At 55.9% G+C, this 69,852-nt stretch overlaps 1 protein-coding gene and 1 long non-coding RNA gene across 3 annotated transcripts; one reads left to right on the top strand and one right to left on the bottom strand.

The window, feature by feature from the left end:
- Positions 1 to 19,775: 19,775 nt before the first annotated feature.
- CALB2 (calbindin 2) lies at positions 19,776 to 47,552 on the top strand. The gene is made up of 11 exons (XM_002711709.5): positions 19,776 to 19,953; positions 31,717 to 31,793; positions 33,559 to 33,648; positions 35,374 to 35,454; positions 40,010 to 40,066; positions 40,656 to 40,733; positions 41,218 to 41,273; positions 41,564 to 41,603; positions 41,746 to 41,799; positions 42,867 to 42,938; positions 46,885 to 47,552. The coding sequence occupies exons 1-11, from the start codon at positions 19,860 to 19,862 to the stop codon at positions 46,999 to 47,001; spliced, it is 816 nt and encodes a 271-aa protein (XP_002711755.1). The 5' UTR covers positions 19,776 to 19,859; the 3' UTR covers positions 47,002 to 47,552.
- A 102-nt stretch (positions 47,553 to 47,654) lies between these two features.
- LOC108176742 (uncharacterized) lies at positions 47,655 to 69,210 on the bottom strand. 2 transcript variants are annotated; one of them, XR_011384334.1, is made up of 4 exons: positions 68,153 to 69,210; positions 67,513 to 67,648; positions 66,966 to 67,026; positions 47,655 to 66,339 (listed from the first exon to the last, which is right to left on the bottom strand). It is a non-coding gene; the product is annotated as an uncharacterized lncRNA (long non-coding RNA). The 2 variants fall into 2 exon arrangements; XR_001793460.3 differs by having other exon boundaries at positions 49,406 to 63,916; positions 68,153 to 69,201.
- Between the last annotated feature and the right edge of the window lie 642 nt (positions 69,211 to 69,852).

Genomic DNA, 69,852 nt, shown 5'->3' with positions numbered 1-69,852 from the left:
TAGCACTCAGAAGCCCAGTCTGATGCCAGCCATCACCTCCCACCTAAAGATGGCCACTCTCCTCCTGTCAAGCTGTCATGACCTTGACTTTCTTTAAAATCACCACCTCATCATGCATCTCTAAACAGCAAAGTTTAACTCTGCTCCGATTTTCAATGTTAATTTTGAATTTTTAGTGTTATAAAATATTTCAAACTGAACATGACACAAGGGCCTCCAGAGCCTGACTCAGCTGCTACCAGCTGAGCCTTCTGAGCAGGACCGACTGACCATGAAACCTGGGCTGTACTCCCTTTAAAAGCCATGGCTGTACAGAAGAGGGTCAGAGCCTATGGCTGGTTCCCCAGCCTTGTTCCCTTGTGCCAGGCTCACAGCTGCCGTTCTGCTCACCAGCACGGCCAGATGCCTCTGACAGATTATTCAATTCACTGCCAAGTTTTCCAAATCACTGCCCAGGTCACCAGTCATTGTTTCCTTGCCCACTGGGCACGGCGACCTCTGGGGCAGAGGGAAGTGCCTGTGCCCCTTGGACTTGCCTGGGCTCCTTTCTCTGTGTACAACTCGAGATTCTTTCAACCTGGGAAATTTATGGAACACTACTTCCCACCCCCACCTTCTGTTTCTTGTCCTCTTCTTTTTCTTCTTCCTACTAAAGAGATTTTTGATGGAAATTTCCAAACATAAACTAAAGGGGGGTGTTGCTGTGGTGCAGCAGGTTAAAGCCCAGGCCTGCAGCACCGGCTCCCGTATCAGTGCCAGTTCCAGTCCTGGCTGCTCCACTTCTGATCCAGCTCCCTGCCAATCCACCTGGGAAAGCAACAAAAGATGGCCCAAATACTGGGCCCCTGTACATATGTGGGAGATCCAGAAGAAGCTCCTGGCTCTGGCTGTTGTGGCCATTTAGGGAATAAACCAGTGGATGGAAGACATCCCTCTCTGTCTCTACCTCTCTTTCAAATAAATAAATAAATAATCTAAAAAAAAAAAAAACCCATACACTAAAGTACAGAGAACCTCCACGTCACAATTATCCAATTTAACAACCAACAACACACACCCCCATCTTTTTTCTTCTGTGCCCTTGCCCAATGCTTCTCAATTCCTACTGGATTATTTTGAAGTACATTCAAGATTTGTAATCCGTGAATACTTCCAATACCTTAAAAAATCTAAGGTATCTTTTTAAAAATGTAGCCAAAATGCAATTATCCTAACTCCTTCATTTCATTAGGCTTCAAATTACCCCATCATTTCATAAATGTTTCTTGATAGTTGTGAAGTCCAAAATAAGAATCAAAACAAGGTCCACACAATGAATTATGCTGGCATGTACTTCTTTTGTGGGAAATGGTATTTGCAGACTACAAACTGAATAGTAGTCTTATTGCTATGGATGGTCATACCTAGTCATTGTTTTCAAGCCCTCTGAGGTATAGAGATATAGGAAATACCAAATCATGTCGAGGGTCGGGGGAAGGTGTGAAAGTTAAAAGAAGACAGATCACAAGTTCAAGTAGATATTTCCAATTAAAATTTAAAGTACAAAATGTTTTCTTTAGCCCTTTTATTTTTACATCTCTCTCTCTTATACTGAAAATCCTGGTGTCTACTAACATTATTTATTGCCTAATTTTAATGTGTTTGTGTGTATGCATGAAATAATATTATTATTATTTTAAATGATTTTTTTCCTGGAAAATTTTTTTTAGTTTTTGTCCACAGAACATATCCTACTATATGGGCAGCTATGTGGCACAGTAGCTAAGACACAATTTTTGGGGTGGCAGTGTTTTGGTACAGTAAGTAAAGCCACTGCCTGCAACACCAGCATCTCATAAGGGTGCTGGTTTGTGTCCCGGCTGCTCCACTTCTGATCCAGCTCCTTGATAATGGCCTGGGAAAAGCAGCAGAAGACGGCCCAAGTGCTTGAACCCCTGCCACCCATGTGGGAGACCTGGAAGAAGCTCCTGGCTCCTAGCTTCAGCCCAGCCTAGCTCTGGCCTTGACGCCACTTGGGGAGTGACCCAGTAGATGGAAGATCCCTCTCTGTCTCTACCTCTCTCTGTAACTCTGCCTTTCAAATAAATAAACAAATCTTTAAAAAAAAAAAAAAGACACAACTAAAGACACAACTTGGGATGCCTCCATCCCAAATCAGAGAGCTTGGGATCAAGTCCTGGCTCCGCTTCTAATTCCAGGTTCCTGTTAATGCACATCTTGGGAGGCAGCAGCTACTGGGTCCCTGACACCCACGTGAGAGACCCAGATATGGCTCCAGACTGCTGGCTTCAGTCTGGCACAGCCCCAGCTGTTGGGGCATTTGGAGACTAAAGACATATTCTCAATTTTTTTACACTCTCCCACTCACTGCCTCCCACTCCCAATAATTAAAATAAGATTTTTTAATTTTTTTTTAAAAATTCACCCTCCCCAAAGGAATCTGTCCCACTACAATTAATCTTTTAAGATTTATTTATTGGGGCTGGCACTGTGGTGCAGCGGGTTAACGCCCTAGCCTAAACTGCCAGCATCCCATATGGACACCAGTTCGAGACCCAGCAGTTCCACTTCCAATCCAGCTCTCTGCTGTGGCCTGAGAAAGCAGTAGAGGATGGCCTAAGTCCTTGGGCCCCTGCACCCACGTGGGAGACCTGGAAGAAGCTTCTGGCTCCTGGCTTCAGACTGGCCCAGCTCCGGCCGTTGTAGCCAACTGGGGAGTGAACCATCGGATCGAAGATCTCTCTCTCTCTCTCTCTCTCTCTCTCTCTCTGCCTCTCCTCTCTCTGCGTAACTCTGACTTTCAAATAAATAAATGAATCTTTTTAAAAAAAGAAAAGCAGAGGCAGAGAGAGAGGTCTTCCATCTGCTGGTTCACCCCCTAGATGGCCACAACAGCTGGAGCTGGGCCAAACTAGAGCCAGGAGCCAGGAGCCTCCTCTGGGTCTCAAACATGGGTGCAGGGGCCCAAGGACTTAGGTCATCCTCTACCGCTTTCCCAGGCCATAGCAGAGAGTTGGATCAGAAATGGAGCAGCCAGGACTCATGGCGACCACATGGGATGTCCGCACTGCAGGCAGCAGCTTTACCTGCTCCGCCACAGCACTGCCCCACCCACTACAATTAAACTGTGCTTTAAAAGTCCCTCCAGCTAAACGGAACACAATTAGGGTCACTGTTTCATGCTTCTTTCAGAGTTCAGCAATGGTTATTTTCATTTTTGAGTGAACTGCTTGGTGATCAGGGACAACACCGGCAGTGTTCTGAAAAAGCACAGAAATGTGCCCTCTATAAAGTCCAATTTCCGTCTCCTCCACCCATCCTTTCCCTTCTCCTATAGAAAACTTTTTAAAAAATAGGATTATTATCATTGATTTTTAACGGATTCACATATAAAATATAGCACAAACTTAAAGGATGCATTTCTAAATGGCAACGAACACGCTCTCTGTTAAACAATAACCACAGGGGCTGGCGCTGTGGCGCAGCGGGTTAAAGCCCTGGCCTGAAGCGCCAGCATTCCATATGGGCGCTAGTTCTAGTCCCACCTGCTGCACTTCCAAGCCAGCTCTCTGCTATGGCCTGGGATAGCAGTAGAAGATGAAGTCCTTGGGTCCTGCACCTGTGTGGGAGACCCAGAAGAAGCACCTGGCTCCTGGCTTCAGATCGGCTCAGCTCCGGCCGTTGCGGCCATCTGGGGAGTGAACGATTGGATGGAAGACCTCTCTGTCTCTGTCTCTGTCTCTGTCTCTACCTCTCTCTGTAACTCTTTCAAATAAATCTTTTTTAAAAAAAACTGCATTAAATTAAATTTAAAAAGCGATAACCCGGACACTTCACCTGAGCAGCATTGCTGTGTGTCTCTTCTGAGATCTCCGAGGAGTCCTGAGTACTCGTGTCACTGATGAAAAGAAACTGGGAAAAAAGAAGAAATCCTCTCAGGAGCACACAGTAAATTCAGCTAAGATTCCCACTGACCAGGTCTTTTCTCTTTCTGTTTTGAGAGGCAGAGAGAGAGAGAGTGCTTGCATCCACTGATTCACCCCTGCCCAGAGCCTGCAGGGTGGGGGTAGGTGTGAGCTGGGAATGGAAACCAAGGGCTCTGACACAGGCTGTGGGCGTCCTCACCACCACACCAGCCACCTGCCGCCCTCACCCATAACTTCATGACGTCCTCTTTATAGCCAGAGGAAAATCAATTGACATAAACTTACAGAATGCACCAGAAATGTACGGGAAATAAATTCTTTTGTTCAGTAAACATCACGGAGATCTGAGTTTCCTCACTGGAATTTGTTAGATGTACAGGGTTACACTGGTCTTTCTGATGGAAAGCACAGACCAGCTCTGCCCAGATTCTCCAAGTGCCAAGCGGGGCCCAAGCACATGCGCTTTTGAAAGCTCCTCCAGAGGACTGAGCAGCAACCTGGCGGACAAACCACTGGTATCAGCCAGAGACACCCAAACAGGCTTCTTTCTGAGAACCCCAAAGCAGTTTATTGTTGTGGGAACAAACCCTGCACCCAAGAATCATGGCTGAAAGAAATATGACTTTATTTTTCCTTAATGCTCCTTAATCTCTATTCTGGTCTCTCATGACACCAGATGACAGAAGCCAAATTGTGGCCAAAATGAAAACGCTCAACCCCGTTTTCCCACATACTTGTGTCTAAGTCCCGGGAGCATCCAGCAGTGTGGAGACGGAGGGAAGGGATTCTTGCTGTTCCATCTTCTCAAGCCTCTGTGGATTCATTCTCTCTTCCCACCCCTCCACCCCACACACCACTGTCGGTTTTGCAGAGGCTGCCAAGTCCTGGCTCATCCTGGCTGCAGAACTGCCCACTTCCATCAACTTCCTGGCTTGCTGTGATGTCCCATGCAGAGCACTGCCAGTGTTCCACTGCCCCACACCTTCTGCCCAGGCTGAATTTACCAAGCCGCCCTTTCATGCTCTGGAGTTCTACCCAGGAAACAGGACAGGAGTTCCTGTGACTCTGAGATGCTGCAAACTGACCTGAGGATTTTCACCACATCCTCCTGCCCTAACCCAGACGTGGTCTTCTTTTAGGGTACACAACCAGGAAGAGCTTTATGTGTAGGTGATCCTATGCCTGGCTGGAAGACCGCCTGTCTAGCATATGCAGGTCAAGAGAGCATGGCACACCATGCCCCTGGGGAAAAACCCTGGTTGAGGGCTCAGCACACTGAGACACGCCCCCTACACACACACATACAACCTGACTGCTGGCAAGCAGCAGGGGCCCCAGACACATTTCCCCCATCCCCACTTCCTGTTGAGGGGCCTTGTAATTGTCAACTAGGTAAACACCTCCCGGGTGTGGCCCAGACCCCTAAGACCATCTGGAAGGCTACCTGACCTCCAAGCTGTTTGGAGAAGCATAGAGGCACCAGTATTGCTTTATCCTACAGAATCAGTGTTGCTGCCCTGACCTAGCTATGCTGCTTTGCCTGCCCTTTAAGAGCTTGTGTCTGATTGTCTGAAACTGTCTCCAATACTTCTTGTTGAAGAACACTGTCACCCCACCATCCCAACAGTGTGGGCCTCACAGGATGAGCCCACGTGTATGCATGTGCACATCTACAGTAGGACATGATGTCCACTGCCGGACAGTCTGAACAGGAAGGAAAAAAATGCCACAGGGGAAATGGCACGAGTGCTTCAAAAACTGTGCTAGCACTCAGTGAAGCTCCTGAGGGTAAGCCTGGTTGGTTACTTGGAAGAGCGACTGGAACAGAATATTAAAAATCAGAGTGACCTTGGGGCTGGTGTTGTGGTGCAGCGGGTTAAGGCCCTGGCCTGAAGCGCCGGTTCTAGACCCAGCAGCTCCACTTCTGATCCAGCTCTCTGCTATGGTCAGGGAAAGCAGTAGAAGATGGCCCAAGTCCTTGGGCCCCTGCACCCACATGGGAGACCCAGAAGAAGCCTCTGGCTCCTGGCTTTGGATGGGCACAGCTCCAGCTGTTGTGGCCAATTGAGTGAACCAGCGGATGGAAGATCTCTCTCTCTCTCTCTCTCTCTCTCTCTCTCTCTCTCTCTCCTTCTCTCCTTCTCTCCTTCCCTTCTCTCTGTGTAACTCTTTCAAATAAATAAATAAATCCTTTTAAAAAAATCAGAGTGGCCTTCCTCTTCCTGCTTTACCATACCTCTTCTCCAGTACTATCAGCTTGGTATACCAGAGAAAACCTCAGCCTGCCTCGCCTGAAGTCCAAACCACCTGAGGCCCCGGGGGAAGGCTCGGAACACTATAAACAGGACCAAAGTCCTATTGAGCCCCTCCCTGAGAGAGGGGAGCAGTGAATATTAGTATCACGGGGCATTTAAACCAAGTCAGTGCTTCCCGGTGAGATTCCTGATCTAAAAGAACCTCTGAAGAGTTGCCTGGTCTCTGGACTGTCACAAGTCTCCAAGCTCCAAAATTCAGGCAGTTACCATGGCAGCTACGGCCCGATTAAAATGTTCTCGTTTAGAGGAAGCATTTGAATCTGACAGGGCCTGGCCACCGAGCAAGGATAGCGCTGCCCCAGGCAAGCGATGCTTTATCCAGAAACCTTGGAACCTTGGACAGCGCCTACTGTAGGTCCCCAATCCTTGGCACCAGTTCACCATGCAATGGTGAATAGGCATCCCTCTGCTGCCACGTAAGAGTCCCACTTCGTCATCAATGATTCATTCACTAGACATTGAAGAGCATCGTGGATAAATGAGCGAGGTTGAGTCCCTGTGCTCATCCGGGCAGTGGGGGAATCTGACAAGAGAACAGAGAATGACCATCCCATGTGATGAAAAGGATGAGAGCTGAAGAACTCCTGCCAGGCCAGGGCCACCGTGGCTGTTTTCCAGGTGAGACCTAAGCTGAGTCTCAAAGAGGAGGAGGTGGCCATGGCAAGGACAGGGAGGGGAGAGGAAGGAGGAAAGGTGCTGGCTGCTGGGGAGGAGCACATGTGAGCACCCAGAAGAGGGGAGAGCATTTGGGCACCAGGAGCTCGGGGACGGATGCTAGAGAGTGAGGGTGGAAGGAGGAGAGATGGGCAGCACAGGAAGAATCCAGGGATCGTGGGGAGAAGGAGGAGCACTCTCTAGTCCCACAAGGGCCTCTGCTGCCTGGCTGCCAGCATCAGACAGCCCAGGAAGAGACGAGCTGAGAATGGGTTGAGAGGAGGCCCTGTGTTGGAGCAGGATGGGCAGTGCCCCAGGGAGAATGGGGTGAAGGAGGAGGAGCTGTGGCCACAGCTCCCCAGGGCTTGTTCAACTCAGGCTGGAGACGCCACCAAACTGGACATCCCCCCCTCCCACTCCCCCTCCTCAGCGGGTCCCTGCTACTTAGGCCCACCCGGACGTCTATTTCAGCTTCCCGGTCATTCATCCAGCCCTCTGGGAGGTGAAAAGCTGCTAACTGCACACTGGCCTGGCTCGGCAGTGCACTCAGTGCCTCAGCAGCACTTCCTGTGCAGTCGACGATGTGATTCAGACACTGGGGTCACGGCCGTGAGCGAAACAAACTCCTTGCTCTCGAGGAATTTATATTCTGTGGGGGTGGGGAAGATAGGTGAAAGCAAATGGGTATGTAATACATTAGGGAGTCATCACTGATCTAAGAACAATAAAAACTCCATAGAAAGAGAATGACAGAGAGGGGAGGGTCAGACAGGAGCGCATCTGACCCAAGATCTGACGGAAGGAGATGAGCCGTGTGGACATCTACAGGAAGGATTATCATACCGAAGAAACAGCAGGTACAAAGGCCCTGTGGTAGACAGCCAAGGGGTGGGTCCCATCAGCAAGACTGGGGGAACAGGAGCAAGGACAAGAGCAGGAGACCGAGTTGGAGTCAGATTATTACCACAGCGACACAACAAAGTGAGGTACAATTGTTCCCACACTGCAGATGGAGAAACCAGTGCGAGGTAATATGCTCAGGGTTCCAAACATTTTCCAGATCAGGCTGAGATTCAAATCCAGCCATGTGTCCTCACTTGCCCCTTATTGTGTCTCCTGCCAAGAAGTACATAACTTAGAACAGATCAATAAAATTCCAACCTTCCCAAAGTTTACTCCAAGCTCCAGTGATTCCACAACAACAAAAAAAATTTAACAGGATCAATAAAGACTTGAGCAAATATTTAGCTGCTTCGTTCACCACATCAAAATGGCCAGAAATAGTACATTCATAATAGGGGATTCACAAATAAAGAAATCATAACATGAACACAAAGAATGTATCTTGCTTGGCCTTTGAAGACAGACGCTGTAGGGTACGATGACATGGAAAGATGGGCAAAACACATCACTTAAACTGAGCAACATGCCCAGTAGTACTCTATTTGCATAATAAACTAATATGCAAATATATGCAGAGGGAAAAGACTGGAAATAAGTGAAAATGGCAATAACTCAAGGGGTGGACTTCTGGATGGCTTTTCTTCTTTTTGTTGAGTAGCATTTGCAACAATGAATACTGATGATTTTTGCAAAGAGAAAGTTTGCATGTGTGTGCTCATACACACACACACAGAGCTGGTCAGAAAGCTTCCTGGGTTGACAAGGCAATGGGCATGGGGTGTCTGGGCTCCTCTTGCTCCCAACCCACACCCTAACATGTGCAGAAGGTAAGGTTCTGCACACCCCCGTTAGTCACATCGAGGGTGGAGCCCTGGAACGAGGTGGCTCTCAGGCCTGAGCTGCAGAACTCCAGGCGTCCTGGCAGCACAAGTCCCCCCACCCTTCTCAACACAGACTCGATGGTACAAAGCTGGGTACCAGGGGACTTGCAGCCACGGGGCGACACATCAGCCAGATTGCTGGAGCATCCGGGTAATTAGCACTCGACTTGTCAAAGGGCCCGGTGCTATTTTTAAAATCCTTCTGACACATTGGGCTCATAAAGGATTCCAGGACAACTCAGTCCTCCCAGTGTGGAAGGCAGGCGGATGAACCAATGAGGGCGCATCGCCCAGAACGCTAGGAAGAGCTGGCATACACCTGCTACCTTCCTCCTGGAGGTGGGGCAGGGAGGCCACCCGGATCGTTCGCGCCTGCACGCCTCTCCTCCACCCCGGGAGACACCTGGCCCCTCACTAAGTCCCTGCTTCCGGGCGAGTGGACCTCAGCAAGAAGGCCCTGGCACTCCCAGCGTGTGATCTGCGGCACTTGACGTCAGCTGTCTGTACCTCCCTTTCCTCATTTCAAAAGGAGGATTTGTAACAGAGAACCCAGCTCGCAGCCTGCTGTGGATCGCGGCCCTCCCCCCTTCCCGTAAACAAAGTTTCACTGGAACACAGCCACACACATTCGCTCGCGTACTGCCTATAGCTGCCCTCGTGCTCCGACGGCAGAGTCCAGTCGTTCAAAGACCGCACGGCCTGCAAAGCCCAGGATATTCATTATCTGGCCTTCCACAGGAAGGTGGCCAACCCCGCCTTAGGCCCGCCTCTGGCAGGGACAGAACTTGAGACAAGGACCTGCGTGCAAGCGACTCACCGAGGAAAAAGCGCCAGGGGAAGCCAGGGAGGGAACAGGAGGCCCAGCGAGGCGCATCGTCAGGCGAAGGAAGTCCCGCCCCCTGGGTGCACTTCCGGATGCCTTGCCCATGAAGCGGTCCACGTGGGCCCTGAAGAAGGTGGCAGGTGTGAGTCGGTAGCAGCAAAGCCCGCAGAAGCTGCAGGGAGATGCCCAGAACCTGCAACCGGTGGAGCGCTGACCAGGGCTGCCTTGGCTGCTCGTAATTGTTTCAATTACTTATCAAGCTTTCACTGGCACAAGTCACTGTGCTAAGCACTTTGCATGCATTGCAATATGTACTCCTGCCACAGTCCTAGAGGTGGGAAGTATGTGATGCCCACTTTGCAGCTGAGAATTAAAAGAGATCATGCAGGCGGAGTGCTCAGCCCAGCGTCGGTTGGGGGCCTGCTCTTTGGCGTAGTGGGTGAGGCTGCCATCTGCAGTAGCGGCATCCCATATAGGTGCCATTCAAGTCCCGGCCGCTCCACTTCCAATCCAGCTCTCTGCTACGGCCTGGGAAAGCAGAAGATGGTCCAAGTGCTTGGACCCCTGTACCCGCATGGGAGACCTGGAAGAAGCTCCTGGCTTCGGATTGGCGCTCTGGCCATTGAGACCAATTGGGGAGTGAACCAGCAGATGAAAGACCTCTCTCTCCCTCTCTCTCTCTCTCTCTGCCTCTCCTTCTCTATGTAACTCTGACTTTCAAATAAATAAATAAATCTTTTTTTAAAAAAAAAAAGAATTCACATCAGGAGAGGTGGCACCTTTTGCAATCCATCCTCAGAGGTTCTGGGAGCCACTAGGGTGAAGCTCCAACCACTGATTCCCACGTGGTTCATCCCCCACCCCCAAATCTATTTACTTACTTCTCCTTGGTCTCCTTCTACCTAAGCTTCCAAGCTTGTGATCACAAATCCCTCTGTCTTTCTCTCTCTCTCTCATCCCACTCAAATATTCATTCCTTCAGTCCGACCTCTTGGGGGAAGCAGGCTACAATACATGAAGTCACCGACACCTTGGTGTGAATTCATTAATCAGATCTTCCTCTACATGAACCAGGTGTTAAGAAAGCACTGGGCATTCACAGGCAGAGATGCGGTGACAGGGACAACACAAGCGAGAGGGACGCAAGTCTCCATTCCAGCCAGTCCTGGCCAGCCTGATGCCCTCAGCCAGGATCCACCTGAAATGGGCCAGAGAGGGAGTGTTTCCACCTGGCGAGTCTCTGCTGCAGCCACTTGACCTGCCTTCGTAGCACAAAAGCAGCCACAGATGGTAAGTAGTGTGCGCAACCGTGTTCCAACCAGACTTTATATAATGGACATTGGAACCTGAACTTCATGTACTTTTCACAAAATATCACCTCTCTCTCAGTTTTTCCAGCCACCTACAAATATACAAAACCATTCTGAGCTTGCGGGCCACACACACACAGGAGGCACCAGATCTGCCCATGAGCCAGAGTTGTGGACCCTGCCTGCCCCCTTCCTACCTTGTCAAAATGCCGTCTCCACCAAGGACAGGTCCTTGGTCCTCGCTGTAAGCCATCCTTGCCTCTCCTTCTCCAGGTGGAGAGAAAAAGGTGACTCTTTGTTCAGTGTGCTTTGTCCACGACCCCTGGGGATCTGCTTTCAAGTGCGGTGGCAGTGACAGAGTGACAAATGGGCCTGGGTGCAGGCAGCTGCCAGCCACGGGTTGCCGAGGAACGGTGGCCCTGGAGCACGAGTCAGTGGACGGAGCGGCAAGCCCGGGGGACTTAATTTGTCTACTCTCCCCTGGGGCCACATCCCAGGCATCGGGCCCATGGGGTCCGTCTCCCACATGCTAGGGACAGTCTTTGGACACCCCTCTGAACAGCCAACGGTGTTTATTATTAGTCGTGTTACTACTGGACTTAGACGTGCCATTCTCACTAATTAAAACAAGAATTGCTTCTTACTGAGTATTTAGCCCATGCCACATGCTGTAAACACTTTCTCAGGCCGGTACCCACCAAGTGAGCCTCGCTCTGTGTCAACAGCCTCACACACATTTAGCACAACCCAGAATGCCCGGCTTCACTGCCGTCAGTGTCGTCATCTTGTGGTGGAAAAAGGAGCTCTGGAAGTTAACAACGCAGACCCGGGCTGGTCTGTCTGACTCCAGAGCCAGGTTCTCGGTCACTGGGCTCTCCTCCCCCTCCTTGTCTCACAGTCCTCCTGCAAGATTGGGTTAGGAGCCCAGTCCTTCAGATGGGGAAAGAGAAACACTCCAGGGAGTTCAAGTCTTGGTTCAAGTTCACACAGCTGAGAAATGGAGGTGCTAGAAGGCTCTGCTAGCACGCCACCGGCATCGCAGAGATGCTGGGGCCACTCCGCCCACGTGTGAAATGCACATTTCCAACTCCAGAAACTGGGTCCTAGATTGAGCGGTTGGGGCTCAGCGGGTGCTGACTGGGGAATGTTAGTCTGGGAGCATATCAGGGGTTTAACCTAAAAGCAGCTCCTGCAGCAGGCACTTGGCCCAGCAGGTGACAGGAGTGTTAAGATGACCACACCCCATACTGGAGCACCTGGGTTCGAGTCCTCACTCCATTCCTGTCCGTGTCCTATTAATGTGCACCTCTGGCAGGCAGCAGGTGGTGGCTAGAGCATGTGGGTTCCTGCCACCCACAGGGGAGGCCGGGATTAAGTTCCTGGCTCCCAGCTTCAGCTCCTCAAGCTGTAGTCAGCATTCAGGGGATAGGTGAACCAACGGATGGGAGCTCTGTATACCTCTCAAATTAGTAACTTTTAAAAAATAAAAGCACCTGAGACAGGGATTCTTATGCAGTCAATTTTTGAGAGCCAGGAAGGGAAGAAGCAAGAAGACAAGCGAAGGCATGGGGCAGCTGGAGCCTGGCCTCCACCTGGCCGTACAGGCAGCTCCACAGCACGGACAGCACCAGGCCTTACCCGTGTCTGTCAGTCACTGGCTGTGGGCCATCCCATGGACAGTGTACCAGGCCTTTCCTGCTGTGTCTGTCAGTCACTGGCTGTGGGCTGTCCCACGGTGAGGGGGCCCATGAGCATCCCTGGGCAAGGTGACAATTCTCCAGAGAACGGTGCAGGTGTGAGCCCTGCCATGCAACCCTCATGCAGCAGGGGAAGGTGCACCACGGTTAAGGGGACCTCCAGGTGCCGGGACCAGTGCAGCTATACAGGACCAAGGCTTCAATTCTCAGTGCCCAAGGACCCCCAGAACATCTCTTTCCCACCCAGACCTCTCTTCCGGCTTCTGGGCCTGTAAATCCACATGCCTGGCCCACTCTTTGCCTTGGATTGTGGCTGAGCTTGGACTTGCACAGCAAGCATCCTGCAGACAGGATGAGTACGACAGCAGAAATGTGATTCTTCAGTCCCGGAGGCAGGCGAGTCCGTGATGGAGGCGCCAGCGGTGGCAGGCGAGGACTGCATCCTGGCTCGCAGGTGGCCGCCGCCCTGTACCCTCATGCTGAGAGGGGGGCCGTGTCTCCTCCCCTCTTTGCAGGGACCCCACCCCCAACCCCATCCACGGGGGCTCCTCCCTCACGACCTCCCAAGACCCTCCTATAACTCCAGACACAAGCACTCAGCCTGCAGTAGATTGACTCAAAGATAACGCGGACGCGACACATCCACCGAAGCTAGAGGCCCCCTCCCCAGTGCAGTCCCCTGCCAGCATCGCCCCGCCTGGCAAGTGTCCATCTTCTCCCTGTTGCCATGCTTCTCCTTCCACATCCAATTCACAGCCAGACCCTGCCCCCTCCCCTAACCCAGGGGGCGCCGGGCTCTTGGGGACAGCTGCAGGAGCCGCCTGATGTGGCTTACAGGGTCCCCTGAGGGCTCCCGTCCACCCCAGGACCCCAGGAGCAGGAGGGAAGCCTTGAAAAGGCTGCTGGTTCCAAACTGGAAACACTTTGACAGCCCTCAAAGCTCCAGCGTCCGGCACCGCCCCAGTCCCTCTGCTCTCTCACAGCTCCTCCACCACGGCGCCTCTGAGCTTGAGGCTGAACCCCCAGACAGCTCACTGCCTCCCTTTTGCTGGTCCGGTGGCTTCCGGCAGGCTTCCTGAAAATGCTGGGTGAGTCGGGCCCCTACCACACAAGCCCTTCACTGTGATACTCAGTCAGGCGCTCTGATCCGTGCCTGTCTGTGCCTGTCCCTCACGGGACCTCACACTCTGGAGGTCAGGGGCCATTTCCGTTTTGCCAACCATGGAACCCCTGGGGGCCCAGTGCAGAGCCAGGCACAAGGCCAAGGTTAACAGATGCCTTTCAACAACATGAGTGAATAAAACCGAAAACGAGTTCGTGAGCGAATGAGACGCAGCGGCTACTTTTCGTGTCTCCTTGCGACACCCCTGGGGGACCCTGGAAGAGGGACACTGGCATCTCCAAGGACATTTTTCTCTTCCTGGATAAAAGGATCCAAATTCCTGGCTAGCAGGAAGCCCTGTTCTGGCAGGAAATGCAGCAAATTTGTTTGCAAATCAAGCGCAAGGCTCCCTGCCAGGCGCCCGAGCAGAACCCAGCCAGCCTCACGCTGGGGTCCTGCAGCTTTGGGTTTCATCTTCCTCATCCCAGGCATGTCCTTCCCTACCTCCACCCCCTTTCGTGAGTGGTCCCATTTCAAGGTATGGGGAGAGCTTACTTAGCTTCTGGCTCAGCTCGGAGAAGATTAGATTAGAGGACTCTTCCCCGGATGGACAAGGCCAGGTGGTAGGTCTGGAATCCGGGCATCTGGAGAGGCCACCTCGAAGGAAAGAGAGCACAGCAGCAGTGTCTCTGCCACACACCTGTCCCTGTGCCTCGGGTCCCTGTGCCCATCCTGCTGCCTAGGTGCCGTGAGTGTCTCCACGGCACAGAAGCACCGAAGTCTTAGACGGGCGAGCAAGAACCTAGGATTCATTCGCTAGATAAGGGGGAAGGAAGCGATGCCCTGCATCCCAAGTCTGGCCTACTGCGTGCTTGCTGGAAAGAAGCGTTCTCGAATCAGCCACGTTCCTGGGTTTCCGTATCGTCCGTGGCTGCTTTTGCACTGCCATGGCAGAGTGGAGTCGGAGACCCCACGGCCCGCAAAGCCACACCTGTTTACTCTCTGGCCCTTTACAAAGGCAGTCTGCCAACCTCTTTGGATAGCTCCGTGTCTCAGACACGAACTAACAAAGTGTTTTAGCAAAGAGGAAGAGAGAAGAAGAAGTCTCGGTTCCTAAAGGTTGCCCCGCTCCAGCTCCCACAAGAACCGCTCCCCTCTTCGTGGACTATCAGGTAGACCCGTTGGAGTGCCTAGGAGAGGAAGCCTAAAATATGCACGTGGACAGTGACAAGGCTTGATGGGCTCACGTGGCTGAGACGCCCGGAGTTCTCCAGGCCCGCCTGTGACCTGACTTCTCGCCATCTCCGCCCCATGTTCTGCAGTGCCCACTTCCTCCTCAGCCTCCCATTTGCACCGTCTCCGACCTTTGGCCATTCCAGAGTCTTCACTCAAGAGGCCAAGGTGGCTGTAGCTGTTCCGGGCCCCACTGCTTCCCACCAGACTCAGCAAACAGAGAGGGAATCCCAGCTGCTCCTTCTAGAACATTCTAGGCTCACTGCCTCTCCCTGAACTGATGGCTGTGACCAGGGTGGGCTGGGCAGCACAGACTGGCCCAGACGCCCCAGCGTGTGCCCTTGGTTTCCTCACTTGTCCTCTGGGTATCTGCTGTGTCCCGGGCTCTGCATCACCCGTCACGCCCAATGCCCCTCTTCACACTCACAGAAGCTTCTCAGGTCGTTGCCAGCACCATCTCCATTCTACTGCTGAGGAGCTCAAAGCTCAGAGAGGGGGAGCACCTTGCCCAGGGTCACACAGCCAGTGGGTGGTGGAACTCCCGGTGAGCAGCACATTCGGGAGCTAAAAGGGGTCCTGAGCTCTCAGCCCCTGCGTCCCTGCCTGTTGCGGGGGAGGGGGCGTCACTTAGTCCCCAGCTACTGCTGTTCGCCTCCTGCTGCTGTCCTGGCGATCCCAGTCCCCCAGGCAAAGGGCCTTTCCACAGCTCCCAAGCTGCAGACCAAGTTGCTCAAACGTCCCGCTTCCACCTCTGGCTTCCTCTGGACTCCCTCTTCTCCCCGCCATCTCCATCTGTTTCCATGGCAACTGCTGGGCTCCTGCATCCCTTTCATCCTCCTTTCTGGGAAGCAAGGCCGGCTCTCGGGCACCCCGGTAGCCAGGCCTGGCCATTATAAAGACCAAAGAAGCAATATCTGAAAGAGATACTTCCAGGAAGGGCGAGGAACCAGGTCAGGATTCTGGTTTTTTTTTTTTTTTTCTTTGATGTTCTCCAAAATAACGCCAGGTGCTCCAAGGAGCGCTGCCAATTACTGCGGCCCAGCGGATCCTACTGGCTAGAAAGTTGTTTGTCATCAGTTCTCGGCCTCTCGCCACCACACAGTCACCAGGCCTTCCTCCCAGCCTGGGGCAGAGGGCCTCCTCGCCCACCTTCCCTGGGAGACCGCCATCAGGATGTGCCCTCTCTGCCCCTTCTGGAGAAGAAGGGCCAACAGCGCACACAGCGCCACTCCTTGCCCCTGGGAGGGGCCCTGGGGCACGGAAGACCACTCTAGAAAGAACTGGATACATCCTGCCTGGGAGCTGGGTGCCTGGTCCACAAGGACTCCATAAACCTTAGAAACTGGGGGTAGGGGGTGGAGAGAGGACCAGAATGTTCTCAATATCCTGCCCCTGCTAGGGCTTGGTTGGGTGTTAACCTCTCTGAGCCTCAGTTTCCTCATCTTTAAAATGGGCCCAGCTCTTGCACTACAGCCCTGATGGGCCAGCTGTGAGGACCACAGGAAACACCACACCTTGAAGGCTGCATTTAAGCTCCCGAGGTGTTCCCGTGGTCCCCACCGTAGCTCCACCACCACTGTCATTGTCCTGGTTATGAAACCGGAGGGGAGGTCCTGGAGAGGGGAGCGAGAGCTCAGCTGTGTGACAAGGTTGGCAAGAGTCCCAATTCACTGAGATGCAAACATCAAAGAGTCGTGTTTTATCACCACTGTGTCAAAAATATACTCGTGGAATCGCCCTTCCTGTCTCTCGATGATTGTCTGAATCCATGGTGTTCTGCTCACAATCAGTTCTTTAAACTTGATCTGGCCCGGCTCAAAACCCCAGTCTCTTCTCCAGCACAAAGGTCCCCTGCGACCCCACTGCATGCTGGATGAGGGCCTTGGCTGAAGGTTGAGCCTGGGCAGGGGGGGAGGCCTGGCTCTGACATATCTCTTCCCAGGTCGGGAGGGCTGGCTGCAAGGGAGACGGGGAAGAGGAGGTTTGCTCAGGCAGCTGGTCACCTGCGGGTTGTGGCGGCATCCGGGGTTCTGGCTGCTGCTGCTCTCGCTGTGGTTTGACAGTGCACTGCCCAGGTCACGTGCTGACTTTGCGTTGCCACTGTGACAGTATTAAGAGGGTGGGGAATTCACCGGTGGACTCTTTGGAGGTGCTTAGGATTGGATGAGGTCAGGAGAGCGAGGCTCCCACGATGGTATTAGAGTCTGCGTAAGAAGACCTGCGCCAGCAGCCAGCTCTGTCTGCCCTGTGATGCCCTGCCCCGTGTTATGATGCAGCAAGAGGCCCTCCCTGGATGCCAGCGCCGGGCCCTTGAACTTCTCAGCCTCCAGAGCCCCGAGCTACATAAAACCTCTACTCCTTAGAAATCACCTGCTGCAGGCTTTTTGTCCTAGCAACAGAAAATGAATGAAGATGGAGACACGGGGTCTGTGATCCCTGCATAAGGGAGTCGGGTCTGCCTGGAGCAGATTTTGCCCCTCCCCCTGGCCCCACCCTCCTCAGACAACAGGGATACCTTATACGCTGGCAGGTCCCTCCTTTGCACACACCCAGGAGCCACAGCCACCCCCCAGGGTGCAGAGGACCCTGGTCCTCCATCTTCCTTCTGCATGCGGCACAGGACAGTCTGGGCTGCTTCGTCTATAAGTCGGCAGCAAGCACCAGTCGGTCCTTGCACATGGCCCAAACTCCAGAGTTCTGCTCGCCCCACCCCGCCTACTAGGGACTAGCCTACCCAGGTGTGCTTGCCTGTACCCAGCCTGGGGAGATTTTCTGGAGGTCCCCCAAAAGCTTAGCCTCTGTGGAGCCCAAAGTGCTGCCCTCCCTACAGACTAAGCCTCCCCCCTGTCTCTCTCAGCCAGGCTTCTCCATGGCAGTCCAGGAGCCAGCCAAGAAGACATAAGGGGTCTGGCTCCGGGGCTTCCAGGTGGGACCTAAGTGCCACTATTTCAGAACAAGAAAAATTGCTCTCAGCCACCCGAGTCAATGACCATAACACCTGCCTTTTAATTAAACGTTTGCAGCTGCTGGAGTCTTGCTGGCTACCGCCTCCACCACGCCGTTTCTGGTCCGTATGCTGACTTTGTGGGACTAATGTTACCACGATCTCTATTTGCCCCAAAGACTCCCAACCAGTTCAGTGGGCTCCAGGGCAGGGCTTTGGAACCTGTTTCTGCAGGGCTCGGCTTGGGGGCGGAGGACAGAAGGATCTGCTTGGGCTCCACGGCTATGTGGCTCAGACAGGCAGGGATGGGCTCCTGGCAGTGGGACCCCAACGACGCCTCTGAAAGCAAGGGCAGAGTATGCAGGCCACTGTGGCCACCCCGCGATCACACCCAGGACCGTCTGGCCCTGGTCTCAGCTGCTCTGGACGGGAGGAAGCAGCACACCACCGGCACTGGTGTTCGGAGCATGGGGGGCTGAGCCGGCGCACCCCGCAGGCCCAGCAGGCAGTGAGTGGGAGGAGCTGCACCACAGTCTCAGAGCTGCGGGGCTGTGCGGAAGTGTGCTCTGGGGGCCACATCTGTCTCAGCTCTTTGCCTTGGCCTCCCTTTGGGGTTAGCCTCCCCAGAAGCCATTCACCACCCCAGGAGAAGGATGCTCACCAAGGAATTTCCCGCCAGGCTACACAGTGTGAAGGGCAGCAGCAGCGTGGGCCCATTTAACCCCTGGGACAGCTCTGAGAGGCACACCCTCGCCTTCCCACCCCACAGGAGAGAGACGGGGAGGCACAGGGAGCTTATGCAGTTTGGCCAACATCACCCAGGTTATTCCGAGATTCAGATCCAGCAGCCTGGTTCCAGAGTGCCTGCTCCTAACCACTGAGCCATCCTGCCTCCCTGGAGCCACAGGGCAAGAGACTCAGCGGCTGTGGTGACTTCTCAGCCCAGGACTCTGCGCTGGCAGCAAGAGACCTCCACAGCCAGCTCTTAGACTTCCCCAAGTGGCTCCAGCCGCACTGGCCCTGGGCAGAGAGCAAGCCGCTTCGGAGCCTGCTCTCCGTAGCATCCCTGCATGGCTCAGCCTAGCCCTCCCCCAACCCTCTGCCTCCTCCTGGGTCCCCCTCTCCCCTGGCGACCTCCTTTCCAGCCTCACCTACCTCCTTCCCCTCACTCTCCTCCTGGAAGGCACTGCGCTAACACTCATTAGCACATGTTAATGAGCCACCGTCCATCCCTGCAGGGGAGGGGAAGCAGAGATGTCGCTGTCCCGGTGAGGGAAGGTGTCCACCACCCGGCACAGACCCACCCCAGGTGCAGACCACCGGGGACAGCTGTCTGCTGCCCTCAGGAGGTGCTCTCAGACCAGCAGGGAGGATCCCTGGACCAGAGGCCATGACAGGCAAAGTCCCAAGATGTCCCCAGGTGGGTGTGAAGACCGATTCTGCCACCCCCTGCACCAATGTCACAAAGCTCCCAGAGCAGGTCCAGGGTGAGGCAGGTGCAAAAGGGTGAAGGGAGGTCACCTGGGGAGGGGTAACCAAGACCCAGACAGTGGACCCGCCCCCCCCACTCCCCTTCCTTCTGCGTCCTCCCCCCACACACACTCCCCTCCCTTCTGCGTCCTCTGTTGATCCAGCCTTGGCCCCTTTAAGCGTGGACAGAGCCCTGGGTTCGAATCCTGGCTCTGTCCCTTGTTTGTTGGGTCAAGTGTGAGTCTCAAATCCCTCATCGGAAAAGCGGCCCCCTTCCTTCTGCTGTGGAAAGGGTCGGTCGGGTGAGTGGGCCCAAGAGCGCGTCCCGTGCTGCGTTATCTGTCATGCGAGGGCAACCTCCCTCCGTCCTCACCGACAAGACAAGCCTTCGGGGGTCGCTGGCCGGACGCCCCCGCCGCGCCGCGCCGCGCCCCAGCGCGATGCGATCCCCGGGGTCCGCACGCCCCCTGCCGGCGGCCGGCAGCGCGCGCAGCGGCGGGACCGTATATAAGGGCCGCGTGGCGCGCAGCGCGGTGCGAGTGCCAGCGCCGAGCCGACGCGAGCGGAGCGAGGTTCTGTCCAGGTCTCCGAGCAGCTCGCCATGGCTGGCCCGCAGCAGCAGCCCCCTTACCTGCACCTGGCCGAGCTGACGGCGTCCCAGTTCCTGGAAATCTGGAAGCACTTTGACGCAGACGGTCAGTGGAGCGCCCAACTTCTGCGCCCACTGGCGCGCGGGGAGGGGACCGGCGGCGGAGGGGCGGGGGCCTGGCTGCAGGCGGCCAGGTGCGCGCGTGTGGGGCCCGCGGGGCTACCTGGGCGCGGAGCCTGCGCGGCTGGGCGTCTTGCGTTCGGGCGGCGTCCGGCTGCTTTGGTCTCAACTGTCAGGAACTTTTGTTCCCTGACCCGAACGACAACGCAGAACCCACCCGCTTTTGCAGCCTGGTTCTCTGCAAGTCCGAACCTTCCCGGAGAGGAGGTCAGGGTCGAAAAGCGCCGCCACCCCTCGCGCCCTCCCCTGGCCGCCTTGCCCACATTTCCCTCCAAGGTAACTTCCTGCCTTCGCCTGCTGCAGCCACAGGTCTCAGCAAGCCCACTGGTTTCTTTCCTCGCCTCCCCTTTTTGCTGAATGCCCGATTAGTGGCATCCTGCAGGGGAGAGACCCTTGGCCTCTCCAAGCCGGGAGGCTGGGGGCAGGAGCGCAGACTGGCATCTGGGGGCTTGAGCACTCCTGGGTTTCCTGGGTCCGTTTCCCATCCCCATGGGCATGTGGGCTCCCCAGTGGCAGCGGCAGCGCCTGTGGCGGGGCAGGATTCCCTGGGGGTGATGATCCTAGGTGCGTCCGTGCCCCCCCCCCCCCGGGACCGGCCCCATGCTCTGTGTGTAGGCTTGACATGGAGTCAACCAGAAGACCAGGGCCAGACCCCGTGAGCTTCGGCGGCAGCTCCCAGGGTTGGGATCCAGGCGTCTGTGGGGGTCTGATTCAGGCATAGCGGGAGCCCACCCTCAGCCCCGTTAGAAGCTTCCGTCATAGCTAGAGACATTGTCTCCATCGTTCAAAAAAAAAAAATCTGATTTTTTTCTGGCATCTCAGATGCATGGGCAGGGTGGTGGCTCCAGGTGTTTCTCCTGGGGTGGCGGCAGGGATGTCGGGTGGAGGTGGGAAGCAAGGGTGCGCTCCATTCCTCCCCCTCCCCCTCCCTCACCTGGGTGGGAGGCCTGGCTGGGAGGTTGACACCCTGTGCCCACAGTGCCGTGGGCAGGCAGGGGTTAATGTCTGTGGCTGAAGTTGAGAGTGAGCTATCTGGACACCTGGTTTAGGATCCTGACCAGCCCACAAAGGAGGGGGTGGGTGGTTAAATCCGCCAAATGGGGCTGGGGAGGGGGTACTTCCGGTCCCTGGCCCGTGCCCTGACACCCCTGTGGTGGAAGGGCTATGAAAGGAATGCAGCCTCTTAGAATTCCAGGTACACGCACATCCCCTGAGGATGCTCCTGCCAGTTTATCCGCACCGGAGACTTGCCGATTCAAGGAAAGTTACCAAGTGGCCAAGGTTACACCACGGGCCTGCTCGCAGATGAGTCAGCTCTAAACACAGGACTCCACATCTCCACTTTGCGCTGCTCTGGGGACAACCAATAGCGCCCTCCACAAGCGAGCACGTCCTTACGTTTATCCCAGGCGTGGTACTGCTCAGAACAGTCACGCCTTCTTCATCCCTGGCCGTGAGGCTGCTGGGAGACCCTGAGCACCGCCCCCCCATGCAGGTGAGGGCACAGACACAGAGTGACGCACCTGAGGTCATGTAGCAAGTTCATGGGGGCTGGCTCCCTGTAGTGTTTACTTCTCCACTCGGGTTTCTGGACACCTGTGTGGGCAGGAAGAGGGGTCTTTCATGGCGACAGGTGTAAATCCCCACTCGCCCCCAGTCCAGCGCAGAGGTGACGGATGGGTCTTTCTCAACTGCAGAAGAGGGTCCTTGGCTTGGCTGGGGCACGGCTACCCCCCCCACAGCACCCCTGCAGCTGCAGCACCCCTGCCTGCCACCCCCGCCCCGCACCTGTAAGAAGGGCGCAGATCAATGCTGGTTTCTTGGTCCCTGTCCATGAGGCTTCTCACTGCCCCCTGTGAGTCACCAGCGCCAGGCAGGACCCGGGACCTAGCAGAAGGCAGGCAAGGAGGGCAAAAGACCAGGCAGGGCCAGAAGGGAGGTGCCTGGGATCCCACTGCAGGGTCCCCAGCTGGGCTTCGTGCCTCCATGCCGGTCCTTCCTCCTTGCCCCACCCTCTCCTCCTGAACCCCCAAAGGCGCCAGGTGTGGCCCACACCTCACCACCTGAGACACTCCTGGCCCTGTCTGGGCCTCTCTCTTACCCCCCCACCCCCCGCCAGGACCCCAGGAGAGCTCTCCTGTGCGGCCTGCCAGGTCCCTGGAGAGAGCGCGCCCGAACCCAATTAGTCGCAGGCACTAGGGAGCAAGAGCCGCCTCCCTGCCCTTTTCAGACCCTCAGAATAAACAAAGCCAAGGGGACCTTAGGAGAAAGCTGGAGCCCAGGAGGGGGTGGGAGGGAAGGGCTCTAACCCTCCCTGAAACGGGAGGAAGAGCCATTGTCCTTGTGGCTTTTCCCCAAAGAGGTAGGATATTTTCAAAATTAGCCTTGTGGTAGAGAAAGGCAGGAGCAGGTGTTTGGAGAGAGGGCCCTGGGGCTCAGAGAAGCAAACGTCTTTTGCAAGATCACACAGCAAAGCCGGAGGAGGCAGGAGGCGGCCTCCTAATGCCCTGCACACCCCACGGAGTCTGCCTGCCTTGGGACAGGTTCCCAGGCCGTCTGTCACTGGCAGAGGCGAGGTGGGCCCACCCTGTGACCACAGTGCGGCCTGGGGCTCCTTCCCGTCACCTCTGTGCTCTGAGTGGGCCCTACATGATTTCACATGTCCGAGGCTGTCCTTGCATTGCTTCCCGGCCACTTCCATGTTGGGTACTTGCTCTGCCAGACCCAGGCAGCAGAGGGGACGCCCCACTCCGAGCGCACACCGCCCTCTCGGTGTGGTTCTTCCCAGCTTCCTGTCTTGCTGGGGGGCCATGCTGCGGCTCAGGACGCAGCCGCCCTGGCCTTTGCTATCCCCTTGGAAGGAACTCAGTGCAGGATGCGAGGCAAGCAGACATTCCCAGGAAGCAGTAGGGATCCCACAGCTCCCAAGACTTCCTCCTACCCAGAAACACCCATGCAGTCGTGACATTAAAAAGTTACATGAACAAGAAGTCCATCGCAGGATTCTTTTGGGATACTGAAAATCGGCAGGGAAATGTGCTTTGCCAGGCAAAAGATGGGCTTCTCTTTGATGGAATATTATGCAGCCAGGAAGAGAGAGACGGAGTGTTAGCATTAAGGGGGATTTTCTTGCACTTTCTGGGTTAATTCCTATACTGGCGAAAGCTCCCGGGAGCTTGTATTCCCTGTGCAGTCAGCAACACAAGATGTGAAACATAACTTTATAGGTGCCTCCCCTCCCCCAGTGGAAGTACATGCGGGAGGGCCTTCAGAAAGTTCTTGGGAAAATGGAATTACAAGATACGCTGATTTGGGCACAAAAGATGGACAGGCAGGCGCTGCTTCGTTATAGTGCACATTCTGTGAGCTCCCAGAAAACCCTGTGGATCTCCTGGTGCAGGAGCGCGCCCGACTCTGCCAGGGCCTGTCCACCTGCACCTGGCCCAGGAAGTCAGGGGGTCAGCAGGCCTTCCACGGGGCCACGCCTTGCCCTTTGTCTGTGTGAGCCTCTAGAAAAGGAGCGACAGGAACGACCACCACGAGCTCCGCTCAGTCTGCCCCTCCCTGTCCTCCTGACCCCAGTGGTCCTAACGGAAGTGGCCTCCAAACCCATGTTCCACTGAGGACTGCTGGCCAGATCGGGGGTGGGGGGAGAGAGGACCAAACAGGCTGTCCCAGAGCACTGGCTGCTGAAGTTGTGTGCCTGGTGGGGAGGAAGGGGAGCAGAGCTGGAGCGAGAGCGCCTCCCAGAGGCTGGTAGATACCTGGGCCCCTGGCACAGGAACACTCGGTGGGGCCCTTGGAAGACAGGCCGGGCTACATTCAGTGTTGACCTACGTGCTGCCACAGTTACCATGCAGGGTCGCTGGGCTGCTTATACGGTGAGCCGGGTTTATAAGAATGCCTGGTTCCGGGCCCGTTGGCATCGGCAGGGCCTGGTGCGGAGAACCGAGATTACGGCTGCTGGAGGAGGGCTCTCTTTTCCCCTGCTAGTGACTCCCTGGGGGTCTGCACACTGGGAGTCTCCCGGGGCGTGATGTCGCATTACAGGCTCCCTGGGAGCAGCCCCCTGCCGCACCTCAGGTGGCCCTGGGACTAAGTCCCCCCTCCACCCCCAGCTGCCAGGGTTTGCCCTTTGGTATGGAGTGCCCTGCCCTGGCCCTTAAGCTGTGCCAGCCAAGGGCAATGGCTGGGTCTGTGACCAGAGCTAGGGCTGGGACACACACACGCAAGATGAACCCTGCACCCCACTTTGCCCAGGGAGCCACCAGCCCAGCTGCTCCGACTTCCCCGCCTAGCTCATCTTGTTTATCCCCAACACACACACACACACACACACACACACACACACACACACAGCAGGCCTCAGTGCTTTTGCAAGCTGAGTCTTGGGGAGGTTCCCAGGGCTTGGGAGACCCCTCGGGAAATCTATACAATACCCAGGGAGCCAGAATTAATAGAGCGGGCACGAGGCTCTCCAAGAACAGGGCCTCTGCTGCCTGGCCCCGCCGACTGGCGTCCTCCTGGCGATTGCATCATGCGCCCTCCTCCCGCCCCAACCCAGTCCCGCCAGAGGCCTCGCTGGGGGCCCTCTCCCCTCCTCGCTGGCTCTTTGCTGTCCCCGCTCTCGCCCAATCTGCCCAGGCCTTCTGGCCTCCCCCACGCCCGGGTCTCAGCCCAGCACTAGGCTGCCAGATGTCCGCAGGTTCAGGGGCAGCAGCCTAGCTCCCCAGCCACCTCCAGAGGCAGTGCAGCCCAGAGGCACAGATGGAAACCTCAGTGTCCAAACCGCCATCCAGCAGCTGTTCACTGTGGGCTGAATTCCTTTTTCCTAGGAGCTGCTGGGAGGGAGTGTGTGTGTGTGAGTGTGTGTGTATGTGAGAGAGAGAGAGAGAGAGAGAGAGAGAGAGAGAGAGAGAGAGAGAGAGAGAGAAAGAAAGAGAGAGAGAGAGAGAGAAAGAGAGAAAGAGATCAACACTAAGACATACAGAGGAGTGCTCCTGGCAGGTGCCAGCCCAGGCCTCTTTGGCTGCCTGGCCACATCGCCTGCCCCTTTAACCTCCCTCTAAGCTGCATAGGAAACTGGCATGCGTTTGCCTGGCATAGCTGGGGGTGGGGGTGGGGCAGAGGAGTTGGGAAATGGGCAGCTCTCCCCAAAGAGTGTGTTCCCTGCAAGGCGGGACTGGCATTGGGCAAAGCTTGCTAAAGCCAAGTTCCTGCCCCAAAGGTGGAATTTGGCCCTCCTAGAGGATGCTCGAGCATGAGGCCTGATAGACTTGAACTCCAGACAGCCGGGTGGCCTGGCCTGTGGACGCTTCCTGGTGGGGCCTAACCAGGAAGCAGGCAACACCGCAGCTTCTCCCATAGGTGACCCCAGAGGGGTGAACTAAAGGGACAGGATGCCCAGGCAGGCCAGGGGCTCTCAGACTTGCTGCTAAAACATGGGGCTTGGGGCCCTGGCCCCAGGGATGGGGGTTCAGTAGGGTCCTGGGCAGGACCTGAGAATCTGCATTTCCAACGAGCTTGCACGTGGTGCTGCTGCTGTGCAGGTCTCAGATCTCAGCGTGGCGAAGACCAGGCTGTGTGATAAAGCAGGGTGCTGGGTCCCACCCCAGGGGGCGGGGCCTGGCACTCTGCATTGCTAAGAAGCTCCCAGGGAATTCCGGCGCCACTGGCCGCAGACCACACTGGGACAGCGAGCCCTCACGCCGTGCCCCAGACCTACCAACTCAGAGTCCTCATCTTGGTTAAGATCCCAGGTAGTTTTTACGCACTGTGAGGTTGGTGGTGTGCTGCTGGCAGGCGGCTCACAAGCTTCACCCCAAGGGCTGGGAAGACATCCCGAGCTGCCTGTTAAATCCAAAGCTCCGGGCGTGGGGCCCCGGCAAAGGCTCCCTGGGTGATCCTACTGCGCAACCTGGGCTAAAACCCATGCTCAAAAAAATCGGTAGTGCTGGACACTCTGGGTGGAGAGGTTTGGAGCCAGGGGTGGATCAGAGGACCTCAAGAGAATCAAGACGACGCCCCCACTGACGTGAGCTTGTGCGCTTCCAGAGTGCGTTCCCAGCATTTCCTGCGGGTGCTCTGACTATAAAGAGAGGCCGAGAGGGTTCCGGGCATCTGTAGTTTTGCCCGTTTCACAGCCACGGAAGCAGAGGCACGGGAGGTTGAGCCCGCTCGGCGTCACACAGGCAGTCACAGAGCTGGGGGCAGCCTTGCGCCTGTTGCTCAGGTACCTCTCACTGTTCAGCTCGTAGAGAAGCTGCAAATGCAAACCCTGGGGAGAGGCAAGCAGAGAGCAGCAGGCCTCCCTCCGTGGGGCAGAGCATCCTTGAGTCAAGGGGACAGATCATGGGAAAGAAGTGTTGTCTCACTTTAAATTCGGGGAAACGGAGGCACGGTGGTGGGGAGGAACTGTGGACCAAGAAAGGATGCCGGTCCCTGGCTCCCAGCCAGCCCCTCTCCCTAATACGCACAGGATGTGGTTTGATAAGGTTAGGAGTGACGTTACTATGGTAACCGCATCCCTATCCATGCTTGTCTGCATGGGATGTGCTTGGTGGCCAGTCACCCCGCCCCCTGTAAGGGGGTCACAGGAAGAGCAGTTCCCAGTCCCCCGGCCAGTGCTCAGGTCCTTCCTAGGAGGCTGGCCAACCTGTCCTCTGCCCCAGCCTCCAACCATGGGCCTCCTGGCGACGGATGGGAAACCAAAGCAACAAAACACACACACCTCTCACACACACTCACACACACACACCTCTCACACACACATGCTCACACACACATTCACAGGCTCACACACACACCTCACACACACACACACGGTCACACATTCACTCATACACTCACATGCTCACACACACACATTCACAGGCTCACACAATACCTCTCACACACACGCTCACACACACATTCACAGGCTCACACACACACACCTCTCACACACACACATGGTCACACATTCACTCACACTCACACGCTCACACACACATTCACAGGCTCACACATGCACCTCTCACAAACACATGCTCACACACACCCCTCTCTCACACACATACACCTACTCACACCTCTCACACACACACACCTCTCACACACACCTCTCACACACACACAGTCACACATTCACTCACACACACATTCACAGGCTCACATACACACCTCTCACAAACACATGCTCACACACACCCCTCTCTCACACACACACCCCTACTCACACACACTTACACCTCACACACACACACGGTCACACATTCACTCATACACTCACACGCTCACACACACATTCACACACTCATGTACACTCACACACACAGTGGGAACGCCCTCCTGTGTGCTCATTTCCCCCCCACCCCTCCCTGTCTGCCTTCAGCTGCACACCGGCTGCCTCCGGTGGAGACCTGTTGCATTGAGCCACATCTCTTCCCGTTACTGGGGTGCACAGAGAGCAGGGGGGGATTCCTAGCAGTGCAGGGGACATGGCCAGCCGGGGTGCCTCCTGCTGCCCAGGCTGCTCAAGCCGGGTTCGGGGGGTGGGTTGGGGGTTCCTTTCTCCGGGTCACGGCCCCAGCCCCTGGCCCCTCTCCCTGCCTCCAGCATCGCTCCTTCCCCCTCCCGTCTGCCCAGTGCCTGGGGCCTCCCAGGAAGGCCTGCCCTGCCCGTCCCGTCCAGGTTGCACAGGAGAGGTGCACAGTAATTGCTGAATGGACGAGGGGAGGAATGAGCGGACCTGGATTGGGGCCAGGACGCCCCGGCTCCGGCCTGCCTCGCCGGGGGACCCTGAGCAGGTCGCTCACCTTCTGTTCTGGCACCAGGAAGGCGCTGCTCCCGCCGGGCTGGGGCCCGCGGGACTGAGAGCCTGTGACCCCTTGGGAGGCAGGGGCTGTGTCTTGGTCATCCTCGTCTTCCTCACAGCACCCAGAGAGGCCCCAGATCCTTCCTGGGGCCGGGAACGAGGGCAAGCGTGCTGTGCCTGTCAGGGAGTCGCTGGGGTGCAGAGACACCTGACACGACTGGGCGCCGGCGGATCATCTGAGGTTCAGGAAGCTGCTGAACCATCTTCAAGCCTTTCTAGAACAAGACAGTGCAAAAATAAATACCTTCGCTTGCCAAGTCCCAGAAAAAAAAAAAAAAAAAAAAAAAAAAAAACAAGCAAAAGGTGATTTTACCGCTCTGGGCTTTTCTGCTTCCTGCAGTTTCAAGAGCATAGCTCAGTGCTGGCCCTGCTGTGGCCTCCCTCTGCCAGCACCCCCACCACCACCACCACCTGCCCAAGCTGAAGCAGGCAGCCCAAGGCCAAAGCCTTCCCAGCAGGGACAGCGGCAGAGACACCCGCCTAGACCTAGGTGGGCTTTGAGCCTCGCTGTGGGCCAGCACTGTCCATGGACTCTTCTCCCATGTAGCCTTCCCGGCAGCTGGCGGGAATCCCCATTTGATAGGGGAAGAAACAACAAGCAGGTGTTGGTGCCCCAGCCAGAGGGGCCTGTCGCTCTGCCACTCCCGAAACAGCAACTGAAGGGGCTGGGGAGCCTTCTGGGGCCTGGGCAAGAAACCGACCCCGCACAGCCGCGGGGGGGGGGGGGGGGGGTGCGCCGCTCGGAGCTCAGTGGAGGCTGCTCTTTGACACACGGCATGAGGCAGGCAATTGGTGCTGGCTAAGGCTCTGCTTGCCACGCGTGCCCCCGCAGCAGTGTCTGGGTTCAAGTCCTGGCTCGCTCCCAGTTCCTGCACCCTGAGAGGTGGCCATGACGACTCAAGAAACTGCGTCCCTGCCACCCACGTGGGAGACCTGGATGGAGTTCATGGTTCCCGCCTTTTCCAGCTCCGGTCTGGGGCATTGGCGGGTTGAACCAGTGATGGAGGGACAGCTCGCTCGCTCGCTCGCACTCTCTCTCTCTCTGCCTCGCAAGTAAAATAAATAAGTTTTTTCTAAATAAGAAGAAACATCATACTGTGGTGGGCAGCAGGGTGCCTGGCGGGGCTTATTCCAGGCTCATCTCTATGCATCAAAGAATTCGAGGAGACATCAGGAAAACAGGATTGCTGTCAGACGTGCGTGCAGGCGTGGGTTTGGGCGGGGCTTAAGTACCGCCCGCTTCCGGTTCCAGGGCGGTCCTGGCGCCCCCACGTGGCGCTGCTGCACACACGTGGCCCTCACGGGGAGCTGTGCATGATGGGAAGCGAGGCGCAGGCGCAGGATGCAGGTGGCGGTGCCCAGCCTGCTGCCATGTTGGGAGGGCACGGAAGTGGCAGTGCGGGGCTGGAGCTTGGAGGCTGCTGGCAATCTTTCGGGCTTCTTCGTCTCCCAGCTCCCTGCCTGTCCATATCAAGACTGCCTCCCTCACCCCGAGTTCCTCTCAGCCGCTCCTGAAACAGACACACTCACCCGGGTGTCTGCCCAGGGCTGGCTCAGGGCCCAGCCCGGTGGCCTCTGCTTCGTTGAGTCGGGGTGCCTGCTCTGAGCCCCACCTCCCGCCCAGCCTCAGGCTACTGCAAGCCGCAGACAGACCCAGAGCTCCGCAGATCTGCGCTTCCCATGCCCCGCCTGACTCCACAAAGGCTCCGGGACAAGGGAGTGACTGCCTTCCCAGGCAAGAGGAAATGGCACCCAAGCACGGGGAGAATGCCCGGATCACTGCAGGAGTGGCCAGGGAGCGAAAGCTGCCCCAGCCCCAGCACCCAGCAAGACCGCTGCCTCCTGGACTATGACGCCCTCTTCCCAACACTCCCTCATCCCTACCCCAGTGGCCTGTAAAATTCCACTTTGCAGAGCACCCTAGAAGAAGGATGACCCCCTCATCCCAGGAATAAAGGAAGCTCAAGCCCCGCCCCCTCGGCGTGGCAGTCACATCCTTTCTGTGCAGACGGAAATCCATAATTTATCTCATGTGATTCTCTCCATTCAATATTTATGGCGGCCTCCTCTCCACTGGAGGGTTCCTCTGAGGTTATTTCAGAAATGTAACGTCTCAGGGGCGCTGGGAGAGAGGGAGGGGAGATCTTCCCATCCCCTCCTTCCTCGCATCCCACACTCCCCAGAGACCAGGATAAATGCTCCCTTCTGGTGGTTTTTTTGTTTTGTTTTGTTTTGTCTTGTTTTTTGTCAAGTTTGTAATTCCGTTTGCCCTTGAAGAAAACTCCATCCCCCTTTCCTGCTCAAGTTGACCATCTGGGGGACCTTGCTCAGCCGCTTTAGACCGGTTTTGAAACGTGCCTTTACGCTAGGGTTTCCAAAGTTCGTGGGGCACGGACATCGCCTGGAGAGCTTTAAAATCTCTATGTGATGCTTGGTTCATACCCCAGACCCATCACATCAGAACGTCTGGAGGTGGGAGTCGGGCAGCCACAGTCTGGAGACGCCCAGGGGATGCCAATGTGCAGCACAGTGTGGGAAGCACCGCGGTGGCCCCGTGTGAGTCCCACCTCCCCGTCCAGGGCAGACCGGTGACCTTGGCCGTGGACTCAGCTCTGCCCTTGTAAGAACCGAAAAGACCTCCACCCCCCGTGTGATCTGCCTTGGGGTCAGGCTTTGACCCTGGCGTCTGGTCCTGAGCGCTGCACTTTTTCCTCAAGCTCATTCCCATTGTGTGCACGGGTTCTGGGCACTGGACCCAAGCGATATCAGCATTTGTGGTGCACACGTAATGGAGTGTGATGGGCTTTACGTGTAAAACCCCATTTAATCATAATAACCCATTTGGCAGATGCATGGGTAAAATCACAGTCGCACGGTTGGGTAAGTAGAGCAGAACGAGGTGTTTTAGCACAGACCTCAAAGCTCTCACCCTTCCTTGCTGTGCAGTGGGCTGCCTCCCCCTCCCCTTAGTTCCTGGAACCAAGTCTCAGGTGTCCCCATGCCACAGGACAGACGCCCGGCCGTTCTTTTATCACTGTGCCCTCTGCGTTCATTTCCTAAGACTTCCACGACAAAGTGCACAAACCAGGTAACCTAACAGGATGGAAATTTATTCTCTCCCAGCTCTGGAGTCTGGCAGTGGGAAGTGCAGGAGTCAGTTGGCTGGGTTCCTGCTGGGGCCCTGGGGGAGAATCTGGCCCGTGTCTCTCGCCCAGCTCCTGATGCTGGCTGGCGACTCGGGACATCCCTTGCTTGGGGACGTGTCATTGCGGTCTCTGTCTCCATCATCACGGGGCCTGCTGCCCGTGTCTGTGTGTCTTCACAGGGCCTCCTTGTGACAGCACCAGTCACGGGAGTCAGGAGCCGCCCTAACCCATCATCTGCAAAGACCTTATGTCCAAACCAGGTCACATTGCAAGGTTCCAGGTGGACATGGGTTCCGGAGGACCCTTCAGCTCAGTCCACCTTCTGAACCTCAGGGACCCAACTTCTGCCTCTGACCTGCTGAAAAGCCTTGTCACTGATGACTTGTCTCCCATCAGACCTCTGCATAAAGTGCTTGCCTGGATCGGCCTGACAGGGAGCCCCGCCCCCAGCTTCCTCTCACCCCTGCTGGCCCGGCCCAGGATACCGCAGCTGCCTAATGCATTTCCCAAGCACACACTCCCATGAGCCCCTGGGGTGTCTATGGCGCAGATGCCCTGAGGACAAACCCTGGCCCTCCAACAAGGCTGGCCCAGCAGCCTGCCTGCAGACCAGTGGGGAGAAGTTCTGGCCCACTCCTGTTGGTCTTACTACAAGCTCCAAGGTTGATCTGTTTGTTTGCCTTTGTAGGAAACGGCTATATTGAAGGTAAAGAGCTAGAGAACTTTTTCCAAGAGCTGGAGAAGGCAAGAAAAGGCTCTGGCATGGTAAGCCCCGCCCCTTGCATTGTTGGGGATCCCCGGGGTCTTGATGGACGCTGCCTGTCCTAAGTTAAGGCATCCCACCTGCAGGGCTGAGATCTCTGGTCTTGACACTTAGAATTTTATTTGTATGGATCAAAAAAAATTGTACTATCCACTTAAGAGAACACTGCCTCAATATCTTTGGGTGTCGGGGATTGAGGGGCGTTCGTGAAAGGGTACAAGGAGTTATGAACTCCCCCAAACTGCAAAATTTCATGACTGTGTTGGCATATACAGTATATACGGTATAAATGTTATCTTCCCCCCACTGGTGACGTCCACAGCCTCCCTGGAGGCTGCGAGGGATCACGACTCGAGATTGGATGGCCGGGCAGTCTCGCATGCCTTTGTTCCAGACCAGAGTTTCTCAACCATCCTGCAGATTCCGTGGGCATCTGTCAATTCTTGGACCAAACAGTTCAGTGTCGGGAAGGGTGGGGGCTGTCCTGTGCCCTGTCGGATGTTCAGCAGCGTCCCCAGATCTCTCCCTGGGATGCCACTGGCACCCTCCTTTGAGCGTCTCCAGACATTGTCAAGTGTCGCCTGGCTGGGGGACAGCAGAGTCGTTCTCAGAGGAGAAGCAACAAAGGCTGGGATCCTCAGCACGGACCCAGAGGAAAACAGGATTGCTCGGAGCCAGTGGTCCTGACCGGCTCATTCATGGGGGTGTCACAGCCATCGCGACTGCTCCAGGAGACTCCAGAGCGTGCCCCAGGCACTTTGTGATCAGAATGCTGCCTCCCCCACCCCCCCACCCCGGGGCCAACCTGACACTGCTGCATTTGCTAAACCTGAGTCTGTGTGGTCCCTGTGTGCAGCTCTGGGAGCCCTGGGCAGGCCCACTGGCTTCCTCCAGCTGCCTCAGGTCCTCTGCCCAGCTCTCCACCCTCCCCAGCCACATGTCTGTCGGCCAATCTACTGCTTATTAGCAACTCCTTAGGGAGCCGGTGGGAGAGGAGTCACAGACGCACTGGAGAGCTCCTGGGTCAGGGGCTCCCCAAAACGAAGGAGGTGAAAGTGCAAGCTCCCAGGAGAGGCGGGTGGGGTTCATGGGTTCGCGCAGCAGCTGTTCCCTCTCCAGCCCCCGTTACTAGAACGACAAAGCCCGAAGCACGGAAAGCCCAGACTCCCAAACTGGGTCTGGGCTCGCGGGCCAGGTGGAGTGCAATGAACTGACAGAGCGCGGCAAACCTACAACCCCTCCCTTAGTCGTGGCTGCCTTCAGACGGCACCGGGTGGTTTTCAAGTCTGGTGATGACGATCTCACCAGCTGTGCAGGCCAGGTCCCCAGACAGGAAGGACGGGGCCTTGGAAGCAGGAGCCAGGGTTTCCCATCGGGCCACGCTACCTGGATGACCTGGAGAGAAGTCACTTCACCCTGGCTTCATGTAAAACTGAGAGGCCACTAGCCTCGTAGTTTCAGACCACGTATGTGAAAAACCCCTGGACGTATACTGCCCATACATAGATATGTAAGAGGTAAGTGTTGGCAAATTGAAACCAGTCACAAAGGTACAAAGTAATAAAAGAGACTAAGAAAAGATTCTCAGCGTTGCTAGAATTTTCCTTGGCCCAGTCCTGGGAAGCACCCAGCCACCCAGAAGGCATCGGGACGGTGAAGCAGAGGCAGAGCTGGCCCGGATGGACGGGCCATGGCCTGGAGGTGGGAGGAGCTCCGTGCTCCGCGTGCCAGGCAGCAGCAAGCCGTGCCCCCTCCTCCTTCCCACAGATGTCCAAGAGCGACAGCTTCGGGGAGAAGATGAAGGAGTTCATGCACAAGTACGACAAGAACGCGGACGGCAAGATCGAGATGGCAGAGGTGAGCGCTGTGCGGCTGGCTGTGCCCACGCCCCGCGCTTCTCCCGGGCGCATGCGTGCCGTCGCCCGCCCCGGAACCTTGACGCCCCTGCCCCCAGCACTTGCGCTGACCACCGAGGACAGGTGGCGCTTTCCCTGTGTGTCCCCCAAAGGAAAATGAAGCGACAGTGGCCTAAGACAGGGGCAGAAGCCTGAAGTGCCCTTGGGGTGCTGCAAAGGCGTGATGAACCCAGCCTGTGTGTGTATAGAACCACACGGATTACATAGGTGGTTTACACATTCAGACGTACCACATACAATGTATACATCCTTAGTACACATCATTCATACATGCATACACACGCATACACTCTCCCTCCCTTACATAAGATAGTGAAGACATAATCATATCAAACACTCTCATGGGCAGTTTGCATTCCAGGATCAAGGAAATCCTTACTCAGGATTCGCCTGTGACCCCAAAGATTCTGGGAGCATGAGAAGGTGGGAAGGGAGACAGGATCAGGTCAAGAAAGATGATGGAGGCTCATAAATTGGGCCACAGCTCCCCCAGGAAGTGTACCGCTAGGGATGCCGCCTTAGCTCAGACATCCCCATAAAACCTGACCCAGATTCCAGTGGGAGAGCTCTGCTGTTGTCCTGCAGGGGGCAGCCGTGAGCAGTCAACCTTCACAGCCTCGGAGGGGTGGCACAGCTGCCTAGCTCATGAGCGCCTGGGAGACGCAGCAAGAGGAGACCTTACGATGCTCAGGCTGCAAATCTCAGAAAACTCCAACTCAGTGCAACAGAGATTAGATTATATAAAGATCAGAGATTTTGTATAAAGATTCAGCTCCGCTCTTGTAGCAGAAAAGCCGGCAGAGGCAGTAAGTTAATGACCAGACATGGGCATGTTGTAGTAAAACTTCATTGGCCCATGGGTTGTGGTTCAGCGACTCCAGTCTTCAGCCAGGAGAGGCTCCTAGCGAGAAAGGACATGAGTAGGGTTGGCTCCAGGTCAAAGAGGCCAGGGCTCCAGCTTCATTTCTCTATAGACCTCTTGGTTCTGTCCTCTGCCCCCCGAACACCTTCCCTCTAAGCCTGGTAGCAAGGTGGCCACAGCAGTCCCAGGTGTCACATGCAAATGTCCTGTGGCCGAAAGGTTTCTTTCCCAGGAGCGCCCTTAGCAGTCCCTCCCTCCTGTTGCATTGGCGAGACTGGGTCCCATGCCTCCCCGTCACCGGCCAGGGGAATGGGATGAGCTCACGGAGCTGCCTTACTCGGGATTTGCCTGTGACCCAAAGATTCCGGGAGCATGAGAAGGTGGGAGGGGAGGCCAGCTGGGCTGAGCAGCCTGCAATGTCTGCTGGACAAGCGTACTTGCATCTCTGAAAATGGGGTCACCGAGGTATTAGTCTACGTGCAATAAGCAGCGTTCATGTAGAGTTCCCTGAGTGTGGATTTTAGACCACGCAGGCACCACCACATCAAGACGCAGCTTTTCTGTCGCCCTCCAGAGGTTCCTGCTGCCACACTCCGCCACCTCAGCCCTGGTGGCCCTCGCTCTCCTTAGCTCCCTTCACATTCTGTAGGATTTCAGATGACCGGAACCATCTCTTAAGCACTGCGTTGAGCCCGGTGCCCCTGTCCCTGGCTACTGTAAGGACCACTGGCGCTTCTCAGAGCACGCGTCTTCCCTTTGCGGGTCCGCTCTGCAACGCGGGTGTCGCTCTCCCTATCTCCCCAGCTGGCGCAGATCCTCCCGACTGAAGAGAACTTCCTGCTGTGCTTCAGACAGCACGTGGGCTCCAGCGCCGAGTTTATGGAGGTGAGGCCAGGGGCTGCCTGCACGCTGCACGCTGGGACCCGCCCTCCTCCTGGGTTCAGAGCCAGGCTCACGCAGATGTCTGGGCGTGGTCCCGGGAAATGCTAAGCCCCTGAGAGCTCTGGGGGTGGACTGGCAGCATCAGTACCCGCGGGTGCTTGCCATAGAGTCGGGTTCCCAGACCCACAAGATCAGAGTGCACATCCTAACAAGCTCCCTGGGTGACGTGGGTGCACGTTTAAAGTGTGGGGAAGAGGCTGACAAGTAAGCTTGGGTCAAGGACATTTGGGAAACGCATCTCCCACTGGAGGATTTGCTGCGGGTTTCTGCTGATGCACACTCTGAGAAATGCTGCAGCAGAGACACCTGCTTCACGCACCGTGGCCCTGGGGTGTCCCAGCACCCAGGGACGCTTATGTCCCCTGCAGTCAGAGTTCTGAGGAGCAGGCTTGGGAAAAAAGGCATGGGTACCATTCTAAAGTCAAGAAAGGGGCAGGCACAGGGATCAGGTCGCTGTGTGGGACGCTCACATCCCATACTGGAGTGCCTGGTTCGAGTTCCAGTTGGCTTCAAAGTGCAGCTTCCTGTATTAGTAATGTGCACCGGGATGCAGCAGGTGATGGCTCAGGCCCTTAGTCCCCCCACTCACGTGAGAGACCCGGATTGAGTGCCTCGCTTCAGCCCCCACCAGTGTGTGTGTGCATTTGGGGATGGAAGGTCTCTGCCTGGCCGTCTGTCTGTCTCTCTCTGCCTTTCGAATACATCAGTCAAGCCAGGAAAGCCCGTGAGGAGTCCAGTCTCCAGTGTCTTGCAGGTCTGAGCTTCGTGGTCTGGGCTCCGTAGCCCCACGTTAAAATGGGTCTTGCCTTCTTTGCAGTAGAAATTCTTTGAGATCGCATGTGAAATAGAACATTTAAACGCACTGTCTTCTGAATAATATTCAGCCAATAGATTGAACTCTTTGAGGTCACTCAGAAACCTGGAAACTCCATATGGTTTGACCCAATGTATTACTAATCCTGCCGTCCACCAAGCTCCCAGCTATGTCGTGCCATGTTTCTGGGACTGTGCACCTGAGCCACTCCGTGCACACGGCCCTTAGCCAGTCCCCACCGCACAACTGCCGCTCTCATAAATCATGGCCGGCCTTCCACGTGGCTCGGTTGCCGGTCATCAGGTGAGATCCGTTTCCGACCGTGCACACGCCTCTCACACTCCGCTGCGCAAAGCCACCGAAGAGTGAGTCCAGAACCCCACCTGGCCGTGAGTTCCCTCGTGGGCAGGCGGTCGGTGGGAAAGAACCAGCTCCCAGGGTGGAAGAGTCGTCCCCACAGCCCCAGCAGTGGAAATGGATGTAAGTGTGTGGCGCTTTAAAGGACTTGCTCCACTTTTTTCCGAAAGGGCAGGATTCCACGGGCCGGCGATTGGCATTCTGGCTTCCATTCTTGGCCTCTTGCTTGCTGGGGTCAGGTGAGCAGTCGGGTACTTCTGGTGCGAGCGTCGCGCCTACAGAACAGGGGTCCCAGCCCCCTCCCTTCCTGGTGAGGAAGCACCACAAACCGGCCTCTGCCCCGCAGGGATGAGGGTCTTTCGCAGGGCATGGAAATGCTTCAGGAGGAGTACAAAGCGCCAGGTTCCTCTCCCCTGCGCGGTCCCTCTCTCTCACGACCACTGCCGGTTTCTCTGTGTGTGTGGTTGACACAGTGCCGCTTCTAGTTCACCTTCATCCCTCCAAGCCTCAGCTCCACAGCAAAGCCAGCACCCCGGGGCCCCTCGCAGACAGGCCATCCCTGCTGGGGCCGTCCCTTCGCGCCTTGTTATCCCCACGGGAGACAGGAAACCTCCCGCGGGCTCCCTGCCCACAGCCCAGCACAACGTCTAATTTTAGGGACGCCTCAGGATTTCTTTGTGAGATTTCATAAAGCCCGGGTCTCTTGAACTTTTTCCTTGAATGGGAGGAGAATAAGGGACACATAGGAGGGTGGGCTGGAGGGGCGCCCCGGAGCCAGCATCCGCATGGGGTGGGCCTAGGCAGGGGGGACTCAGAGCCGCTGGCCTGGTCACTGGGGAAGCAGCCTCTGGCTGCTGTGCTGTGTGAGGACTGGGGTCCCCCTGTCCCCCTTTCACACTCCTGGGGTTCTTCTGTATCTTTTCTCAGTCCAGGCTCAACCTAGAAGAGCTCAATGCGCTAAGTACGCGCAGGTGGCTGGTGCAGTCCTGTTTGGAAGCCTGTTCAAGGGAAGCTTTCTGGGCACAGGAAGGACTGTTTCATTCATTCATTCATTCATTCACTTGAAAGGCAGAGAGACAGAGACAGAGAAACAGGCAGACAGAGAGAAAGAGCTCTCCCATCCGCAAGTTCACTCTCCAAATGCCCACAACAGCACCAACTGGGCCAGGCTGACACCAGGAGCCAGGAAGCCAGTCTGGGTCTCCTTTGTGACCCAATGGGGGCTTCAACTACTTGACCCATCACCTGCTGTCTCCCGGGGTGTGCGTCAGCAGGAACCTGGAATTGGGAGCAGAGCCAGGACTCGAACCCGGGCAGCCCGACATGAGGTGCGACATGAGGTGCGTATACCCTGAGTGATACCCTAACCTCTGCACCAAGCGCCTGTCCCTGGAAGGAAGATTTTGATGGATCCCAAGGCATTTTCTCTTCAGAGAAAAGCATGCTTGTAATCAAATACCGTCTACCCAAATTGTGGTGTAAGTCTACTCCCTTACAGGGATTTGCTCAGAACTTAGGGGAAAACAAAAAAATCTGGACACAGGAAATCCTGAGCCCTGGCGCTGATGAGGCGTGGCAGTTCCACAGCCTCGTGTGCTGCTGCGAAGATCCTGAAATACCCGTGAACTCCAGCCGTCCTGGCAAGAAAGGGCGCATGGGGTGGAGATGCGATGCAGAGGTCAGAAAAGCCACGCACTGCTGGGCACCAACGGATTCCAAAATACTCATGAAAAATGGGAGTAAAAATGAGCTTATTGCATGCAAAACATTCTGAAATCCGTGCATATGAGGGCTATTCCAAAAATTCATGAAAATGGATATTAAAGAAAAAACTATGCACGATTTAAAAAAAAAACCGTTTGCACCAAACGTATCTTTTAATTCTGTTTCCCATGAATTATTTGAAGCATCCTTCCATTGGTTACTGTAGGTCTGGCAGTATAAGAAATTACCCCCAAAATTGGGCAGCCCAAAGCAGTAGACATTTATTATCTCACACTGGCTGTGCTCGGGAATCTGAAAATAGCTTAGGTGGGTGGTTCCGGCTCAGGGCCTCTCGTGAGGTCATGGTCAAGATGCCAGCTTGGCTACTGTCATTTGAAGGTCCCAATGGGGATAGAGGGCATGTTTCCAAGATGGCGCACTTGTCGGCAGGAAGGTGCGGTCGGTTACTACGTGGGCCTTCCCACGGAGCTGCTTCAGTATCCCTGCACCGTGGCAGCCAGCTTCCTGCGGAGCCAGTGATCCAAGACAGAACCAGAAGGAAGTCTCAGAACCTTTTATGGCCTAGTGTCAGAAGCCACCCAGCGGCCTATCTGCCACACTGCGCGCGGGAGAAGAGAGTTACTAAGTTCAGCCCGTGTTCCAGCAAGGGGAAAGGAGGTGGAGGATTTATGGACATCTTAAACCCACGGCTACTATTTTTCCTTCCTTGGCATATGTAGCAGTGCCTGCCCCTGCCCAGGTGGCCAGAACAGAGGGGAAGGTGGTGGTCAGACCCACGTCCCTGCTTAAACTCTCTCTCTCCATCAAAGAGATACAGACCCCAGGTGCTGTGTCAGCAGGCTGTGCCCCGGCTCCTCCCAGGAATCCAACACAAGCACTAAACAACCGGGACTCAGATCAGAGCCCAGAACCACTGTAGGTGGGACCCAGGGAGGCGTGTTCCTGTGTCTCCCAGGCTTGGGTCGTAAGTCTACTTCTGGAGATGGGGCCAGTCGCCCTGGAACCACGTGGTCTGAGAGTGGGAGATGGGTGATTTCCAAAAAAACAAGATGGCGGTGCTTTTAAAATCGGGAAAGTAGGGGAGTGGCTTTGGGGTCGTCTACAAAGAGCCGCGTCCACTTTCAGTTCTGCTTCGTCATTCGACGTGGCGCCATATACCTCCTGGAGTGGGCAGCATGCTGAAGCATTCCCACAGCCTCTTCCTGCCCCTTCCAGAGGGCTCTTCCCTGCCCCCAGCGAGAGTCTGAGAAGATTCCAGAGCAGTAGCAAAAGCTACTAGTCCCTCGTGCTAGCCCTGGTGGAAGCTGCCTGGCTAACGCCATAGGAAGAAGCATCAACCCTGGTTAAAGATTATCCGAAGAAAGACCTAGGCCTGTACCAAGTTAGGGTAGGGACTCCTGTCCAAGCAGTTTTTCTCCTTCTCTGTACGACCTTGACCAAGACATTGGCCCTAATTTCCTCCTCTGGGACTTTGAAGGGACTGGGCTACCCCACCTCTGTGACCCCACCCACTATAGCATTCTAAATACCAAGATCCAGGGTGTCAATCCACAGGCAGGGCGGGGAGCTGTGTAGGTGTTGATGTGACATTTCCCATTGCAGGCTTGGCGGAAGTACGACACAGACAGAAGCGGCTACATCGAAGCCAACGAGCTCAAGGTAGGATGGGCCTTGGGAAGGGTATGGCGGGCGCTGAGAAGGAGCCCGAGGCCAGAGCTGGCAGTGGGTGTAGGAACTTGGGGAGGAAGGAGAGTTGGGACGAGGGGTGTGAGTTTGCGCTCTGCTTAGGAATGCTCAAGCCGGCTCTGAATTGTTGGATTTGTGTGAAATCAGCCATGTGGCATTGCAAGGCCACAGAGCTCACCCAAACCACAGCCCTTGGCACCTCAGGGCCCGGGACAGGCACCTGCGAGGTGGCTCCCAAAGGTGGGCCTCCTGGCTGGTCCATTCACCCCCAGACTCCTCTGGCCAACCAGTGACCCCAGGCACTTCTGAGCCCCGTATCCTGGACTCTGAGAAGGCAGCCCAGGCTCTGCTACCTGTTTTCGGGGAGGGGGAGAAGATAGCACCCAAAGGTGACCTGAGGCCTTCACGGTCACTCACGAGGGTCACAGGGCCAGGGAGCTATGATGGACAGGAGCCCTGTCGTTGGCAGAGCTCAGAACCACAGGGACTGAATGACCAGGAGAGTGAGTGACTGCGGGGCTGAACGAACGAGCCTGTCCTGGAGTGGCCTTTTGTCTTCTAGGGATTCCTGTCTGACCTGCTGAAGAAGGCCAACCGGCCGTACGACGAAGCCAAGCTCCAGGAATACACCCACACCATAGTGAGTGGGCGGGAGTGCGCCTCGGCCCCGCGGGTACAGGCCGTGGGCCCCGTGCCGCCGGGACCCAGTTGGGCGGGGCTCCTTGGGCAGACTCTCCAGGCCCGGGTGGTGGCAGTCAGCAGAAAGGGACACAATGGCAGGCCCCCCCCTCCCCGCCATACACCTGCTCTCTGAGGCTCCCACTGACCTGACTCCTGAGCCCTTAGGAGACTGGGGAGCGTCTGTTTCCATGGCAACCTCTGCAGCTCCAAGAAAGGGAAAAAAAAACTCGGAGAAAGGTAGCCCTGGGTGCTGGCCTGCGGCGTAGCAGCCACCACAGTCCCTGCAAAGGGGACACAGCAGCAAGAGGGACCCTCTGCTGCACCCCCTCCCGGAGGGTGGGGGCTGACAGGAGCCCCTGGCTGCCAGGGGAAGGAAGATGGCAGGCAATGTTTCCCTACGAGGAAGGTCAAAGAAACCCCAGCCCCGCTCCCTCTCCCTGCAGCTCCGGATGTTTGACTTGAACGGAGATGGCAAACTGGGCCTGTCGGAGATGTCCCGGTAAGCGCCCGCCCTCGCACCCAGCACCACTCCTGACGAGACCCCCCCGCGCTGCACTGAGAGCAGTCCGCGGGGAACGGGACGGGGAATGGGACAGGTCCCGGTGTCGGGATGCTCGCGACAAAGCCACACAGAACTGGGGACGCCAACACCACTTGGTCCATCCCCCTCTGCCCTGCACTGTCCGGTCACTCCAGGTCACTTCCCCAGGCCAGGCGCGGACACCGCGGTCCGCGGGGCTCCTTGCCCGTGCTCTGCTCCTGACCCCTGCTCTAACGTTCTCTTCCCAGACTCTTGCCTGTACAGGAAAACTTCCTGCTTAAGTTCCAGGTAAGAGCCGCCTGGCTCTCTCCACCCCTCCCTTCCCTCGCCTCTGTGAGCCTCAGCTGCCACCCTCCCTTCTTCCCCATGCCCCCTCCCCCCCGGCATGCACCCACTCCCACACTCGGAACCTTGGCTTCCTCCGGTACAGGGCATGAAGCTGACCTCGGAGGAGTTCAACGCGATCTTCACCTTTTATGACAAGGTGAGAGGGAGCACAGTGTGGGATGGAGAAGACCGAGACCCCGTCCCCGCTCCAGCCCGGGCAGAATGGCTCGGCTGCACCCACAGTGGGAAGTGGGCTTTGCCGAGGGGCTGCGTGGCCCGAGTGATTCTGCAGGATCCTCGGCTGCCTGAGAAGACAGACGTCGTTCTCAGTCTGTGCCTGTGCAGCCCAGGGTCCCGGCTTCTCAAAAGCGAGGCCAGAGGGGCGGCTGTTTGGCTCCGTCATTGAGACACCAGTTAAGATGCTCACGTCCCACACCCGCGGTCCTTGGGTTTGATACTGGCCTCCGGCTCTTGATTCCAGCTTCCTGTTGAGGTAGACCCTGGGAGGCAGCGATTTGGGCTCAAGTGACTGGGTTCCTGCTACCCACGGGACAGACCTGCATTGAGTTTCCAGCTCCCAGCTTTGGCTGTGGCCCAGCCCTAACAGTTGTGAGCATTTGGGGAGTGAACCAGCAGATTGAAGTTTCTCTCTCTCTGCCTCTCAATTAAATAAAATTCAAAAGAAAAAAACATAAGTGCAGCGGAGAATAGTGGAAGAGAGCTGTGCTCTCAGCTAAGGTGTGATTACATCATCGGGACCCAAAGACAGGTGACACTGGGTGCTGTTCCGGTGTCAGATCATAATTCTACACTAGAGCCAGCTTTGGCCTGGGACACTGATGGTGCCATGAGATAGGACTCCTTGCTCACCCGAGCCTTCCCCCGCCCTCGCGACGCTAATGCTCCGCTAAGGGTTGAAGTGAACGTTAGCCCCCCCCCCACACACACACACACTCAGGGAGCTAACCAGATGCTTCTGGAACCCCGTTTGCATCTTCAGTGCAAATTTAAACACCTCAGGGAAAGGCTGTGCATGGCGTGCACTGCCTACCAGGTAGAGAGAGAAGCGGGGAGTTGCTGTGTCCTTATAGGGTCCAGACACCTTCTGAGAGCGGCAGGAAGGCGAGTCCCTGCGTCCCTGAGAGGGTGGAGGGAAGCGCGAGGCCAGGTCTGGGTGGCCGGGCCTGTCGCGGGGCTCTGAGCTGACTCTCCGCCCCTCGCCAGGACGGCAGTGGCTACATTGATGAGAACGAGCTGGACGCCCTCCTGAAGGATCTGTACGAGAAAAACAAGAAGGTGAGGGCGGGGGCCATGTCTGGGGGACGGGAGGGCTCCTCCAGGGCGGCGGAGGGCAGGGCCTCGCTGCATGTTGCTCCCTCTGAGCCACCGTAACAAGGCCGTGGTGGGGTGATTCGCTTTGGTTTGGCATTCGGTTTTGCTTCCTGGCTTGGGTCCATTGAGTGAGTATTCTTTTTGTGTTGAATTTTGTTGAAATATATTTCACACAAACTGTAGCTTCTTACTCATTTTTAACTGCGCAACTCAGTGGCATTACGTACGCTCCGAGTGCCGTGTAAGCATCACGCCCTGTACCCCCAGACGTCTTCATGTTGCAAAACCCCACGAGACACCAACTCCCCTCTCGCCCCTACCGCCCTCCTGGCAACTGCTCCACTTTCTGCCTCTAACTGGGACTGCTCCGGGTGTCTCGTGGGTGGGGAAATCCCGCGATCCTTTGGTGACTGGCTGGCGTCACTTGGCACCCTGTCCTGAAGGTGCCCTTCCCTTTGGAGCTGGCTCACTCTGCCTTGTGCCCATCGACCATGCTTCCTTTACCCAGCCCTCGCCTGTGGACACATGCATCGCGTCCATCCTTGGGCTGCTGGGCAGCAGGGGGGCAAAGGCGGGTTTTGACCCAGCCTGACTCATGGAAGTGTCAGCCACGTGGCCGCCGACATCACAAAGATCGTCTACACGGGGACCAAGTTAGGAGCGAGGGGACAGGGATTCTGCGGAATCTGCGGAAGTTGGGGAAGGGGCTAAGAGGAGCCCCTGCTGGTTTGCAGGGAGTGAATGCCATTGTTTTGCCAGGGGCTTGGCTCTGGGGAACACCCCAGGGACCCTCCCCGTTGGGCTCAGCCAAGTGCACTGGCTGGGAGGGGTCGGCTGGGACAGCAAGCAGGAGACCAAGTCTGCAGCTGTCTGTCTGCACCTCTGGAACTTGTCTTTCACCGAGCAAATGGCTTTGCTGCTTTCTTTAATTAGAGGATGAAAGCTCTATAATTCCTTGAGTTGTCTGCCTGCCTTGGCTGCCAAGCAGGAGCTAAATTTAATGCTCAATTCCAGGAGAAAATTCACTGCGGCCTCTGAGTCTATCTGTCTCCCTTTCCAAGTGTCTCCTGACCTCTTTATCTCTGTCCTGCATATCATCCCTCATGCACTTCAGCCCACATTTATTTTTTAATGTTACCTGCAATTGCTCTTCTGAAAGAGGCAGAAAATAAGCCGTAAAGAAGCAAACACTTTGCAGGAAGAAGGAAGTGCTCCCAGGTGTTTGAATGCAGCAAATGTTTTTCCTGGCGCCAAATTCTAGAAGAAAACTACTTATGCACCCTCTATGTGTCCCAGGAATGTCGGCCACCATCATGAAAAATATCCTTAACTGCAATTGGATTGATGAAGCGTAATTAGTCTTCACAAGGCCCTCGCTTGCCCCTGAGGCTGACAAACCCTGAAGGCCTGGCTTAAATCTCAGAGGGACCTGGAATTCCTGCTCATGAACTTGTTAATCCCTTTCTTGATTAACACAAAGGACATCGGCATGTGGCTGCACAGGCAGGCTCCAGATGTGAAAACGTTAAAGATGCAGGAGTTGGGGTTCAGAAGCAACTCTGAGGGTTCCAGAACGAGGATATCAATAAAGCTGTTTGGGGCCGGCGCTGTGGCGAAGCAGGTAAAGCCACCACCTGCCATGCTGGCATCCCATATGGACGCTGGTTCGAGACCCAGCTGTTCCACTTCCAATCCAGCTCTCTGCTATGGCCTGGGAAAGCAGTGGAGGGTGCACCAGGTCCCTGGGCCCCTGCATGCTCATGGGGGTCCTGGAAGAAGCTCCTGGCTCTTGGCTTTGGATCAGCTCAGCTCTGGCCATTGTGGCCATTTAGAGAGTAAACCAGTAGATGGAAGACCTCTCTCTGCCTGCCTCTGCCTCTCTGTGGCTCTGACTTTCGGATAAATGAATAGATCTTTCAAAAATAAATAAAGCTGTTCACCTGTGAGCCTTCCACCTGTGCCAAGCTCCGGACTGGGTACCTGGGTTCTGAGAGAAGGGAGAGAGAGAGGCTTGACGACACAGCAGTGCCTGAGCTGGGAACCCTCGAGCAGAGACCTGTTCCTTTTTGATGCTTCCATGGACTGCGGTAAAGTTCGAGGCTCCTGCAGAGACAGGCCGACGGGACTGAGCTTCCACATTTCTCAGCGCGCCTGAGGCCATGGCCACTCACCAAAGCCCTCCCCGGGTTCAAGTGAACCTTCTAGACAGAGAGGGGAAGCAGCCCCTCTTTCCGCACTGTTCACTCTCCTGCAGCCACATTTCACAGTGGGCGTGTTAAGCTCCAAGATGAGCTCTGGGGTCCCTTCCTTGAATTCTAATTGGGTAGCAGATGGCTCGGGCGCACCCCCATGTTGAGAATTAGCTGATGCTTCTAGGAGACTTCCCACCATCGGGGAAGATGTCCCCCAAAGCTCGCTGTGGCTGCGAAGCATCCTTGGGCCAGGTAGTGGCACAAAATCAGGCATTGCTCACCAGAGCGGATGTCCTAAATCAAGACTGACCATCACTGAGCAAGAGGGGCCTGGGGACAGGTGACCAGGTAGGCGATCAGATGGACTCCAGGCCACGGGAGACTGAGCAGAGTTATGCCACTGAGTTGGGCCAACCCTTGAATTTCTTAGTTTTTAAGCTTCAGTTTTCTCATTTGTGTCATGGAATAATGACCCATAAGCCTGGGAGGGGAAGTGTTTTTTAAAAAAGTACCGGTCCAGCATTTTCTCTGCAAGAAAATAAATAGTAGTAGAATGGAGGAGGAAGAGGAGGAGGAGGAGGAGGAAGGCAGCAGAGGCGGAGGGGGCAGGGAAGAGAAGGAAAAGACAGACGCTCAGATCTTCACGCCTGTGCTGGCCCCGCTGCGTCTCAGCCCCACAGGCTGTTTGTATCCACACAGGAACCACCCGGCGTGCATCCACGCCAAGGCGCAGCGGGAGGCGGCATCCTCTGTAACACTGGCCTCCCTCTCCCTGAGACTGTGGGCACAAGTTCATGGGTGCCCTGCCTTAGGGGCCCCTGAAGATTGCATGAAATCAGTAAACAAGAGGGGGGCCGGCGCCATGGCTCACTTGGTTAATCTTGCGGCGCCGGCATCCCATATGGGTGCTGGGTTCTAGTCCCAGCTACTCCTCTTCCAGGCCAGCTCTCTGCTGTGGCCTGGGAGAGCAATGGAGGATGGCCCAAGTGCTTGGGCCCTGCACCCGCGTGGGAGACCAGGAAGAAGCACCTGGCTCCTGGCTTCGGATCGGTGCAGCACCAGCCATAGCGGCCATTTGGGGAGTGAACCAGCGGAGGGAAGACCTTTCTGTCTCTCTCTCACTGTCTAACTCTGCCTGTCAAATAAATAAAAAAAGAAAGAAAGAAACCAGTGAACAAGAAGTAGGCTGGCGAGTGTCGTTGCTGGAGGAGGCAGGATTTAGAGTTCCTGGTTTCAGTGGGGAAGCTTGGGGAGTGTGGTCAGGAGGCCTGAAGGCAGGAGCAGGGGACTCTGCCTGGCCTTCTTGCCATCACCTGCAGGGACCCAGGTCGGCTCTGAGTGCGTGGAAGCCCGGTGAGATGGAAAAGTACAGCCAGACCGTGCACCACGGCTACCATGGTGCGCAGGGCTTGCCATGCCTCAGGTGCTGTGCCTTCAGCTAATCCTAACAGCTGGGTGAGGCAAGTTCCACTAGCGTACCCATTTTACAGGTGAGGCAGCCGAGTCTCAGAAAGGGTGACTCCTTTCCCCAAAGCAATGCAGCCAAGTAAGCGAGAGGGCTTAACCCGGGTCGGTCTGACTCCATAGCCCCCGCCACGCCAGGTGCGCTGGCATCAGGTGACAGAGAGCTTCGCACAGGTGTGCTGGCATGTACGGGGGCATCGTTTGGTCGGGGTCGTCCCCTGAGCCCGCGCTCACCCTCTGGCTGTGTCTCCTAGGAGATGAGCATCCAGCAGCTCACCAACTACCGGAAGAGCGTCATGTCCTTGGCCGAGGCCGGAAAGCTGTACCGGAAGGACCTGGAGATTGTGCTCTGCAGCGAGCCACCCGTGTAAAGGGGCGACAGGGGCTGCGGCTGCACCTCCCCCGCCCCTCCCCTGCTGCTCTGACACTTCTACCCAGACCCAGAGATCCCGAGCACCCCTCCACCTGCCCCTGCAGCCTGCAGGAGAGGAGAGACGGATGGGGCATGGGCTGCGGGTGGCCTCTTGCAGGTCCCCGCCCAGCCCAGCTCTCGCTGAGCCGACTTCTCTGCCCCAAGTGCATCACCGGCTGCGTGGGAGGAAGGCGGGGGCGTGGGTGGAGTTCCCCTAATTCTCTCCGCTGTGATGCATGGGCTCCTTCACTGTCAGATTTAGGCTTCTATGTCCAACAGAGTGGACTTCTCCCTCTCGCTCCCCTCTGCCTCCCCCCAGGCCACCAGCCACCCCAGACTCCCGGGTTCCATCCGCCACCGTGCTAACAGTATAGCCGTCTCCCCGGAGTGCCCATCTGTGGGGGCACTGCCCCTGCCTTGGTGTCTTCCCTTGGTGTGCTCCTTTGCTCTTTGGGTCCCTTGTCTTGTTTACCAAAGAAGAGTTTACAGACAATAAAGTGGAAACGTTCAGCTGTGGTCCCTGGACTTCCTGCCAAGTGGCCACCTTCCCGCTGCCCTTGGCAACTCCTGTCCACAAGGCAGGACCTGTTCTCCGTGGCTGAGGGTGCCAGGAGCACCTCGGGGCACTGTAGGACCCTGTGACCCTCTGGCTTTCACTCAGCATTGCTTGCCTGTCCCGTCACCAGCCTGAGCCCTGTCTGTTCCATGTTTGCTTCTATAACCAAGAACACAGCAGGAGCTGCCGATTCATCGAGAGCGTACCAAGCGCTAGGTACTGCCAAGTGCTAGGTACTGCCAAGTGCTAGGTACTGCACTGGACAGCCGGCCTGGGGCCGCTCTCCCCCTCCCAGGGAGACCCTGTGGTTGTCTCTCGCTGAAGATTCTAAGAGGTTGGGTAATGAGCCCCACATCCCATGGCCAGTAGGGGTATGAAGCCAGCAACTTGGATCCATGGTCTAAACCACTGCCCTGGGTGTGGCAATGGCAGGGCCCCAGCCAGGAGGTGTACACCACCATGAAGTTAACTTCTCTGCAAAGTGCAGGTTACCCCCCCAGCATCCGGTTCTTTTCCAAGAGAAGCGCTAATAATATATGCTCCCGACAAGTGCTTTCTACGGTGTGGAACCTGGGGAGCAGGGCTAGAGGCATTGAGAAGCTATGGCCCCACCCACTCTGGGAACACAGGGCGAGGACCCCCGGCTGTGCCTCAGGGCCCCTCTGCGTGCAGCTCACAAACCTCCTTGGCAATGATAAAAAGGAACTGTCACTTCCTCTGGGAACTCCGCCCTGTTGGGTGCATTTGCTCCTTTGTTGAGAAGTTTCATGGAGCTTACACTCTCAAGTGAAACACAGGGGTTAAGTCGCTGCCTGGGCTCCATCATTCCCATTTCAGGGCACTGCTTCAAGTTCCAGCTGCCCGAGTTCCACCCGGCTCCATTCTGATGCACCTGGGAAAGCAACGGAAGATGGCCCAAGGGCCTGGGTCCCATGTGGGAGACCTGATGAAATTCCAGGCCAGCAGCTTTGACCTGGCCCAGCCCTGGCCACTGCAGCCATTTGGGGAGTGAGCCAGCAGATACAAGATCGCTCTCACTCTGTCTCTCTCTCTCACTGTCTCTGTCTGTCTCCCTCTCCCCCACCACCATCCCCTGAAATTCTGCCTTTCAGATATAAAATTTTCTAAAAATAATAATAATAATAATAAGGTAGAAGACATGCAGGTAAGAACACACATGATGCCGAGTAGTGACGAGCGTGCTGAAAGAAAGTAGACAAAGGAAAGCGACAGAAAAGACAGAGGTTTCACTGCAGCTTCTCGGCGAAGACAGCGTTCCAGCAGAGGCCTGCGTGAAGTGACGGAGTGCACCTGCTGCCACCTGGGAGAAGAAACAGCCAGGAAAGAGGCCCCTGGGGCTGGAGGCGAATGGGGGAAGCGGGTGACTGTAGGGGAGGTTGGGGAAACAGGTGAGGCCAGCCCAGGCCCCGTGGTGCCTCGGAGGCTGTGTTAGTCCACTTCTCTATAACAAAATACCTGGGGCCTGGACGTGTACAAGGAAAGGAGGTGTTGAGCCCGTGGTCTTGGACCCTGGAAGTCCCAAAATGGGGCAGCTGTGCAGTTCAGGCTCTCTGGTGAGGGCCTAAGGGAATCAAGAGCAGGAGCCGGAGGTAGAGGGGAGGTCACCTGGAGAAACTGGAAGCCAGGTGGGGGAGGGGCAGGTCTTGTCTTTGATGACAACTTAGAGAGCCGACTGCTCCTGGAGACTGGTTAAGCCCTTCTGTGGGCAGCACCCAGTGACCCAAACTCCTTCTACCAGGCTTCACCTTCCTCTTAAATTTCTTTTCAATGACTTTAAAAAAAAAAAAGGTTTATTTATTTGAAAAGCAGAGTTTCAGAGAGACAGAGAAAGACTTGGTTCACTCCCCAAATGGCTGCAATGGCAAGACTAGGCCAGGCGAAAGCCAGGAGCCTGGAACTCCATCCAGTAGGTAGCAGGGACCCAAATACCTAGGCCATCTTCCGCTGCCTTCCCAGGTACATTAGCAGGGAGTGAGATCACACATGAGGTACCCGGGACGCAGACCAGTGCCCATCTGGGATGCCCGCATGGCAGGCAGCATTTTAACCCCCTGTGCCGTAATGCAGCCCGACTCTGAGGTTCCACATCACCTCTCAGCATCAGCACACTGAGGACCAAGCTTCCAACACCTAACACCTTGGGCAGCCCACTCAACCCACAGCTGAACCACAGCAGGGACCATGACGCAAAGGGCTTGGAAGCTCACGGTCAACGCAAGCTTCCGAGGGTGACATCAGCAGGGTAGGACAATTTCTGGCAAATGTGCGGACATTAAACCACAGGAGGCGAGAGCGAGTGAGTGAGCAGAGAGACCAGCTAGGAGGCTCCTGAACACTGGTGCAGTTGAGAAAGGCTGATGTCTTGCATCAAAAAAAAAGTACAAGCAGTGGTGATATCAAATATCAGATTCTATTTGATAGCCTGACATCAACTATCTATGTCAAAGATGCAATCAAAGGCCTTGCTAGGAATTAGATTCAGGACAAGCAAGAAAGGGGTAACGGCTTGCAAGGCTGTTGGCTTGAGCAGCTGGGTGCATAGTGGGTGCCATTCACAGAGACGGGAAGCCTAGGCGAGGAGCAGAGTTGGGGAAGGGACGGGTAAGAGGATTTCAGACGCACTTCCAGGTGGCACCTTCACTTCAGGATAGTTTCAGAAGGGCTTATTTGCAGGGGAGCTTTGTGCCGGGGAAGGAGGAAGGGCAGCCAGAAGGTGGCATCAGCCTGAGCTGACACTCGGGTACAGCCAGTTCAAGGCCATCTCTAGAAGAGGGCTGGTTCCCACACTTGGGGTGGGGGCAGGGGAAGGGGATGTAGAAGGGGCTGCTTCTAGAGGTTAATGGGGTGGAATTCAGGGGACACTGGGCACCCATTTCCTTACCCTTGTCCACTCAGCTGTTCCTACCCCATCTGTGCTTGGTGTAGCAGCCCTGCTGCTGCAGACACATAGCCTGTCCATCATCTCACCTGACCCTGGTCCTCAGCCACCAGAGCAGCTGAGAGACCCTCCAAGGCCATCCCAAGGCCTGCCTGTTCTCCGAGCGTGCACTCGATCAGATGGTGTTGCAGTTTCTAAATCCTCCTCTTCCCTGTGCGCACTCTCTACAGCCACAAGAATCCAGGCTACTCCAAGATGCTCAAATTCCCTCTTGTTGCCATAGAAACTGGGTGTCAGAACCCCTGGAAATCTCAAGGCTTTTCTGCTGCCTGCCTATCATCTCTGTCACTACCGGTGATAATTTGAGGGTTTGTGATGCCACCACCCGCTACGGAGAACCCGTGTCCCACTTCCCCCTGGCAAGGAGGGCTTCTCTGCCCTTCTTGAATAATTCATCAACCCAATCTCAGAATATCCAGGCTCTGTTTCCCGGGGCCATCTTCAGTAGCAATTACAAATTCAGCCCAGGTTCCAACAGAGAACAACACTTTCCAATTAGGGGTCTTCAGAAACATTCGTGGAAATGTGTAGTGTGAAAATATCCATGGATTCCAAACTTTGTTGCACCAAAATGCACTTATCTTTTCTTTCCATTTTTCCACGACTTTTTTTTTTTTTTTTTACAGAGGCAGAGAAACACACATTCAGACAGAGAGAATCATGATTTCACCCTCCGGGCACGCGTGTGGGTGTACACCTGAGTTTACATTGGGAAATACTTCAGGGAGTGATAGAGTCTGGAAATCAGTTACTCAAGAATATGCAAGGGGGGTGGGCAGTGAGGGGCATCAGGTTAGGCTGCTGCCGGGGATGCCTGTGTCCCCTGTCGGAGCGCCTGGGGTCGAGCCCCACCGACGCTTCTGATCCATCTTCTAGCTACTGCACCCTGGAGCCAGCAGCAGATGGCACTTGGCTCTCTGTCACGCATCTGGGGGGACCCAGCTGGAGTTTCTGGCTCCTGATTTGGCCTGGCCAAGCCCAGGCTGTTGCAGGCATTTGGGGAGTGAACCAGCAGATGAAACTTCTCTCTCTCTCTCTCTCTCTCTCTCTCTCTGCCTTTCAAATGTGTAAGTAACTCATCAAAAGAAATGCCCAAGGAATGTTCAAAAACTTCATGGAACATATGCATTATCTTTTCATTCATTTTTCCATAACAATTTAAAAAAAATAACCACGTCTGCTCTTTGCTTTAATCAAATGCCATCCTGGCTAGCTCAGGCAAAAAGGAGAAATCGTGGCTAGAAGCTGGGCCACCAACAGGTCACACGGCACAAGCTGAGCTGGGAGTGACAAACTGCCACGGCTCTTCCATCTCCTGTCTCTCCTGTGCCCTATCCAATGGCTTTGTTCTCTCAGATGGATGTCCTCCCTGGGACAGGAAACGCATCTATCCATGTTTATAAATAAGTAAGTCACGCGTGCTGTATCTGCAGCGTCGGGAGCTATGTCAAGCACACAGCAGATGCTCATAAGCCTGTGTTAAAGAAACTGGCTCAGCATGACACATCCGAGTGCCTCACTGGCAGACAGACTGCTTCTCTATCCCATGTTCCAGGAGCCCTGGCTGGCCCACCTTAGGCCCCATGTTTACCCCTGACCAATCAGCCACGGCCAGCAGGTCGGGGGGGGGGGGGGAGTCTTCCTGGGATGAGGGGCTGGAGGTTCCAAAGGAACAGAGGAAGACTTGGCGCCCAGAGAAGGGAAGTGCACTGACAACAGTCACCCCGCACGTCCCGTTTTACAAAGGGAAAAGCCGAGGGTTGCAAAGTCCGCAGAGCTTCCTCAGCTCACGAGACTGAGTGCCCAGGTCTCCTGGACTCTCCGTTCCAGGAGGAGGGGGAGACAAGCGGGAGTAAACATGGTGGAACTCAGAATCTTGGCATAAGGGCAGTCGAGGGGCCTGTGGGGGATGCGCTGAACATGTCAACGCATGCACGCGTCCGCACGTGGAGCAGCAGCACGTCTGGCCAGGCACACTGGGACTGACAGAGGGGACCAGGCACGTGGGCCCTGGGCACACGTGGACAGCTACCTCCATAAAGTATTGTAAAATCTATTTTTATCAGTGCATTGGCATACAGGTGAATATATTAGTATCATATATTAAGACAATTTCTTTAACCCAAAAGGCCATTTTGGCCTTTGGATTTTAAAAAGCAGAACATTTTCGCAAGTCTCCCCAGCAGCCCAGCCCTAGACCCTGCACTGGGCCTACCGGAGAAGACAGCCCTGGGAGGCACTGGCCCCCACCGCGCCTGCACGAGCCACGCCTGCAAGAGCACTTCAAACAATTCATGGAGGATGGAATTCAAATAGATTGAGAGAGCGAACCAACTCCCAACTACTGGTTCACTCCCCAAGTGCCTCCAAAGCTCGGGCCAGGTCTCCCACATGGGTAGTGGGGACCCAACCATTGAGCCCTCACCTGCTGCCTCCCAGGGTGTGCATTCACAGAAGCTGGAATCTGGAGCAGATCGAGGCTGGAACCCAGGTATCCTGATGTAGGATGCAGGCATCTTAACCAGAACCATTTTTAAATATTTATTTATGTGGAAGGCAGAGTTACAAAAAGAGAGAGAGGCACAGACCAAGAGAGAGGTCTTCCATCTACTGGTTCATTCTCCAAATGGCCGCAATGGCTGGAGCTGGGCCAATCCAAAGCTAGGAGGCAGGAGCCTCCTCCGGGTCTCCTACATGGCTGCAGGGGCCCAAGGACTTGGCCCATTCTCCACTGCCTTACCAGGCGCATGAGCAGGGAGCTGGATTGGAAGTGGAGCAGCCAAGACTCGAATGGGCACCCATATGGCATGCTGACACCAGCCTTTTATCCAGTGTCTTAAGCGCTAGGTCATACAACCATCCCCACGGACTTTCTGAAGTACCCTCATATAGGCAGCGGCTTTTGTCATTTTGAAGGGCCATTGACTATACTCAGGTCCTTGAAGAGTGGGCTGAAGTGGTCTCTAAGTAGCCAGTCAGGAAACAGGATGGCTTCCCGGAGGGCCCTGTGGAATCACTCAAGGGGGTTCATCTGGTGGCCAAGGTGTTTGAACGTTAGTTTCATGCCCAGTTTTGTTCCCAAACAATTCAAAGTTAGAAGCACCTGGGAAGCAGGTAAAATTGTGTGCAATGCAACATGGAAGACTAACATAAGGTGATAACACATCAGCGGGTTTTAGGCTTCTCCCCTAAACACAGGTATGGGGTCGCCTAGCGTGGGCCTCACACTAGCCATGGGGAACTTAGCATCATTGTCTCTTCTCTCTAGAGCCTGTGGCACAAAACTCTGAGGTCACTTCCCCCAAGGAAAGCCGCCAGCCAGCGGTGGAGTCAGAATTCAGCTAGGGGCAGGCTGACCTCATGCCGTGGACAGCAGAGGCATCCACAGGCAAAAAATAAAGTATCCCCTAAACCCAGCACCAAGGGCAGGGTAGCCTGGCTCGTTCTTCTGGGGGTGGGGGGGGGGGGAGGGCACGAGTTGCTAGACAGAGAGGGAGCTCAGAGGGAAAAGTAAGCAATCAAGACCGGATGAGAGCAGCTCGTGCAGAGCCCCACAGGCCTGCCAGGGGCTCCTTGTCTCCTTCCGGTCTTGGCTTGTCTTGGCTTAAATGGCACGGTCTCAGTGCAGCCCACCCTGGTTACACTGCACTCCCCTAGTCCCCTCCCCGGCAATATCTTTCTCCATGGCACTTTGACCACGTGGCTTTACGATGGCTCCAGCAGGGCACCTGTTCCTCCTGGGGCCCTCACTGTTATCCACGTCCTGTCCCCTGAACAATCAGGCAGGCTGTGGAGGACAGAGCAGTGATTCCCAGAGATGTCTGTGCCCTAATCCCCAAGCAGAATGAACCTGTGATCTCACATGGCAAGGGGACTTGAACTTGCAGAAGGAATCACAGTTGGAGTGGCCATTTGGCTCAGAGGTTAAGACATCACTTGGGACGTCCATAGATTAGAGTGCCTGAGTTCAAGTCCCAGCTGTGCTTCTGATCCAACTTCCTGTTGATGCACACCTGGGAGGCAGCAGGCGGTGGCTCAAGGGCTTGGGTCCCTGCCACCCACGTGGGAGACCTACATGGAGTTCCTGGCTTCTGTTTTCAGGCTTCTGTTTTCAGCCAGGCATTTGGGGAGTGAACCAGTGAATGGAAGATCGACCTCTCTCTTTCTGTACTTCTTTATGTGTTGCCTGCTTTTCCAATAAATATGACTTCAAAAAAAAAGAATTAGGTTAAGCCTCCACCTGTGGCATTGGCATCCCATATGGGCCCCCGTCTGAGTCATGGCTACGGCTCTCTGCTAATGGCCTGGGAAAGCAGTGGAATATGGCCCAAGTGCTTGGGCTCCGGCACTCACGTGGGAGACTGGGAAGGAGATTCTGGCTCCAGTGTGGCCATTTAGGGGGTGAACTAGTGGACGGAAGACCCCTCTGTCTCTCCCTCCCTGTCTTTAACTCTGCCTCTCAAGTAAATAAATAAATCTTTTTTAAAAAGAAAGAATTAGGTCGCTCTCCAATGATCTTAGAAACAGGCGGATTCTCCAGGTGGGCCCAGTGCAATCATAAGGTCCCTGCACGTGCGGTCAGGACCAGGGTGGTGCAATGCCAGGCCGCCTCCTCCGGCCTCTGTGGCTCTGAACGTGGAAGGGGCAGCAGGCAGAGTCTGGTAAAGGCAGGGAAACAACTCTGGAGCTTTCAGAAGGAGCAGAGCCCTGTCAAGACCTCTGTGTCAGCCCGGTGAGCCTGAGGTGGAAGCCGCTTCCTGTCTCTCCGGGGCGAGCTCTCTGACTGCTCCAGCACTCACAGGGATGAAGCGGCTCCAGGCTCAGAAGTCCTGCTCATCCCTGCTGCCCACAGACAAGGTGCCTCTGGGCACTGCCTCCTGCGTACGGGGTGGGGGCCTCAGAACCTGGCAGCTTCTGCAGGGGGATGGTTGTGTCTGCCGTGGCCGGGGCGCTGACCTGCGATGACCCGTCCCACTCCGGAGCCGAGGCACCCGAAACCACCCTGAGGCCTGGTACAGCGTGCTCAGGCCCCCGAGCGGCCAGCCCTCTGTCCCCTTCAGCGCTCACAGCGTGCCGGGGAGACCTGGACACACGTTCCTTCTGGGGTCATGGGTTCTTCGTCTGTAGAATGGGGATCGTGGGATGAGTGACACGCACGTCTCCCTCAGCACCTCACCCCCTGCCACGCTACTGAAGGCCACATATGGATGGTAGACATGGAAAAGATGCGACGGCATTTGCTAAGAAGGAAATGGAAACTCAAACCAGAACGAGATGCCCCGGCACAGCTGTGAAAATCAAGTGTCATTCTTAAAATTTTTATTTCCGTTTACAAAAGCACAGTCGGCTAAATGGTGCATTATGGGAATCTTAAGACCTTCACATATAGCCTAAAAAATAGAACAATCGAACAAGGTTAACAGCAGCTTAAATCGCCACAGCGAAATGCTTGCGTCCCATGGAACTAAATCCTGGATTCAAGAGAGCCCTGGGACCCTGACCGTCCTCGGGGAGCCCCCCGGGAGTTGCCAAAGGGGGGCCAACGAGTCTGTTCCCAGAGTGGCAACACATGGCAGCACCTGGGACGGCCGTCAGCAGTCAAATGCCGTATCCTTTTCCGGTGAAGAAACAAGCGTGGTCCTGTGGCCTGGAGCACACAGCCTTTCGGGCGAGCCCAGTGTGACCCCAGGGCCATCCGCGGATGACAGAGGCCCACTAGCAGCGGTCCACTCTCGGGGGAGAGCCACGCCCCCATCGGGGCAGAGAACAATCATCTCATACAGTTTGGGACAATCGCTTCCCCTGAGAGTCAAAATACAGTGGGCAGCGGGGGCGGTGACAAATCGCCAGGACTTCCCATCAAACAAACGATTTCTGAAACATGTCACAACTCGCCGCCTTTCATCTGCACGTTTACCTGGGGAAAGCTGAGTGAGCCCCTTGCTGATCCGGCACCTCCTCCCATGCAAACCACAGCAGGAACATAGCAAATGGCCCGCAATGACTTACGACATCTTTCTAACAGGTGGAAAAAAAAAAAAAAAAACACAAAAAATAAAGACAAATCTTTGTGATTTTCCAAGATAGCTGGCAGGTTCCCTCTCTCCTTTCTCTCTGATTTGGGAGGGCAGGGGGTCTGGACGTATGATGAACACACGGTCAGCGTGGGCCTGGGGACCCATGCAAGCTCTAACTAAGGCATAGAGTAGACGGTGCCCGCATAAAAACCGGCACACAAAGGCTCCCGGCACTGTTCAAAAACGCCCCCCAGCGGCAACAGCCCACAGGAAAACCAAATGCGGAGTGGTTGGTAGCTTTGGGATCGGCAAGGAGGGAAGGCCTATACTTCCGGGAATGGAGAGTCCCTACCTGTACTTCCGGGGAAGAAAAGTCCTTGTCAAGGTCCCTGCGGGTGCCTAAAGGTCAACCAATGAGGATCAGACCTGCCTCAACCTTTAACCCCCACACCCTGAATCTATAAAAGGAGCCCTCCCAACCTCTGACGTGCAGCTTTCCCGGCCTGGCCCTGCTCTGTTGGGACCGGGAACCTCGCCCGGGAGCGGGATCCCAATAAAAGCTTGTGAATTAATTGATGCGTCTGCCTGGGAAGATGTGTTATGCGCTGGACACCTTGCAGTGGTATGTCTGTGCCAGGGAGGGTCATCTCTGAGTGGGGTAAAGTGTTGACGCATCCACCTCAAACATTTGGCTAAGCACAAGAAGTCAGATACAAAAAGCCACACACTGTGTGACTCCCGTTGCTACACTCAGGGGTCAGAGACTGCCTGTGGGTGAGGACGGGGGAGAGGCCCAGCGCACGAGGATGGAGTTCCCTTTTGGAATGAGACAGGATTAGACACCCAAAACCACCAAAAAGGCAAAAAGTATTTCAAACTTAAGAAAAAAGCCTACGCTGCCATCGATTTCAAATTTAAAAAGTAAAAGAAATAGCTTGCAAAAGAAAAATAGCTTGCTCGTAAGCGAAGAATTTTTGTTCTTTGTGTTTCAAAGTTATCTACTCTGGGACTTAAAAACTCAACATAAAACACCAAAAAGTGTTCGGGTCAGACCCAGAATGTCTGCTTGCCAGAATGACCTTTCACACAGGGACAGTGGCATCCGTCAGTCACCGCGGAGGCTAGTCCATCGCTCCAAGCACACTTCCCTAAGACAAACTGCCTTCCGACATCCGTGTTACAAAGCAGTGCAAACCACACCGGTGTCTGGTCAGAGCCCACTCACATCCTGGGACTGGCAGTCTTCAAGGTCAAAACTATTTTCATAAAAATGCTAAAACTGATTTACATTGGCATGCATTTGTTTCTAAACAAATGGAGACGTTTGCTTTTTTTTAAGTGTCTCCATTTCCATTTCTAAGGCAGGAATATCAATAGTTTTAACCCACATAAACAAAAGCCCTTGGGGGTAATCTCAATCCATTCTAAGACTGCAGAGGGGAAGGTCTGATCTTAAAACGGGGTGTTGAATGAGGAAGGAAAGAGAAGAAGAAATGGTAGACCGACGCACCTACACGGAAAACAGCCACAGTGCTCTGGTTAGGGCATTTCATACAACAAAACGAACAAGGCATGTGCTGTTGTGCCAGAACGGAAATCTGGGGAGAAGTCTGATACGAAGCTGATAAGACAACAAGACAGAGACCTTGCCCAGCCCGTTAAAAGTGATCTGCCTCAGTGCCCGAGGCTGCCACCACCCTGCGCCCCAGGTGCTTCCCTCCCCCCAACCCCAAGCCCAGCTGCAGCGGACCCCATGCCAGAGCGCCTCCCCTGAGCCTCCAGCGTCCTGGCCCTCCTGAGGGGGCCTCATCCCCCGGGGTTTCCTCCATCCCATGCACACAAGCTGGGGAGCTCCAGAGAGTCCGCCTCCGCCAGGGCCCGGCGAGACAGCTGCGCGGGAACTGCAGAGAAAGTGTCCGGAGGCTGCTGGGACAATGCCGCCGTCTGCTACAAAGTGGGCTTTTTTAAGACCTGGGAGCTGGAGAGGCATGGGGCCCGCGTCAGGGGGCTGGAGGACGAGGGCACTTTAGAGAGAATCCAGAATGCAGGGCCAGAGCCAAGAGAGGAAACGTTCTTCAAAGGCAGGGAGTGACTCGGGGGTGCCAGCCGCGGGGCTCACAGCCCACTGACTTGCACTCAAGGGCGCGGGTCCCCGGCGGCAGTGGGACAAGCGAGCAGCACCACGCGACCCGCCGGCCTCTGCTCTGCCGGCGCTGCCAACCCCAAACTCTCCGCCCATGGCCGGCCAGCTGTGGGGCCGGGGGCCGGTGTTGGGGCGTTCCGTGAGCCACGTTCCGTGCCACACGCACCCCGAGGGGCGCAGGGAGCAAAAGCAGGCCGGCCCTGCGCACGCCGAGCCCCGCGGGGCTCCAGACAGTGAGCGGCTGCTCCTCCGCCATCGTCCCTGCCGCCGGGCATCCCAGACGCCCGACCCCTCGTCCTGCTCAGAATCCCGATCCTGAGCCGGCCCCTTGCACCCCAGCCTCTTCCAGTCATGGTTCTTCAGGGCGGCTCCCCGCCTCGCCCCCACGGCCCTCAGCACCCTGGGGACGCGATCTGCAGGGCCGGGCGCTCACAGAGGATGCGGAGCCTCCCTGTTCAGAAATGCATCGAGAGCATGTGGCCACTCAGGGCCACAGAAGTCACAGGCCCCTCTCGAACGTGGGGAGAGAAATGAGCCCATCAACATCTTGCCGGAAACGCAGAATCGGAGCCCGGGGCCTGTGGCCCGTCAGCTCCTGGTGAGCCAGGCCCAGACGCTCAGCGCCCCGGTACCCCTAAAAGGAAGCGCTGAGACTCGCCAGAGCAGGAAGTGCAAAGCGGACCCGTGTGAAAGACCTTCATCATAAACACAAAGCGCGTGCACAGGAATTTGAGAGAGCACAGTGAAGTCGTCGGGAGTCCTTCAAGCCCGGAACCAGGCTGGCCCACCCGGACTTCCTGTCAGCACACAGAAAGGAGAAGCAGGCGCTCACAGAAGCCAGGAGACTCTCCTCAGAGAACAGGCGGCTTCCCCAGAGGCGGAGCGGGTTTCTTTCCGAAGGAGCTACAGAGGCACAAAGCAAAAGCAAAAAGAGGGGAGAGGTGGCCGGGCGAGGCGGGGAGTTCTGAAGAGGTAGCCCCCGGCCCACTCCCGGCCTGGGGAACTGGAGCCCACACCGCTTCCCGGCTCTGCCCCTGGCATCCAGTGCGCCACAAGTCAGAAAGCAGCTGGAGCCCAGGGCGACCAGGCGCGTGGGCTCACAATGATTCCAGGACAGAATGCCTGCCGAAGCTGCCTGCCAGGCTTCCCTGGGGCAGGGGAGAGGGGAGGGGGGAGGCGAGCCCCCTTATCAAGGGGCCAGCCAGGAACAAACCCTCACAAAGCCTTCAGAGGCCATCAGCAGCCAATCATAGCTCTGCAACACAAAGAAAGTCAGGAAGAAAGAGAGTGGTTTGGAAAAGACGCAGCCTTCCCGCCCTCCGCGAGCCGAGCGCGCCCACCTCTGGCCCCCCAGTCCTGGGGACGGATAACCAATCAGGCAGGAGAAAGAGCAGAAGCTGCTTGAGGAAATGCAAGTGAGCAAACAAAAGCCAAGCGCTGGGTGAAGAATCAGCCCCACAAGACAGCTCCTGCCAAGTTCACAGAGGCGTCCGGAGCACGGCGGCTGCGTGGCACCGGACTGGAAGGAGCCCTTGCACAGAGCAGGTGCGAACTGCCGACCTCAGGCATGTTTCAGGGCGGACGTAACTGGAAACCGAAGATCCATCAGCTCTCCGTGTCCTTCAGACTGCTCCGAGAAGCCACGGACACCAGGGGCCTCCTGGAAGATGGCCCCGACCGCCACAGGGGTTTTCCCCAAACAGGCACAATCTCCCACCACCGACAGCCACCTGCGGGGACACTTCCCCTTCCTGCTGAAGAAGCCTCATCTATACAGGAAACTCCACCGCCTGTCCCCAGGGCCACCTGAGGACCCCCTGCAGTACCATCCTCTCTCTGGGCCAGCTGAGGCCCCACCAATAGACTCGAGAAACCCTTCTCTTCTAAGGAGCTGGGCGTCACGGGCCACCCCGCGTCTCCACGAGTCCCATGATCACAGCAAGACAAAGACGCCCACCCCACTGGGAGCCCACACCTCACCTGGGGGCCTTCCTGGGCCTCCCCGGCCTTCCACCTAGGGTTGCCCTTGGGCTTTCCTGAGCAAGCAAAATTGGTGTTTCCCCTAAAGGAGAACTTCTGCTTCCCCAAGAGGGTGTATGCAGACAACAATCTGAGGTCTGGGATTACAAGGAAAAAACTCTGGGCCACTCTGAAGGCCGCACCCCACACTGAGTCCCGCCATACCAACAAAGAGCCAAACTTCAACGTCCTCCTTGCCCCTCCCGGGGCGGGGGGGGGAGCACACCCATCCACTGTCCCCAGACTCTTGTGAGAGCTCGCCGGGCAGGCCAAAAGCCTTCATTCTGAAGGTCAGTGCAGATCAGCCACTGTGCCAAAGGGTCAAAGAGGAACCAACTCAGTTCTCGAAAAGCCAGCCAGCCCAGGGCCAGCCCAATCAGCAGCCTCCTCGGGCCTCAGCTCCTCTCCTGGGCTCTTCTGAGAACTAGGAGCTCGTGGGACCAGGACACCCTCAGGTGACACTGCCCTCCCAGCAAATGAGAGGACCCCATACTGCGAGGATGATGCGCACCAAGCAAATCATGTGCAGCATGCCTGGCTTTGAGAGACACATCCTGGGAGGTGACGTTTGCCACAAACTCCAGACCCGTGGCCTTCAATCTCACAAGAAAACCCAGCATCTCAGGTACCTGTGTGTCAGTGACCACCTGTAATATCAACGCAGTCTGCGGCATGCAGCGCCCAGCATCCCTATGTTGCTGTTTGAGAGCGCCATGATGATGGCCACACACACTCTGCAGAGAAAGCAGCCAGCTACATTTCTGCAGTGCCCAGGCCTTGCTCCACTCTGCACAGCCCAGCCCATGTCACAGATGCATAACCACGGCATGAGCAAATGACGGCCCAGGTCCACGGACCACAGTCAGGGCTCAAGTGGCCATGCTCACCACGGTGCACACTCCCAAGAGCTCAACCCTCCACTGACTCTTATACCCTGGGGCCACTGGATGACTCGAGGCAAAAACTCATCCTGGATTGCTTTGTGCTGTGAAGCCCTGTGCCATGTGTCACAGTCAAATTCTCAACAATGAGGAACTCTCGCGCTGGTTAAAATCCATGCCTGGGGCACTACCCTCCTGTAGGCACACCAAGCATTAAGCAGAAACGCTCCTGACATCTGGTAGAACATCTTTGACTCCTGAGCTAAGATGGCCTGCTCCGCGAGCGCAGAGATGTTAGGGCGTGTGGGTAAGAAGCCAGACCAGACAAGGAGAGCCACACCTGACTCATCTAAGAAAGACATGTCACAGGCCCTCATGGCATCCGGGAGGACACCTACCCAGAGTCCTCATGAGGCAGGTGCCTGGCCCTCTCTCCCAGGGCCTTCGGGCCATCTCTGACATAGTGAGGACCTCAGAGCTCCCAGCTCTTCTTCCATCTCTGTTTCCAGAGAAACTGTCTCCTTGAGAGCCTTTTCTGGTTTGGGGACCTGCCAAATCCCAGGCTTGTGGTCAAACACAAACCTCTATGCCATCAAAGGTTCTGTTCCCCACAGAATTCACTGCTTAGTTTTAATCGTAGCTCATGGCTCAATTAAGCGTGAAAGACTGTGAGGTCTAGGTTGCATTTAATGGTCTTTTAAAAAAAAAATTAGGTTCGGGTGACCAAAAATATATTAAGCACCCAAGTTGCAATTGATCCGGCTGCCCAGCCATGTCCCAGAACAAGTCCTTTATGTGCAACGAGGCTGGGGTTTGGAAAGCTTGTCACCAGTAGACTCTGGAACGCCCCTTCACAGGATATAGCAGGCCCCCCAGGGGATGCACTGAAGTAGGCAGAGACCACCAAGTTTCAGAAAAGCTCACCCAACTTCAACACTCTTCTTCAACAAAGAAATAGCACTGACTGAGGGCTCACTCCTCAGTCACACTCAACCGCGGGTGGCATTGTCCCCATCCCGAGGCCGGGACACCCTGGAACGTGTGGAGCACAGGTGCGCCGCGCCAGGGATGCTGCCACTCATTCTACAATGCATGGGACAGCCCCACGTGGCAGAGAACTGCTTCGACCCCACGTGTCAATGAGACCGAGACTGAAAAACTCAGGTCTGGAATAAAGCCCCCCGACACCCCCCGGGGCACCCAACCGTCATGACCATATCGAGTGAGCACCTGGGGGAGGCTGGAGAGTCCATCCCGTACTGGTGCTGTCGGTGCAAGCACAGATACCATGCCCAGTGTTGGAGGCGGACGTGAACCCCATTCCCTTCTGTGAACACCCTCAACCTCAGACACATGAGATGCTAAGGCCAGGCACCCCTTTGATGGAGCATCCCATTTTTCACATCCCATTTAAATCTCACAGCATTCCATCACATCAGGATTCTCGAGATGGTCGTGTGACAGGGGAAAGACTGGGGTGCAGAGAGATTTGGACTGCTTTTCCAAGATAACACAGCTAGTGAGGGGGCACTGCAGGTTCAGAGACTGGACGTTTGTGGAACCCACAGTGAGGCCTCAGCCAACCCCGAAGCACTCTGTCTCCTCCCCGCTCCCCACCAGGCTCGCAAAGTAGGCAAAGGTTAAGCCTACAGAAGTCCCCACAGGTCCCCTGGCCGGCCCTGACACACCACCCTTACCAGCAACAGCTGCTGTCCCGGGCAGACACCAGGCTGGGGCAGAGGCAGCGCCCTCCAGAGACCCCAGGTATTGTCAGGAAGCCGGCCACTGTCCTCATCTCTTGTAGGCGCAGAGGGCTCCAGGTGCAGCCCCGGAGGCCCCGCTGCTGCTGCACGAGAGGCCTCAGAGTCCGGATCAGCTTCTCGGCATCTCCAGCTGGGCTCAGCAGCCCACGTGATCAGCGCCCGCCGCTGACTCGGACAGCAAGCAAGCCAGCCGGAAGTCCTAGCACCTGTGTATCTCCCATCATCCACCTGCATATTCGAAGGGCCTGTGGGCCCTGCCTGGGCTCCCCGGTGGGGCCAGCAATTTGCCAGTATGTGGACATTGAACTAAATGAGAGTCCCGGCGAATCCCCGAGGTTTCTTTCTTCCGTCTCACCTCCTCTTGAGTCTCTCGGTGGGTGGGGCTGGCAAGTGGCCACACAGGAACCGACCTCACTCTTCCCACTGGACCTGGTGGCCTGGGATGGGCTTAGGGATTCAAGCTGCAGGGGCTCCTCCTCTGCCTTCACACCCTGGTGGCTGCCCTGTGAGCCAGCCGGCACACAGCTTGCGGAGGCCTGTGACAATCAAGAAACTGTGTTCAACTCAGTGCTGCTCAGAAGCTTACTGCTTCTCTCTTTCCAAAAACACGCATCCAAACCTAAAGAATGTCCCAGAAAACAACAGCCAGCCAGAACTAACAGATGCCACCCACTTGCCTTGGGTACACCAGGCCAATTTGTTACATGAGTTAAACCTGCCATTGCTGTCCCCTCTCTCCCAGTCCCCACCCATCTCAGTCAGATTCGCCTGGCTTCTCTCCATATTTTGTGTGCCCCCATCAAGGTGTCCCCGGGGCCGGGGCCTTTGGGCCACTGGCAGAACAGCCACGGCACTGCCCACGTCTGGGCCCTGGTTGGCTGATCTCTCGAGAGGGTCCCAGCACCTTCCCTTGACTGTTGTGCACAGGAGGCTTTGGGGAAGGGGCTGGGAAACACCCAGCTCAGGCCCCACCTATGGCTGCAGATTGACTGCCATGACCCAGCTCCCCTAAGGGCAATCTGAGACATCCCCCCAAACACACACATACACAGCACGCATCCAGTCTCCCACTGGCTGGACAGCAGCCCCGCACCCTGGGATGACCTCATCCTAAAATAGGCTGCAAGGGACAAATCCCACTGTGTGATAGGGGGAATGTGTCCAGGTCACACAACCAGTCAGGGGGGACACAGAGGCGAGACCTGTGCCCTTGGCCCAGGCCACTCTGCCTCATCAGAACCTTCTTATTCCTCGTCCAGCCACAAGCAGGCCGTATGGTGGGACCCGAGGGAGTGGGGGTATCCTTGACCTTAACCCCAGCTCGGAGAGGAGCCAGCCTGCTGCGGCCACCCCACCCTGCAGCCCTGGGCTGCCACAATCCCACATAAGGAGAGAGCTGCGGGTAGGGTCCAGGACTAAGGGGAGAGCTGTGGGTAGGGTCCAGGGCATCCCCCGCCTGCCAAGTTTCCTTCCCACTCTGTGCCACCCCTGCAAAAACCCCTGGGACCCCTGCTGATGGGGAAAACACGCCCCACCACACCCTAGGTCATCTGTGGGCGGCTGCCTGCGTCCAGCCACTGGAAGCAGCACACGACGTGAGCAGACATGGCTCTAGGGCCCGCAGAGGGAAGCAGGTAGACAGACTGCACGGAGATGACCTCCCAGCAGGCTGGGCTGGGGCAGGGGAAAGGCGGACCAAAGGCCAAGCCAGTCTCCCACAGCGGCTCTGATTGGGGAGGTGATGCCCAGGCTGTGCGTTGAAGAGGAAGCAGAGGTAGAAGTGGAAGAGAAGGGACAGACACAGCCAGTACCCCATTCCCCCCGCCCCACCTGCTTCCTCTTCCTCCCTCCCTCCTAACTCACCTGGTCACAGCGCTGCTCCGACTACAAGAACCAGCCTGCCTCTGGCCTCCCTCTCTGCTGTCTGCTGGGTTTCCCACAATGCTTCTGGGCCCCAGACCTTGACCTTGGCTCCCTGACTCCTGCCGAGGTCCACCCACAATCTGGACCCCAGAGCTCAACACATGGGAAACACCTCTTATGCACCTGCTGCAGGGGGCTCAGCTAAGCTCAAGCCACCTTGAGCCCATAACAGGGAAGCCACCCTGGGAAACAGAAACAATGCAAAGGAAGGTTCCCGGCGGGCTCTGGGGCAGGACCAAGTTCACCCCGGGGCTGGGCAGGGAGCCCAAGGCTCAGGGCTGGCCATGGGGCAGGGCTCACAAAGCAAGCCTGACCATGATGAGAGGGCTGGGGTGCCCTGATGGAGGGGCACAGTAGGCTGTGTGCTTATCAAGGCCCCCAGAGTGAAGGTTGCCCCTGTGCCTCTGCAGCATCTGTGATGATTCCCCCTTCCTAGCTGGGGACCCCTCCCCACTGGGTACCTCCAGTCTTTCTGGGCAGGACCCCCAGAACCTCACCTGGGTTTAGCCAGGAGAGAAAATCCAGAGCTCCCAGACCAGAGCATTTGGGATGCAGCACGAGGTGAGCCCCTGGTGTGCAGTCCTCACTCTGAGGGTCACTCACCCACTAAGGGAGCCTGAGAAAAACCCCTGCCTGGCCATTGCCAAGGCCTTCCATCAGCCGCCACAGCCCTTCCAATCGCTTTCCTGTGAATCACATTATGGGCTCCAGCTGGTGGCTCCTGGCTGGCAGGTGCGTCAGGCCCTGGGGTCTTAGCTATTCCCCCAGTACCCTGCTTTCTCTCAGGTCTTCCGGCCCAGCAGGTGTGAAAGGTTTCTCACTCACAAGGGGGCTCCCTCACCCCCTGCACGCTGAGCTCCCGCCGTTACAGGGAAGCCTGTCAGCACCTGTCAAGGCTGCCTTTGACCCCCTTTTGAAATCTGACGGTGAGGGGATGCAATGGCCACAAGGGGGCAGCAGAGACAGCAGCGTTACGTGGGCACAGTCCTCGGCCTCAGCAGTGCGGTTCTTGGCCTTTCCTGCATGTTGGAGTCACCTGGGGAGTTTGACCACCATCGCTTTGTGCGCCAGGTTCCCACCCCTACAAATTGTGAGTCGGCGGGCCTGGGAGCAGCCCTAACCTCTGGCTCTTTACAGCGCCCCAGGAACTTCAACAAGGAAAGAGGAAGTGGAGGGCCAGCTGCAGCAGCTTCGCAAGGGCTAGACCTCCCCAACTCAAGGCAAGTTCACTGCCCATCAGTGTCAAGGTCACCTGGCATCTTGCCAAAGTGGCGGACCCTCCAGACCCACCCCAAGCCTACTGGATCAGAATCTGCATTTTGCCAGATTCTTCAAATGCACACTGAAGTTTGAAAAAATGCTGGGCTTGAATTCCAGAAAGGGCCTTGGGAGATTCCAGTTCTGCACAGGTTATAGGTCACAGTGATTGAAGCCCACAGGAAGGGATCTGTTCACTCAAGGTCATTGGCCATGGACTGGGCGGGATAGCACAGACCTCATGACCCTGACTCCTGCTGCACCTGCTCTTATAGCCCAGAGTTGTGTCTGGGCACAAGATGGCAGTGAACAGTGGCAGGAGGTTGGTGGGGCCATGGAGCTTCCCATATGACCTGGGGGATCCCAGGTAAGCTTCTGTGTTCATATATAACTCAGGACATTCACCTGTGGTGTCAGCCAAGGACGGTGTCTCACCTCGAGCCATGCTGTGGAACCTTATTGGAACCTAGGAAAGCAGAGAGGGGAGAAAAGGACCCCAGTGGACACGCAGCCCTGGAAGCCTTCCTGCAGCCTGGGCTTGCGCAGGAGCAGGACAGCTGGTGGAGGCAGGGACTGTGTTTCAGACCCCATGACCAAGCAGGGCAGGGAAGGCATCCCCTGTGACCAGGGCACAGTAGGGGCTGGGCAGCAGTGGGGAGTGACGCTGGAGTGGAAAGGCGCTGATTTCAGGTGAGGACTCTGGCCAGGCAGAGCTAATGCAGACCCTGGGCTGGAGCTCGCAGACTCATGGAAGGTGAGGAGTCTGGGCCTTGGGACAAGGCTTGAAGCTCTTTCATCTCAAGGTCATCAGCATCCGGCAGGGTCCAGATCCCAACTGGGAATGTAAACCAGACTCTTGTGAGCCGGAGCTGGCTACACGGGAGTGGGCGCGGTTACCAGAAGCTTCTTGCTCAGGCCACGCTGAGTGTCGGCGATGGCGCACGCCACATACCCGGCCTCCGCTGGCCACCCCGTGTCCTGACTCCATTCTGCTCCTGCCACGCTGATCCCCAGGGCTTCAGTGCCTGGGCACCTCCTTGGCGTTCTCCGTAGTCCCTTGAGTTGCTCCTTCAGTCTTTTCTTGCCCTCTAATTAACAGCAGCATTCAATGAGCATTTCATAGCTAGTAGACTTCTTTACACAGGAGAGTTTAATTTTACAAGACTGCATAGAAATGGGTTTTGTTTGGTGACTTAAAGATGAAAAAACTCAAGGACCAAGTGGGCAATGGCAGGAATTCAGGCCAGGCTGTTGTTGGCTCAGGCACCCTTGTCCCAGCCTCTCTCCATGACCTCCAAGGTGAGACTGCCCAGGACGCTGCCTGGGTCACTCCAGGACCTGCAGGCCACACTTTATCCCTTCCTAATTCATTTTCTGCCTGTTGTGCGACAAAGTTTCAATTCTCTGTCCCAAGCTTTAATTTTCTCCTTTGTCCAACAGACTCACATTCCCAAAGGCCCATGGCATGCGTCCACATGAACATCGGTCCTCCCCCCAATAACCACCCAGCCCCACCTCCCAGGCCCGAACGCTCGCCAGAGCCTGGGCAGCTCCGCCCTGCTATCCCCAGCAGGGCACTCAGTTCATCCTACCCAGAAGGCTCCTTCCTCGTGAACCTGCTGGTCTCCTGCCGTGGACTGTGGGATCCTGGGGGGCAGGTATCTGTCCTTGGTGCCTCTTGCACATTTAGGCACCTCCCCTGGGTACCAGGCATGGCAGACACAGGACCCCCATGCTTCTCAAACCAGCGTCCCCTCCCAGTTCCCCCGTTTTGCTCATGAGACTCTTGTTCCCCCTGACCCATCGACTGCAACCGCATCCTCACTTCCCAACGGTCCTCTCGGCTCAGAACCACCTCCCAACTGCCTCTTGGATTGCCCGTGCACCTGCATTCCAGCAGCCCAACAGCTCATCTCCACCTCCAGTAAGCCGGGATGAGAGGTGCCATGCACCGCCTCTGGCTGGCACTCAGTGTCGGGACGCCACCCTGCTTCCTACAACCTGCTGTTCCCAGGGCTGCCCGCCCCTTCCCCCTGAACCTGAACCATGCTCTGCTTAACTAGTCCCTCAGTTGTCAGTGTAGGTCCTTCCAAAGGACCACACACTCTCAGGGGCAGGAACTGTTTTATTTTTCATACCCTCAACGTCTCTCTCACACAAACTCATCCATAAATACATTCTGAGTCAATGAACTGGGGGATTCTGTTTAAAAGTGTTTGGTTCATAGGGAGCATTTAAAAATACAGCGTGGATGTCAGCACATGAATGTCCTGATGTAAAAACTTAGAAGACTGTCTAGACCCAGCCCCTTCCCTCCCCATGCACCTACTGCCCAGAAATGTGTTGACTATTCAAATATTTCCTGACTGAATAAGAGAAAGAGATGTTAAGTCTCCTGCTCTAGGGGAGTGTATTCCTAAGCACTGGAAATACCCAGAGAGCTTATTGAAAGCTCACTCCCCAAGCCCATTTATTTCCAAGACTTACTCATTCCGAATCTCTGGAGTAAAGCTGGTGGCTTCTATATTTAGTCATCTGTTGTTAACTTTTAATTTCTGCTTTTAAAGCAAATTTTTGACTTAGAAACAGTTGTGAAAATAAAGTACCTGCATACCTTTCACCCACCCACCTACCCCAGATGTTAACACCACATAACTGTAAAGTGGTGATCAAAACCAGAAAACTCATATGGATCCACGTGCAGGGGCCTACTGGCTTTACTCACATTTAGCCAGCTGCCCCTTTGTGCTCCAGTCCCGGACAGTCCATGGTGTCTGCCTCTCACATGACCCAAGTGCTGGCCAGTGCCTTTGTAGAACTCCCCTCGGCATGAGCTGCTTACTTCCTCACGAGTCCCTCCCGACTGTGCATGTTGGGCAAGTAAGCACAGAAATGCGGTCGTATCTTCAGCGCTTGAATCAGGGGTACATCGTGCTCATAAGTATAGATGTCATATGATCCCACTTAATAGAAACATGCAGAATAGGCAAATCTCTGGAGACGAAGTGGACATGTGGTTGTCTCAAGGTTGGGAGGTGGGTAAGAGTGCAAGGCTGCTAATGGGCACAGGGCTTCTATTGGGGGATGCTAAAACATTCCGATACGGGTTGTACAGTGACACTGCACAAATGCTTAAAAACGGATTATGATAAATATACAAAAAAAAACATCAAATTGTGCATGTTAATGAGTGACTCATGTGAATTATTAGTTTTTTGTTTTTTTTTTTTAAGTAGTAAGGGACACTGCAAGTAGTGAGCACGGAATGCAAACTAGTGAGAAAGAAAAATGC

The sequence above is a fragment of the Oryctolagus cuniculus genome, chromosome 18 (genome assembly GCF_964237555.1).
Source record: "Oryctolagus cuniculus chromosome 18, mOryCun1.1, whole genome shotgun sequence".
Lineage (NCBI taxonomy): Eukaryota > Metazoa > Chordata > Mammalia > Lagomorpha > Leporidae > Oryctolagus > Oryctolagus cuniculus.
Note: the sequence above shows the minus strand (reverse complement) of the source record. Positions and strands in the feature narration are given on the sequence as shown.

Bases quoted from the DNA above. Each gene is read 5' to 3' on its own strand.
- CALB2 (XM_002711709.5), top strand. From the start codon at position 19,860: ATGGCTGGCCCGCAGCAGCAGCCCCCTTACCTGCACCTGGCCGAGCTG. The intron at 31,794-33,558 runs GTAAGCCCCGCC...TCCTTCCCACAG, and splicing joins CAAGAAAAGGCTCTGGCATG to ATGTCCAAGAGCGACAGCTT. The intron at 40,734-41,217 runs GTGAGTGGGCGG...CTCTCCCTGCAG, and splicing joins AGGAATACACCCACACCATA to CTCCGGATGTTTGACTTGAA.